The following is a 70,497-nucleotide window of genomic DNA, read 5'->3' as shown; positions in this document are numbered from 1 at the left end:
AAAGGCATCCGTAAAACTTAATTAACCGAGAAGGTCAAAACCTTTTACTAGAGGATTTAGTCCCTCAATGTGTGGGGTTGTTAGGATAACATTCATTTTATTGCCATGCAATCCATTAAATATAGCTATTTTTTATGAATTTGTTTAATTATGCCAAGTTCGGCTCGTCTGATTCGATCCTCATGGATATGGAATGATGTCTCATATGTATTTATCATTGTTTGAAACTAATAAAAGAAAGAGAGTGTGGCGAGAGGATTTAATTATGAATAAAACATTCCAGAGTGGTTATATTGTGCCTCTATGATTCCTGTATAGTATTATTTTTAACTTATTGTTAAATGTGTGGTTTCTTTATTATCAGATGCTATATGAGTGGTATCATAGGGGGGTCTATATATGCATGTTAACACCCTATTAAAATCCCTATAATAAGCTTGCATGAAGCCTTTCTCAAAATAGAGTGAAAGGGGAGTGAGATTTAGTTTTTTCTTTTTAAGTTGTGGGAGTTGGTTACTTGACAAGAACCAAAACTCTGTTATGAGATTTTTATCCCAAGACAAGTTCCATGAAAGAAATCACCCTAGAATTTCTTATGAGTGATTGGGTTTGAAATAGTTGAGACAAACTCTTTGGTGGTGATTGGTAGAGAGGCAAGCTACAATTGCTAACAAATTTCCTATCCTAGAGGTCCTCACAAGCGAAGGTTGGTCAAACATTGGGTCAAACTTTTATCATCAGGATCAATACTTGATGGGAAAAACAAGGAAGTGGCACTTGACAAGAATTATTCACATGCCGACATATTTTCCCTAGAAATAAAAGCAAGAGACTTGGTAAATTCTCACGAGGGTGACTTGGTACCAAAATGCCAAGGGTTGAAATATTGGTCATGGGTTGTTGTCGTATGGCCCTCCTCGTAAGCACTAGTGCTAAGGTTTAATTGGTGTGCATGCATATATTTTGGTCTTGGCTACAGTGGCTATAATATAAAGTTTTGGAACTGTATCCTCCCTTCCCCTTTGGTCTATGTTAAAAATATTTTTTATCCGATGGTTTTTGAGAAAGAAAGGTCCTATCCATATATATATATATAAAAAGCCCCTTTGCTTGCACCATTGTTCTATTAGAGAAGATTCTGCTCTAGGAACAAATAACTTATCATGGATCCCATAGTTGAAAGAGATGGAAGAGGATGTCAGAGAGGAAAAAGGCCTTTAGTGAATGCTAAGGTGATGTGACTTATGCAACAATTGGAAGAAATAATGGAAGCCATGGAAGTTGGTAAGTAGAGAGATCCTAAATCTAGTGATGTGAGTGAGGAAGAAGAAGAAGTAGCTGAGAAGACACCATAAGTTAAGTTATTGAAGGAAGTTTTCAGATTTGTGTAGGTTTTAACCATGTACAGAAATTACATGCAAACAAATTTTGAAAATAGAAAAATATACAATGGAAATAACATAAAATATACATAAATATTTTCTCTTGGAATGCAAACCAGGAAAACCAGATTGATTTTTCCTTATATTGCTTTTAATTTTACAATACATATATATACTTGCCAAAGCATTCATAAATCCCAATCCATTAACCCTCGATTAGAACATAACTATAGTTCCCTAGACTAGATCTACAAAATATCATGGGAAAAAACCATCATGCCCAAAACCATGCACGAAAACCATGGGAAGGTCTAGAAACCATCCTTGGGTCCACCCAACTATTATTGGGTCTGCATAAAAAAAATGTTTAAGGCACTGCCCCAAACCCCATGCAGGGGGGCTATTGCACCCCTGCAAACCCCCCAATAGGGGGCTTCCACTCCCCCTGCGACCCCCTCGCTACGCCTGCCGCAACGTAACAACACATGGCACTAGTTGTGGAAAGAATAGAAAACATATCCAACAATTTGTTTCAAATCCTAAGCCTGAAATATCTACCTACACTAGTAGCATTAATCCAAAGGATCTTATGGACTGGATCATAGAGATGGACAAATTCTTTGAATATGAGGGGATGGATGAGGAGTAGAAATTCTAATTTATTGTCACCAAATTGAAGTGACATGCAACTCTATGGTGGGATGGTGTGCAGGTTAAGAGGAAAAGGAAGAACAAGCAAAAGATCAAGAGATGGGATAGGATGATTGCAAAGCTCAGAGGTAAGTTCTTACCCAAATATTATCATCTCACTTTATTTATAAAGATGTAAAATCTTATATAGAAGCTAATGTCTATGAGGAGTATACAAAGGGGTTTTGCAAAGTAAATATCAGAGTTGGATATGTAGAATATTCTATAGAGAAGACAACTAGATACATAAATGGTCTTAGGTTGGATATTGAAAGATGATATCAATGTGTTATCTTAGACTACTGTAGAAGAGGCATATCAACAAGCTTTGAAGGTTGAGGAGAAGCTTTCAAGAAATTAGCATAGTAGAGGGAAATTTCTGCTAGAGAAAGAGGACAATAGTAACATAGAGGGGGATATACGTCACAGAGAGAAGGAGTTATTAGCTTAATCCCACAACAAAATCCAAAATGAGACTCCATAGGATGAAGATCCTTTTACAAATGATGTGAGAGAGGTAGAGGAAGAGAAATTCGATGCTACATGTGTGAAAAAATTGGATATATGGCATATGAATGCCTATGATGTTGGGTTGTGTTATATTCTTTCCACAAATTTTTTTGGACCCTATATTAGGTTGGGCGGACCTACCTATGGTTTTGTGCATGGTTTTCGTACATGGTTTTGGACACGATGGTTTTCGGTCTATGGTTTTGGACGCGATGGTTTTCTGTCCATGATATTGGATGCTTCGACATGTATAAATATGTATTGTAACATTGAAAGGAACATAATGAAAATCAATCTGGTAGTCCCAGTTTTGGGATCCAGGGGAAAATCTTTGTGTATATGTGTTTTATGTGTTATGCTCTCGCATTGTTTATTTTTTGTTCTTAGAATTCATATGCAGGTAATTTCTGTATGGGGTTAAAACCTACATTTGGTATCATAGCTGTTTTGGCTTCAAGGGGACACCTTTGTTGGTGAGGGGTTTCGCTCGGGCCTAAGGTAGACCCTATTCAGTGGGAAATCTGCGGGATTGATTCTGGTGGTGAAGGTGTAGGTTTTAACCCTGTACAAAATTTACCTGCATACGAATTCTAAAACACATAAAATAAACAATGTGAGAGCATAACACATAAAACACATATACACAGAGATTTTCCCCTCGATCCCAAAACCGGGACTACTAGCTTGATTTTTCATTATGTTCCTTTCAATGTTATAATACATATTTATACATGTCGAAGCATCCAATACTGTGGACCGAAAACCATCACGTCCAATACCATGGACCGAAAACCATCGCGTCCAAAAACATGTGCGAAAATCATGCACAAAACTATAGGTGGGTTCGCCCATCCTAACATAGGGTCCAAAACCAAAATTTTCCAGGGTGCTGCCCCGAACCCCATAAAGTGGGGTTATGGGTACGCCTCAAACCCCATGTGACCCCTCCCTTCTAACCCCCGATTAACAACGTGGGCTAGTCGTGGAAAGAATATAACACAACCCAACATTCTCCCACTTATTGTTTTCTTTCCACAAGGGGCCACAAGAGAGCTTAGTCATTTATCCAGCCCTGCAACGCCCATTGTTTCTCTACACCAAGATAACTTCTCAGAGCTCCCAGATTTTGTTAATGCATCTCTAGTATTCTTCAAAGTGTCCACCTTTTTGTCTTCTATCATATCCCTCACAAAGTGATACTGAACATCAATGTGCTTTGTATTTGAATGATATGCGGGGTTCTTTGCCAAGATAATTGCACTTTGGCTGTCACAGTCTATCCTTATATCTTCCAGTACTAACCCTATACTTGAACACAATCTCTGCAACCAAACTACTTCCTTGCTTACATGAGTGGCTGCCATGTATTCTGCCTATGTAGTTGATAGTGCCACTACATATTGTTTCTTACTCATCCAACTAACTGCACCTCCAAATAGGTTAAACACATACCCACTTGTAGATCTTCTCTGATCCAGATCTCCAACCTAATCTACATCAACAAAGCCACGAATATCCAACACTCTATCCAATCCTGGTCTTCCTTGGTAGCACAAACCATAATCACTAGTGCCACGCAAATACCTGACAACCCGCTTCACTGTTTTCTGATGCTGCCTTCCTGGTTTTGACATAAACTTCCTCAATACTCCCACTGCATGTGTAATGTCTAGTCTAGTACAGACCATTGCATACATCAGGCTACCGAATACATTTTCATATGGAACACGGGACATGTCCTCTTCCTCTTCTTGTGTCTTGGGACATTGTTCAGCAGATAACCACACACCTACAGGAATAGAAACCTTCATCAGTTTACTATCCTGCATATTAAAACTCTACAATGTTGTCTCGACATACTTCCTCTAGTTTAACCAGAGCTTCCTCTTTGCCCGATCTCTTTTAATTTCCATGCCCAAAATATAGTTTGCAGCACCAAGATCTTTCATGTTGAATTTGGAGGACAATTGGGTCTTCAAATCCTGGATAATTTCTTTTTCGTTTCCAACCAACAACATATCATCCACATACAAGACCAGATAAATAACACAGTCAACCAATTAATTTAAAATACACACAGTGATCCGCTTTGCTTCTAGTGAAGCCAAGTCCTCGTATAAATGTATCAAATTTCTGATACCACATCCTTGGTGACTGTTTTAACCCATACAAAGACTTCTTTAACTTGTGTACCAGTTCTTTCTTACCCTTCACCGCAAAGCCTTCAGGTTGCTTCATGTAGATTTCCTCTTCTAGATCCTCATGAAGAAATGTTGTCTTCACATCCATCTGTTCTACCTCAAAATCAAAAGTAGCAACAACAGATAAAAATAATCTAATAAAAGTTACCTTGGCAACAAGAGAAAAAATATCACCAAAATCAATTCCTAGCACCTGGGAATAACCTTTCACTACCAACTGAGATTTGTATTTCTCCACTTTTCCTTCTGCATTTATCTTCTTTTTGAGCACCCATTTGCTGCTAATGGGTTTCCTTCCAACCGGCAACTCCACTAGATACCAAGCCTCATTTTTGTGCAAAGATGCCATTTCATCAACCATGGCCTCTTTCTAGAGTTTTCCATCCTTTGAATCCACTGCTTCCTTCATAGTTCTGGGATCATCGTTAGTAACAGACAAAGAAAAATTTGAACAGAAAGCAAATGGACTATACCTTTCTGGCTGCCTTCTTTCTCGAACTGATCTTCTCACAGCCGGAGTTTGTGGCTCTTCATGTTCTGATTCCTCCTCTGCTGTAGAGTCTGATTCTTCCTCCTTTAGCTCAAACTCTATCTTCTCAGGTTCCTTTGGTTGGACTTCATGTTTAATAACATCTTTCACCTCTTTGAACACCACAACTCGGTTGTACACAACCTTCCTTGTTACTGGGTTCCAAAGCTTATAACTCTCGAAACCATCCTTATACCCAATAAAGATGCACTTTTCAGATTTACTATCCAACTTGGTTTGTTTCTCCTTTGGAATATGTACATATGCATCACATCCAAATACCCTCAGATGTGAAAGAGAGGGTTTCTTACCAGTCCATACCTCTTGTGGAGTCTTATCCTCCAACGCTGATGAAGGTGACCTGTTGACCAGGTAACATGTAGTATCCACTGCCTATGCCCAGAATTCCTATCCTAACCCGGTACCACTGAGCATGATTCTTGCCCTTTCCATCAATGTCTTGTTCATTCTTTCTGCAACTCCATTTTGTTGAGGTGTATATGGAGTAGACTTCTGCCGTGATATACCACACTTCTTACAGAATTCTTCAAATTCCTTGTTGCAAACTCTCCACCATTATCTGTACTCAGCACCTTTATCTTCTTCTTTGTCTGATTTTCCATGAGAGCCTTAAATTTTTTAAACCTATCAAAGACTTCAGATTTCTTCTTAAGGAAATATATCCATGTATTCCTTGATAAGTCATCTATAAATGATACATAGTACACAGACTTACCCAGTGATGGAACCTTCACAGGTCCAAACACATCACTGTGCACAAGCTCTAATATCTGTTTCGCCCTCTTACCACCAGAGGGGAAACTCACCCGATTCTGCTTCGCATATACACAATTTTCATAGAAATCAAAATCCAGAGAGCTATTACTCATACCTTCTACCATACCCTTACCATGAAGTATTCGAAGGCCCTTCTCTCCAATATGTCCAAGCCTTTGATGCCACAGCATGCTCTTCTCTCCAGAGACCACTAGATTTTCTGCTCCACTTTCAAGAACCACAGAACTATTGCACCCATCAATAATAGTGCTACCTTGTAGCTTGTACAGAGTTCCAATCCGAACTCCCCGCATCAACACCAGTGCTCCCCAAACAATTTTGCAGGTATCCTTATCGAACACTGTTTTTACACCTGCATCATCCAGCTTACTTACAAAAATCAGATTTTTGGCTAATGCAAGAATACGTAGAACACCTGGAAGCATTCTAACCCTTCCACCTTGCAACTTAAACTTTACTTTTCCGTGACCAACTATTCTAGCCTTCCTATCATCCCCCAAGAAGACATCGCCACCATCATATTTCTCATACTCATAGAACCACTCTCTATGGGGAGTGAAATGAAAGGATGCACCTGAGTTAATCAACCATGCCTCATGATCTACATGTGTACTTGAAGAAGCCAAGTACACATCCCCACCTTCATCTGAGGTGGTTTTCGCCTCTGCAGAAGGAGCCTCATCAGATCCCTTTCCTTTGTCAGGAGCTTTAGATTTATAGTCCCTTTTGAAGTGGCCTTCCTTTCGGCATTTCCAGCACACCACCTTTACAGGTTTTCCTAAAGATTTAGATCTCCCTCTAGATTTAGATCTCCCACTCGATGACTTATTTTTGTTTTTGTTCTGGGACCGTCCTCGTATAGACAAGGCATCACCATTCTGGCTCTCCATATTTTTCCGTCTCATCTCCTCCGTTAGCAAGGCTGAGACTATTTCATCAAACTGCAAGGCAGTTGCATTGCTACCTATTGCAATAACCAGAATATCCCACCAATATGGTAGAGAACACAACAAACTGATGCACTTATCTTCATCTGAAATTTTAATATCAACAGATGCTAACTAACTTACCATAGTATTAAATGTGTTCAGATGCTCTGTCACCGAGTCTCCATCTTTCATCCTCAGGTTATACAGCTTTTTCCGCAAGAACAGTTTATTCACCAGAGACTTAGACTGGTACAAAGTTCCTAACTTGTCCCACAAAGCCTTCACCGTATCTTCCCCTGATACATTTAGCAATACTGAATCTGAGACACACAATCATATTGTTCTCTTTGCCTTCCGATCCAACTTCTTCCATTCTTCATCAAACACTCCCGTTGGTTTAGTACCTAGATCTACCGCGATCCACTGATCTTTATCCACCAACAGATCCTCCATCTTGAGTTTTAACAACTCAAAACTTTGACCATTAAATTTATCGATCTCTATCTTTCCACTGCTCGCCATCTTCTTTCACCACCAGAATCGATCTCGCAGATCTCCCACTGAACAGGGTCTACCACAGGCCTGAGCGAAACCCCTTAGCAACAAAGGCGTCCCCTTGAAGCCAAAACTTCTCTGATACCAAATGTGGGTTTTAACCCTGTACAGAAATTACCTGCATACGAATTCTAAAACACATACACATATACACAGAGATTTTCCCTTGGATCCCAAAATCGGGACTACTAGCTTGATTTTTCATTATGTTCTTTTCAATGTTATAATGCATATTTATACATGCTAAAGCATCCAATACCATGGACCGAAAACCATCGCATCCAATACCATGGATCGAAAGCCATCGCGTCCAAAAACATGTGCGAAAATCATGCACAAAACCATAGGTGGGTCCGCCCATCCTAACATGGGGTCCAAAACCAAAATTTTCCAGGGTGCTGCCCCGAACCCCATAAAGTGGGGTTACGGGTATGCCTCAAACTCCCTGTGACCCCCCCCGCCTTCTAACCCTTGGTTAACTATGTGGGCTAGTCATGGAAAGAATATAACACAACCCAACAGAAAGAAGATGGCGAGCAGTGGAAAGATAGAGATCGAGAAATTTAATGGCCAAAGTTTTGGGTTGTGGAAACTCAAGATGGAGGATTTGTTGGTGGATAAAGATCAGTGGATCGTGGTAGATCCAGGTACTAAACCAACGGGAGTGTCTGATGAAGAATGGAAGAAGTTGGATCGGAAGGTAAAGAGCACAATATGATTGTGTGTCTCAGATTCAGTAATGCTGAATGTATCATGGGAAGCTATGGCTAAGGCTTTGTGGGACAAGTTAGGGACTTTGTACCAATCTAAGTCTCTGGTGAATAAACCGTTCCTACGGAAAAAGCTTTATAACCTGAGGATGAAAGATGGAGACTCGGTGATAGAGCATTTGAACACATTTAATACTGTGGTAAGTCAGTTATTATCTGTTGATATTAAAACTTCAGATGAAGATAAGTGCATCATTTTGTTGTGTTCTCTACCAGATTCGTGGGATAGTCTTGTTATTCCAATAGGTAGAAATACAACTGCCTTGCAGTTTGATGAAGTAGTCTCATCCTTGCTGATGAAGGAGATGAGATGGAAAAATATGGAGAGCTAGAATGGTGATGCCTTGTTTGTATGAGGATGGTCCCAGAACAGAAACAGAAATAAGTCATCGAGTGGGAGATCTAAATCTAGAGGGAGATCTAAATCTCCAGCAAAACTTGTAAAGGTGGTGTGTTGGAAATGCCGAAAGGAAGGGCACTAAAAAAGGGACTGTAAATATAAAGCTCCTGACAAAGTAAAATGATCTGATGATGCTCCTTCTGGAGAGGTGAAAACCACCTTAGTTGAAGGTGGGGATGTGTACTTGGCTTTTTCAAGTATACATGTAGATCATGAGGCATGGTTGATTGACTCAGGTGCATCCTTTCACTTCACTCCCCATAGAGAGTGGTTCTGCAAGTATGATAAATACGATGGTGGTGATGTATTCTTAGAGGATGATAGGAAGGATAAAATCGTTGGTCGTGGAAAGGTAAAGTTGGAGTTGCAAGGTGGAAGGGTTAGAAAACTTATGGGTGTTCTGCATATTCCTGCGTTGGCCAGAAATCTGATTTTTGTAAGCAAGCTTGATGATGCAGGTGTAAAAATGGTGTTTGAGAAGGATACATGCAAGATAGTTTGGGGAGCATTGGTATTGTCTGTGGTTCCTAAAAGTGGAGTAGAAAATCTAGTGATATTTGGAGAAAAGACCATGCTATGGCATCAAAGGCTTGGACATATTGGAGAGAAGGGCCTTTGAATACTTCATGGTAAATGTATGGTAGAAGGTATGAGTAATAGCTTTCTAGATTTTGATTTCTATGAAAATTGTGAATATGGGAAGCAAAATCGGGTCAGTTTCCCCTCTGGTGGTAAGAGGGCGAAACATATATTAGAGCTTGTGCACAATGATGTGTTTGGATCTGTGAAGGTTCCATCACTTGGTAAGTCTGTGTACTATGTATCATTTATAGATGACTTCTCAAGGAATACATGAATATATTTCCTTAAGAAGAAATCTGAAGTCTTTGACAGGTTTAAAGAATTTAAGGCTCTGGTGGAAAACCAGACATAGAAGAAGATAAAGGTGTTGAGGTCAGATAACGGTGGAGAGTTTTGTAGCAAGGAATTTGAAGAATTATGTAAGAAGTGTGGTATAGCATGGTAGAAGACGACTCCCTATACACCTGAGCAAAATGGAGTTGCAGAAAGAATGAACAAGACATTCATGGAAAGGGCAGGAAGCATGCTCAATGGTGTCAGGTTAGGATAGGAATTCTAGGTTGAGGCGGTGGAGACAACATGTTACCAGGTCAATAGATCACCTTCATTAGAATTGGAGGATAAGACTCCACAAGAGGTATGGACTAGTAAGAAACCCTCTCTTTCACATCTGAGAGTATTTGGATGTGATGCATATCTACATGTTCCAAAGGAGAAAAGAACCAAGTTGGATAGTAAATCTGAAAAGTGCATCGTTATTGGGTATAAGGATGGTTTAAAGGGTTATAAGCTTTGGAACCCAATAATAAGGAAGGTTGTGTACAACCGAGATGTGGTGTTCAGAGAGGTGAAAAATGTTATTAAACATGAAATTCAACCAAAGGAACCTGAGAAGATAGAGTTTGAGCTTAAGGAGGAAGAATCAGACTCTACAGCAAAGGAGGAATCAAAAGACGAAGAGCCACAAACTCTGGGTGTGATAAGATCAGTTCGAGAAAGAAGGCAGCCAGAAAGGTATAGTCCATCTGATTTCTGTTCAAAATTTGCCTTATTTGTCACTGATGATGATCCCAGAACTGTGAAGGAAGCAGTGGATTCAGAGGATGGAAAACTCTAGAAAGAGGCCATGGTTGATGAAATGGCATCTTTGCACAAAAATGAGGCTTGGGATCTGGTAGAGTTGCCGGCTGGAAGGAAACCCATTGGCAGCAAATGGGTGTTCAAGAAGAAGACAAATGCAAAAGGAAAGGTGGAGAAATACAAAGCTCGGTTGGTAGCAAAAGGTTATTCCCAGGTGTTGGGAATTGATTTTGGTGATATTTTTCTCCTATTGCTAAGGTAGCTTCCATTAGATTACTTTTATCTATTGTTGCTGCTTTTTATTTTGATATAGAACAGATGGATGTGAAGACATCATTTCTTCACGGGGATCTAGAAGAGGAGATCTACGTGAAGCAACCTGAAGGCTTTGTGGTGAAGGGTAAGAAAGAACTGGTATGCAAGTTAAAAAATCTTTGTATGAGCTAAAACAATCACCAAGGATGTGGTATCAGAAATTTGATACATTTATATGGGGACTTGGCTTCACCAGAAGCAAAGCAGATCATTGTGTGTATTTTAAATTAATTGGTGACCGTGTTATTTATCTGGTCTTGTATGTGGATGATATGTTGCTGGTTGGAAATGACAAAGAAATTATCCAGGATTTGAAGACCCAATTGTCCTCCAAATTCGACATGAAATATCTTGGTGCTGCAAACTATATTTTGGGCATGGAAATTAAAAGAGATCGGGCAAAGAGGAAGATCTAGTTAAACTAGAGGAAGTATGTCGAGACAATACTGCAGAGGTTTAATATGCAGGATAGTAAACCGATGAAGGTTCCTATTCCTATAGGTGTAAAGTTATCTGTTGGACAGTGTCCCAAGACACAAGAAGGGGAAGAGGACATGTCCCGTGTTCCATATGCAAGTGCAGTCGGTAGCCTGATGTATGTGATGGTTTCTATTAGACCAGACATTGCACATGTAGTGGGAGTATTGAGCAGGTTTATGTCAAAACCAGGGAAGGAGCACTAGACAATAGTGAAGCGAGTTTTCAGGTATTTGTGTGGCACTAGTGATTATGGTTTATGCTACCAAGGAAGACCAGGATTAGACAGAGTGTTGGATATTCATGGCTTTGTTGATGCAGACTGGGCTGGAGATCTGGATCAAAGAAGATCTACAAGTGGGTATGTGTTTAACCTATTTGGAGGAGCAGTCAGTTGGATGAGTAAGAAACAATCTGTAGTGGCACTATCAACTACAGAGGCAGAATACATGGCAACCATTCATGCAAGAAAGGAAGTAGTATGGCTCTAGAGACTATGTTCAAGTATGGGGTTAGTACAGGGAGCTATAAGGATAGACTGTGACAGCCAAAGTGCAATTTTCTTGGAAAATAACCTGGCTTATCATTCAAAGACAAAGAACATTGATGTTCAGTATCACTTTGTGAGGGATATGATATAAGACAAAAGGATGTTCCTGGTAAAGGTGGACACTTTGAAGAATACTGCAAATGCATTGACAAAATCTATGACCCTTGAGAAATTCTCTTGGTGTAGAGAAACAATGGGCGTTGTAGGGATAGATAAATCACTAAGCTCTCCTGTGCCCCCCTATGGAAAGAAAACAACAAGTGGGAGAATGTTGGATTGTGTTATATTCTTTCCACGATTTTTTTTGGACCCTATATTAGGTTGGGTAGACCTACCTATGGTTCTGTGCATGGTTTTCGCACATGGTTTTGGGCATGATGGTTTTCGATCCATGGTTTTGGACGTGATGGTTTTCGGTCCATGGTATTGGATGCTTCGACATGTATAAATATGTATTGTGACATTGAAAGGAACATAATGAAAAATAAATATGGTAGTCCCGGTTTTGGGATCCAGGGGAAAATCTTTGTGTATATGTGTTTTATGTGTTATGCTCTCGCATTTTTTATTTTATGTTCTTAGAATTCGTATGCAGGTAATTTCTGTATGGGGTTAAAACCTACATTTGGTAAAATAGAGAGATAGACCAAAGGAGTGTTGTTGTTTCCCCATAAAAAGAAGGGGAACCGAAGGAACAAGAGGAAAAAAATGTACCAAAGACAAGAGAGCCTCTATTTCTTAAGAAGGTGTTGTTAAAGCCAAAGAAATAATTTGTTGAACCAACTTAGAGGAAAGCTTTATTCAGCACTACTTGCAAACTCCAGGGGAAATGTTGCAAAGTGGTGATCGATAGTAACATCACAGAAAACTTGGTGTCTACAGAAGTCATGGAGAAGTTGAGTTTGAAGAGGATGAAGCATACAACACCTTATAAGGTTTCTTTGCTTCAAAAATGTCATCAATTATTGGTGAATGAACAATGTGAAGTGGAGTTGTAGATAGGTATCTATAAGGAAAAAATACTATGTGATGTAATGCCCATGGCTCTGTGCCAAATTCTATTTGGTAGACCTTGGAATTTTGACAAAAGTGTTACACATGATGGGAAGAAGAACACTTAAAAGTTCCAGAAGGATGGCATAAACCATACCATGATACCATTATAGTAAGAAGGGACATCAAAGAAAAATTATCCAAAGGCATTGTTGCTGAGTGGAAAAGAATTTTTGTAGCAAATGGACCGATAATGAGGTAAAGTTTGTTTTAGTTTACAAACCTAGAGTAATTATTACTTCAACTATTGTGACAAAATTTCCTTTTGAATTTTGATACATGTTGAATGAATATAGTGACATTGTAGTAAATGACTAGCTTAATGAGTTTCCACATGTGACAAGTAAAATTCATCATATTGAATTGATATGAGGAGTAAGTATACCAAGCAAGGTTGCATACAAAATGAACCCTCAAGAAAATGAAGAAATTAGAAAGCAAGTGTAGGAGTTGCTAGATAAAGGATTGATTAGAGGGAGCCTTAGTTCATTTGTAGTGCTGACGTTATTGAGTCCTATGAAAGATGGTGGTTGGTGAACATGCACATATTCCAGGGCATTGAATAAGATTACAATTAAGTACAAATTTCGTAAACCCAACATAGATGATTTGTTGGATTGTTTAAGTGGTTCTAGTTGTTTGTCTCTAGGATTGATCTAAAGAGTGTGCATCACCATATAAGGATTAGAGAAGGAGATGAGTCGAAGACTGCATTTAAAACCAATGGTGGGTTGTATGAATGGTTGATTATGCCATTTAGACTATCTAATGCACCCAATACCTTCATGAGATTGATGAATGAGGTGTTAAAGGAATTCATAAGGAAGTTTGTGATTGTTTACTTAGATAACATATTTATATACAATCAATCCAAAGAAGAGCAATTAAGGCACTTGAGGTATGTTTTAGAAAAGTTGCAGCAAGAGAAATTGTTAATCAATTTGAAGTGTTCATTCTTAAAGACAAAACTTGTTTATATGAACTTATTTATAACTAAATATGGCTTGAAGATGGACCCTGAGAAGGTAAGAGCTATTGTTGATTGGCCCTCTCCTAAAAATATATTTGAAGATAGAATGTTTATGGTTTGGCTAGTTTTTACAAGAAGTTTATTGAGAATTTTAGCATGACGAGTGCTCCAATTTTGGAGACCATAAAGAAGAAAAAGCAACCATTCTAATGGAATTTTGAAGCTGAGAATGGATTCAATTATTGAAGAAGAAGATTACATAAAAACCTATTTTGGTGTTTCCAGATTTCAACAAACATTTCGAGGTGAATTCTGATCCAAATCATGAATGAAATGCACTTGAGAGGATTTCATGAGCTTAGGAGCTCGGGAAGAGCTGAAAAGAGAAGGGAAATAGGTGAATATTTTGTCACACCCTTGTAGGAGATCCATGAATTAGCAAAGCAAAAATTACAAGGCAACAATCTCAAATAAAAAACTATAAGATACCTTAAGAGGATAAGACATAATTTTGAAGTGGGAGAGTTAGTTTTAGCACATCTAAGGAAGGAAAGATTTCCTAGAGGATAATATAAAAAATTAAAATTCAAGAAAATTGGTCCTTGTAAGATCCTCAGGAAATTATTAGCTAATTATTATGCGATAGAGGTAACCCCAGGGATTTGCATCTCTCCCATTTTCAATGTTGTATACCCTTACAAGTATTAGCCACCTGAACCAACACAAAAATTAAAGAAAAATGGAGAACAAAATGTTCATTGGTAGAAACAAATCCCAATAGTAGATCCTTTACAACTAGAGAGAATTTTGGATAAGAGACTGATCAAGAAGGCAATGGGGAAAGGAGTATTATGGGTATTTGGTCAAGTGGAAAGACCATCCTATAGCTTATGCTACTTGGATAACTACATAATTACTATAAAAAAGTGGCAAATATGTTGAATATCTCATGGGAAGGAGCCCATGAATTCTTTGTTCCTTAGGAGTATGATGGAGGGGCATTCATAAAAAATCAATTGACTAAGAAGGTCAAAAACTTTTATCAAAGGAGTTGGTTTCTCAATGTATGGGATTTTCAGGATAGAGTTTGTTTTATTGCCATGTATTTTATTAAATATAGCTAGTTTTTGTGAATTTGTTTAAATATTCCAAGTTTGGCTTGTCTGATCATATCCTCATGGATCTAGAATGATGCGGCATATGTATTTATCATTGTTTGAAATTAATAAAACATAGAGAGTGTGGTGAGAGGCTTTAAGTGTGAATAAAAAATTTGTAGAGTGGTTATATTGTGCCTCTGTAATTCCTGTACATTCTTATCTTTAAAATGTTGTTAAACGTGTGGTTTATTTATTATCGAATGCAATATGAGTGGTGTCACAATTGTCTATGTATATGCATGTTAACACCCTGTTAAAATCCCTATAATAATCTTGCATGAATCTTTTCTCAGAATAGAGCAAAAGGGGACGAATAGTTAGTTTTTTTTTAAGTTGTGGGAGTTGGTTACTTGACAGAACCAGAACTCTGTTAAGAGATTTTTGTCTCAAGACAAATTCCCCAGAAGAAATTACCCTGAACGCTCTTAGAAGTGATTGTGTTTGAAATCACCAAGATAGAATCTCTAGTGGTGAGTGATGGAGAGACAAGCTACAATTGTTGTCAAATTTCCTGTCCAAGAGGTCATCACAAGTAGAGGTTGGTCAAAAGTCAGGATAAAATTCTATTGCCAGGGTCAAAACTTGACGGGAAAATAGAGAAGTGGCACTTGATGGGAATTATTCCCATCCCATTAGATCTTCCTCAGAAATAAAAGTGGGAGAATCAACACATTCTCAGTGATATGACTCAATAAAAAAATGTTGGGGGCTGAAATCTTGGTCACAGGTTGTGGTTGTATGGACTTTCTCGTATGTGATGGTGCTAAGATTTAATTGGTGTGTGCAAATATATTGTGGTCTTGGCTATGGTGGCTATAATATAAGGTTTTGGATTCATATAATCCCTTCCCATTTGGTCTATATTAATTTTTTTTTTAATCTAGTGGTTTTAGAGAATTAAAGGCCTTGTCCATGTATATATTTAATTAGAAAGAAAAATCCCCTTGGCATGCATCACTAGAAGACAATTTTTATTTAATTAGATGGAAATTTGATTAATTTGAAGAAAATTATTTTCTTGGTGAGGAATTGGAAAAATATTTGTCTCTTGGTGTAATTGGGAGGGAATTTTTTATCATGTTGTGAATTTGGAAAAAAAAAATTGTCCTTTTTGGTAAGCTTGGGAGAAAATATTTGTTTTCTTGTATAATTAGAGGGAAAATTTTGTAATTGGAAGAAAAGTTATATGTTTATTTGTGATTAGAAGAAATTCCTAAATGAGAAAAGAAACCCATAAGAAATATCATTGAAGTAAGAGAAAAGGCCATGGTAGGCATGGCAATATGTAGACTTCTAAAAAGAAGAATTCGAGTTCTAGCACAATAGATGAACCTCTAATGAATATTCAATCAAAACATAGAGAAGGAATATGGGAAAGTTGTTTAGAAAAATTATAATAATTTGATATTGAGATAAAACGTTTGAAAGTTGTGAAGCGACAAGGCCTATGTAAGTTTAACGGGGGAATTGAAGCAGTTAACATTCCATGTCATAATAGAGTTGGCGATAATTATTCATTATATGCATCTGAATGGTACAAAAATATAATATTCTATTTGAAATTCAAGAAATATGCAGTTGGCATGATAGGTAAAGAAAGAAGAAAATTAAATATGAAATCCAATTTCTATGTGTTGATCTCTAGGGTATTATTTTGAAGAGGCGTATATTGAGCTCTACTTGTGTGTTCCAAAATCAAATACTAATATTGTTGAGTTTAATCAAAGCCTTCAAATTCTCAATACCAACTTTAGCTATATGTTACTCTATATTGATCAATAGTTCCAAGCACAACAAAGAAGGCTTCTGGTGCCCATGGAAGAGTTCTTGGGAAGGATGAGTGATGCCCTCAATCAGGGCCAACAACTCATCAGTTGTGCTCATTAACAACAAAGATGACAATGTTTTGGTTGCTACCTTCTGTGCAACACCATATATATATATATATATATATCTCTCTCTCTCTCTCTCTCTCTCTCTCTATATATATATATATATATATATCTCTCTCTCTCTCTCTCTCTCTCTATATATATATATATATATATATATATATATATAATTTTTTTAATTTAAATTATATTTTTAATTTTGTAATTTTTAAAAATTCACCAAAACTTACTATTTGTGCGACCCCTAGTAGATAATTGTTGATCTAAGAATGATGAAATACCCTGAATTTGATACTCCATTTTCTTTGACCCCATCAAAGTTTGAATCAGAATATCCAATTAGGCTGAAGTCATCCACCTTAGTGTACTTAAGTCCAAAATATTTGGTTCCGTTTAAGTATCTTAGATCCTTTTTGAAGTAGACCAATGCCCTTCACAAGGCTTTTGCATGAATCTGGAAAGGATGCCAATAACAAATGAGAGATCTAATCTGGTGGTGGTAAGGTAGATGAGGCTACCCACAAATTGTTTGTACTTAGTTGCATCCTCTAATTCCCCTTTTTTTAATGTGATGATCAGGTGCTTAAAAAATAGCTCAAAATTCAAAATTATCGGATCGATGTGGAACCTAGAAAACCGCGTAGTGCTCTTCATGCTGAATTCGGCACAACTTGTTTTGCGCGAAATGAACACCATATGCTTCCAAAATCATATTCTGTTCACTTTCCCAAATATACGATTTTTTCAAAAAAATGGACAGCCTAGTCAACAGTCCACACTGTTAATGTGGCGCTGACTGTGTAGGTGTATGTGGTAATTTGACTGGTCAATGGGATCCTCCTATGAATGGTAGGCTAACAAGTGGCATATTTTTATTGGTGCAATTCGATGATTTTTGATTGGTCGGATTGGTGGCCAACCACGGACATGTGGCCCAGCCGGAGGCTACCACATGGCAGCCCGGGGCCACAAAAATTATGGTTCAAGTCAGAGGTGAGGCATTGGGGGTTGAAACAATGACCTCCCAACATAATTCTAATGCCTCGCCAATACATCATTGTAGTGTTTCTTAACCATTACGGGCACGAGTTCTATTTGAATTTTAATAGCGCGCCATTTGGAGGTTGGGCCAACTTGTTGGGGGCCGAACCTTGGTTATACCACCCACATAGAACCACCGATGGAGAGCAGTGAGGGTGCCCGGATGGCAAGGGAGGTCCGTTGGCCTTAGCCCTGGGCACGTGGCCCCCCACATGGCCACATTTTTCAGAATTTATGCATTGAAGATATTTAAAGTGTCTAACAATTTCACTTGATTTTCGGTGAAATTTTCTCTTCGTTAGCGTGTTTTGGGGAAAAATCATAGGATGGTGCCAGATTTTGGGGAATTTGCACTATGATTAGAAAAATATTGGGAAAGGCCATAACTTCTTCAGTTTTTGACCAAATTAGGAGCATAAAGAGGCTACACATGCATTTTTGGGCATTCTGGAGCCATTGGAACAAGTTTCAGAGCTTTCTGAGCATTGTAAACTAATGTATTCACACTTTTGAGCATAATAGAGAGGGCCAAGCCATTGGAAGTTGGACCAAGGAGACGTAGCCCAGGAGGGGTGAACTCCTTCATCATGTGTTGTTGTGATACTATTTATGGTGATGTTTATGTCTGTTATATGTTGTTGTTTAGTCATTTGTTTATGTTAATTTGCACATAAAAATTACATAAAAACACTAAAAAACCCATGTTTAAACTTCCAAATAATTTCATAAATCCTAAAGCATATTTAATATAATCTGAAAAGGAATTTTAACACAACAAAACTAATTTTCTCAATCATATCAAGTTTGGTATCAAAGCTCTTGGTTTTATTCGTGCAAGAATGATTTAACTGTTTGCAAATGAATGCCATGCTTACAAGGTTAAAACTCAAGAGAGCAGAAGAGAAGCTAGTTGAAAGCCCTGAAGTTGGGTCAAGGGGAAGGAGGGCAAGGTTGCCAAAATCTCCACCACAAGTTCTTCCTCAAGTTGTAGTTGAGACTCTAGTGAGCATGTCTCACGAAGGAGAACCTACAAACATGACAGAGGATGAAAAGGTCTTTAGGAAGGCTTTCATTGATATGACAGAGATGGTGAAGGTCCTCTATGAAGAGAGGAATACCAGACTGCAGGGTGAAATCTCCAAACCTCCCAAAGTAGAAGGTTCTTCATGAGGAGGTAAACCTCCACCCTCTCCACCATATTCTTCATCTTCTTCTTCACATGCATCTTCACCCTCTTCCACTAAGTTACACAACCCTTACTCATAATCATCAACATACCTCAAAAGGAACTGGTAAATCGCCCTTATTAAAACTTGATGTTAAATTTGAAATGCCAATGTATAATGGTGAAGTGAATGTAGAGAAGCTTGACAATTGGGTTCGTCAGTTGGAGGTCTATTGCAAACTTCAAAACCTTCAAGAGGATGATGTAAAGATTCAATTAACTTCCTTGAGGATGGAGGGTGCATCACTAGTCTTGTGGGAATCAAAGACACAAGAAGAGATTAAAAAACACGATAAGATCTCAATTTCTTGGTCTGATTTCATTGCTGCAATTAAAAGACAATTATACCCTCTAGCTTATATGTAGAAATCCATCATGAATTGGCAGAACTTTAGACAACTTAAAGGTCAAAATGTGCAAGATTACACCCAAGAATTTTCGTATAATTGTGGCCATCCAAAAGTCTCAGGACAACAAGAGTTAAGAATAGTGGTCAATGCCACAACTGGGGGATGACTGAGGAAATCTGCAATGTTATTAGTGTTTCCCTTCTTGTATTTAATGTTTAAATGAAATTGTTATAGATATGTGGACCATTTTTTATGGCAAGCATTCTGGAACTTTCATTTTATCTGTATAAATTGAAGAGCTTGGAGATCTATTTGGATGATCATCTCCTTCCCCATAATGTAATTTTTCCACTATAGGCAAGCCTAAATAATGGAATACATCTCCTTATCATAGGTGGGGTACTTCTGAATCATATTGGAGAGTGTCTCACTATGGTAGGCCACTGGATGCCTTTGCTGGGTGAGAACTATACTAATAGCATAGTTGGAGGCATCTGTCTCAATTTCTAATGGTTGTTGTAGGTCTGGAAATGTGAGTATTGGTGCAAAGAAAAGGCAGTGATTCAGCTCAATGAATGCCTTTCTTTGGGACTCATACCGAAAATAATTTTCTTTCACTCCACCTTTAGTAACTTGACTCAAAGTCTAAGTGATATGAGAGAATCCCAAGATGAACCTTCAATAGAAATTGGCAAGTCCAAAAAATATGTGAAGCTTTGTTAGAATTGTTAGGGTTTGCCAATCTCGAATGACTTGGATCTTAGCTAGATCCAGGTGCATGCCTTGTTCATCAATGTTGTAGCCTAGATATTGGACCTGGTTCATGACAAAGTATCATTTCTCCAAATTGGCACATAGTTTGTGATGTCGTAGAGTTTGAAGGACCTATAGAATATGTTGGCGGTGCTCTACCTAAGATTTGTTGAAAATAATGATGTCGTCCAAATATATAACCACGAATGAGTTGGTGAAAGGATGCAATATGTCATCCATCAACCTCATAAAATTTGTAGGGGCATTTTTCAACTCGAAGGGCATGACCAACCACTCAAAAAGGACTTCCTTGGATTTGAAGCTAGTCTTCCATACATCTGTGGGTTTTATTAGAACTTGGTGATAGCCAAACTTCAAATCAATATTGTTGAAGTAATTGGCCCCCTTGAGCTATTCAAGAAGGTCATAAATCCATGGGATCAGGTACCTGCTCTTGAAAGTGATTTTATTCAATGCCTGATAATCAATGCAGAGTTTCTAGGTCCCATCCTTCTTTTGTACAAGTACAATTAGGCTCCCACAAAGTGAGGAACTTGATTGGATGTATCCTTTTTGTAGTAGCTCCTAGATTTGCTACTTGATTTCCTCATTTCCTAGAAGAGAGTGATGATATATGGTTGCATTGGGTAAAGGATCTTCAAAATTCAAATCGATCAAATGCTTGACCTTATAGTGCAAGGGTACCCCTGTGGGTGAGGAGAAGATGTCCCTCTACTCCTCCATGACCTTATCAAATTAATTCTATTGCATAAATGAACTCTTTTTGGGGGCAATGGATGTTTCCATGATATTCCCCTTACTTTGAGAGTGAATTATAAAGAAAAATAAAATCTCGGTATAGGAGATGATCTTACTACATTACTTATTAGAGGCGAAAGAAATGGCAGTAGGTTGGGCTACCTCTGGTATCCTGTATAGTTTTCTTCCCAAAGTAATAATCATAGTGTGACGTCTAGACTCATAAATATCATGACACTTCCACAAGTATGGTTGGAATAATAAAACATCACAAACTTCAGGAGGACCAACATCACATGATACCTCATCTGCGAAGAGCTTGATGTTGTAGGGAAGGTGGCATTATTGGATGACACTGAGATATCATCCTTGGTGAAGCCACATGATGGTGTATGGTTGTGGGTGTGGTGTCGTCAACATGACCAATTGCTTAAGGAACTCTGTGGATATGAGGTTCCTTTAGCTCCAATTGTCAACAATGAAATATAGTGGAGAACCTTTCACCCACATTTGTGAGTGGAAGAGATGCTCCCCCTCCTCTGGATCTTTGGGCTCAATCTTCTAGACCTTAGTGATGGTAATGATGGCATTGGGCTCTATGTCAATAATCTACTTCCACTTGTCATTTCCATTATTGGTTTCTGGCTCAAAGTCAGAACATGTATCATACTTTGAAGTTTTTAACTGGGCCACTAGTGACTGCTTGGTGCAACACTCATTTGTGTTGTGGGTGGGGCTCTTATGGAACTCACATCACTTTCCTATGTCCTTCTTCATCTTCATGGTGCTATTATTTACTTATGGTTTAAATGAGATGTCCTAGGCCACTCTACCTTGGCTTTGTCCTTTGTTTTGTGGTTTGGGGGTGCCTTTTCCCTGCTTAAGATTTGTAGATCCAAAGTCTCACTTTTTCTACTTAAATTTCTACTCAGTCCTAACATCATATCGGTATGTTGCACCAAGCGAGGAGATGTCCTGAAACTCCATTTTTTCCTAGACAATTTTTTTCAAAAACCATAGTACTTGAGTACCAGATGCCACTTAGAATCCTTCATACCCAAATTTGTGGGCAAAGTATGGAAAATATTTGTGAACTTTGGGATGTCTTGATCCCTTTACTATCATAGATTGGTCCATTTTCTATGCTTATCTTGATAGATCTTGAAAAGGTAATATTGTTCCTTGACATCATCTCAAAAATAATTCCAAGAGGTTTCAGCTAAAAATAGTTAGGGTTCCTCCTCATCCCTCTGCTTACAGTAAGTTTCCCACCAATCCTTGACATGGGGGTGGTTTTGAGGAGTGTAAAAGTAATATTTTCACTGTCAAAAAGATTATGGATTGAAAAATATCCTTCCGGTAGATTTAAACATCTATCTAGGGCATTTTCATCTATCTGGCCTTCATATATAGAAATACCAAAGTTAACTTGTACCTTTAAGGGGACGAAACCTATGAAGTGATTGTTGGATGAGGATGCTTCACCCAATAATACATGCTGAGGGATCTGGGAAAATATATCCATCATCTCATTTTGATGTTGCTCGAGGGCCTCCTCAAGCAAAATTTTGAAAATGTCTCTTGCTTCATTGTATTTTTTCTTCTCCAATGGGAGGCCATCATGGTTAGTGAAGTAGGTCTTACAAGGGTTCAAACTTTTCAAGTCCCAACTCCTTATACCCAGACCTTGTTGGGGACATGCACAAAAAAACTGAGAAATAGCAAACCGCTCTGATACAGTTGATCCTGATTTATGAAGGAACATAAAGAAATACAAATTTACACAAGAACAAAGAGATACATGAAAACATAACTTCAATTAATAAATAGCAAGTGCTGAAAATTGTTTACATACATTAGAGAAAAAATCTAGCTTGAGTGATCATAGCTTATCTATGAGAAGAGATGTGACAACTACATGCCTTCTAAAGTATGTTACAATGAGGCTTGGAGGCATTTTTATCACCAACAAACAATTGAAAACCCTAGACAACTACAAACCTAACACTAGGAGATGAAGTGTGAAAGGCTTGTGGGCCCCGTTGGGGTTAGTTGGAACATCAACTTTCCAGGGTTGTAACTTTGGCATATGATCTTTGTTTTGTGCACACAAAACCTCTTTAGAAATATATATCCGAGGAAATAATTTATAGTACAAAAGGGGGCTATTTGCTTCCCATTTTCTAGTTTCTCAAGAAAACGCCATTTAAGGCCTTAAAACAACATTAAAAGTTTAGGACCCGAAAAACTGCCAAAAATAGAAAATTGTTGAAATAGGAAACTGTGTTGGAAATTAGGAAACTAAAAGGATTCATTATTGGGGGTAAAAATGGAATAGGCAGGTGGCCACCAATATCCACCTAGATTAGTGGATATGTTAGAGCAAGACCAAGAAAGAAATGCTCGAACAATGGGAATGAGGTAAACTCATGATTAACAATCTGCAAAACAAGAAACAAGAATGCAATAGAAAAAAATAATAAGAAACATGCCACAAGAAGGATTAGTGAGTTAATACCATCTCAGATATACATGAATAGGAAAGTGATAGAGGTTAATTGCAAATAAATTTACAATGATTTACTGGCATAGTGTGGAATAAGAAAGTAAGGATTCAAAGTAGACATGCAAGCTGCAAGGCATGAACAAGTTCATTAACATATCACCCACATGAAAACACACATACAAACATGATGAAAATACCAGAAACCTGGTACAACCATAGTGAAGAAGCATCGAAATCAATAGCAAAAGAGGAGGACCCCTTATTAATGTTGTTGCAAATACAAGTACATATTCAATAAATCCATCAAGGCCCAATAGTGGAACATGGGTTTTTCATACCATCACACAAAGCAAAACCCTAGATTCACCACAATGCACCCTACTAGCTGTTAAGAGTTGAATGCCTCTAGCTCCTTAAGTAGAGAAAAAGTACATAAATATAACCTAGCTCAAGTGCTAAAATTCCCTATAGATGAGGCATTAGGGTATATTTATAGAAGTGAGGTGATTTCTCACCTACCATGACCTTTCACCTGCCCTCATGACTCTTGAACTTCGTCGTGACTCTCTCTCATGTCTAATGACTATTACATGTTGAAATCAATCCTATCATAGTTTTTGGCATTATGATGAGAAATATTTATATTATGTCGAAAAAAGAGTTATGAGGAGAATACAGAGGGTTCTTGGAAACCCTATAGTACTTGTTGCTAAGGTTGTTTCTAGGTCACGAGATAAGGTTGCATTGTTCACTTGTTGTATCGAATGACTATTTTCCTTCTACCACACCTCATTGCATCCAACCAACTTTTTATGTTGTTCCTTTAGTATTGATAATTAGTTCTAAAATCCGATATGGATCTAGCTTGTCTACTCATTAAAACCCTAGTTTCATAGCCTCTGTGAGTAGCCCTAGCTTCCTCCACATAGGTCACCATTCTCATTCCCTTTGTTCTACCTACAAGAAAACTGCATCGATCAAATACATTTGAAGTCAAAGAATAATATTATAAATCTAATAAATTGAATAAATGTTAGATATTAATTTGGACCCTTGTACATTCCTTTTATGCACTACAATATCATCAAGGTTTGTATAGTCTGTGCAAGATTATTCTAAGCTTCCTTAACCATGTTTGTGGAAGAAATTCCTTCCCAAAAATCATGTCCTTATTTCAGAAAAGCACAGGTAAGATCTTTGATATGATCCTCATTGCATTTTTTCCATCATAGTTGCGAATTTTCCTAAAATTTTCTCATAAACATATATTTCAATTATCTTGATATCTTACAATTGATATTTCTATCATCAAACATGGAAGCCTCCACTATTTCATTACATGAAGTAGAAGGTATATTGGCATCTTTTCAATTTTCATAGTTGGAGCATTTTTATCTCACCAACTGTAACTTTTATAACCCTTCTCATCAATATCATGAAGAATTAATATTAGGACAAACTGATCTACTTGTGATGCACAACCAAATCATATTTGGAATAGTTTGGATTTCCATATGTACACTATGAAGCTCTGTTGTTTAAGTTCTCATATCCACTTTTAGAAGTACCTTCATTCCAAACTCCCCTATAAACATTTGGATAAAAACCTAGCATGGTCTTTTCAACATTTAAAAATGATTTCCATCAAATTCACGATGATCATATCTAATGCTCTCCTGTTCACCATTGTTCTAGAATTTCGAACATTAGCTTGCATTTGGACCTCATCCATGAGTGAAGATTTTTTTTTCTAGTGAGATGGCTATAGAGCCCTTTCTTCATTACCCATAAAATTTTAGGTTTGAATGGATTGTATTGAGCACAAGTAGTTGCGATGTCATCAATTAAATCGTGTGTCACAATTTCTGGAGTGGTCGCATGTTAAACCCTTAGCATAGGTCACACATTCGGGGCATGGTGCAAGTCGTAACTTTGGATTACATGGATACTAAGGGTTGCGGATGTGACTTGCGACCTAAAGAGCTAAGTGAAAGACCTAGTCAGAGGTAACATCCGTCGTTTGCAGTTAGAGAGAGAAGGAATGAGACCAACAAGTAGGATTACGACTAGTGAATTCAATTTTTTTAAGAGAAAGGTGTATCACTCTACTTGTTTATGGTTTTCAATATATGCTACAGAAGAAAATTCTTAATCTAATTTGGGTCATAAGAATCATTTCATGATTTATATGGCAAGTCACCAAAACTAGTTACTATACAAACTACTTATGGACTAAAATGAAAGGAACACGTAGGAGCTTTGAGAGGGATTCATTAAAGGGGATGTAACTTTAGTTCTACCAGCACATTGCATGTTTTATGCCATATAAGATAAATTACTTCCCTTTAAATGAATGTATGCCACCTTCAAGACCTTAAAATCACACCTATTGAAGAAATGCATAAACGATTTAATAAATCCACCTCTAGATGATTAGATATAGTGATTAGATAATTTCGAAAGTGATCCAGTGTCAACTAAGATTTCATGTGAAATCATAGGCATTGAACCCTGTAGTTGAAAGGAAATTGGTGTCACTCTGAGAGCATCATTCAACTGATTAGGTTAGAGATCAACGTTTTTTAGCCAAGCGAAAAATAATAGGAAGAGTAGTGTGCTGGAGGAGAATAAGAATGCAAGGTTGAGGCCGATGAAATTGATGAAACCTGGAAAGTGTGTCAAGAGAAACAATGATTGAGAATTACTTCCAAGGGGGTTATAACTTGGAGTCATGTTGCAACTTGTTAAGTCAAAAATTCCACACAAAAATCATAGAGTCAAGGGCAATGGGTATCACTGTGAAATGTGTTGGTGAATTGTGACTGAGGCAAGTCACATTTCCCATTATGAATTCCACATAATTTGATTTATTCATGTTGATTTGGTTGTCATCAATTTTAGTTGTGATTTCATTTTGGTAAATAAATTCAGGAGCAAGATATCCATGAGTACAAACCATTGTTTTCCTCTCATGTATGTCGTCCCATGGTACAAACATGGATAGGCCCACACCTACTATGTGTGCCCCGAAATCTTCATCTAAGAGGAAATTGTTGGCCTGAATATCTATGTGCTCTACATGATGTTTTACTTTTCATGTAGAAACACAATACCTTGGGAAAGTGTGGTCACAATTCATATTCTTATCCTCCTATCCAAACTCCTACCTCCTTTCGGAAGATGATGTAACCATCCATCCAAAGGACCATTGGCTACAAGTTCATAAATAATATCACTAACCATGTCCATATAAAAATGCTTTAACAACCACAATATTGGGATGATTAAGCCATGTGATCCTTCTAACTTCATAATAGAACCTTTCTTACTCTGTAAACTAGATTTTGTAGCTTCTTAATAGCTACTAGTGAACCGCCTGGCAAGACACTCCTATGTGTTCCTCCCTTATTTGTATCTCCTAGGAGGTGATTTCATTCACTAAAATTTTTAGTGTTAATTCTCAATTCATCATTACGCTACACCCTCCATGAAGGAGGAACAAGAGAAACAAAAGAAGGGTTGGATATTTTCCTAGATCTCTTATGCCTTTTTCTTTGCCTATATGCTAGAAACCAAATGACCACAACAAGTGTAGTAGAAAGGATCATTCCACATACAACCACAAGGATTACAATTTACTCTTTATGACAAGGTCCATGATCACATTTATTTTATTTTCTTATCATGCATACAAAGGCATGGGAGTTATTGTATCTATCCCCCACTAGAGTGACTTGCCCATTGGTCACTAAAGTGCAAAAGTTAGTCAAATTTGTGTTGAGGCAAGAAGAACTTGAAAAGTTGAGAGGAGGTGGTGCCCTAAGAAAACATATTTTTTCCAAAGGGTTCAATGATCACTCAATTCCCAAATAAAACCTTTCTAAGAGTTAACACCATGCCCTCCAGCCCAACACCCATTTTCTACAAAAATCTTGTACATATTTTAGCTATTGCACATATGTTAATTCAATGAGATGATTATCGTGGCTCCAATAGACTACCTCTAAATTGTCCCATGAACATGCATTTGAGATGATAAGGAAACACTTTTTTCCTGTTTGGTGGGTTGTTCCATCCTGTTGGGAAAAGTCCTTTTTTGAATAGTAAGTTGCGCCCTATAATATTCCAATAATATTTCTAGGTCCAATTATGTTTCGCGGTTTTTAATTCAAGCACATGTCGCATTCTCTGAGTCATTATTTATTATCACATTGTCACTAAAGTTTTCATTTATGACCTGTGACTTAGAAGGATAGGAAAGCTAGTGTGATCACAGGTTGCATTTTTAGGTTGCAATCTGAGAGCGCATAAGTGTGACTTGCAAGTAGGAATGCGACTAGAAACTTCAATTAACTCAAGAGAAAGGTTTGTTTCTAATGGCATAACATTCACTAGTAAAAAAGGCATCATATTTCTTGGTCCATCTTGGATGTAGGTGATGGTGTCCGATTCAAAAGTAGTTTTTTACCAAAAAATTGTTGAAACTAGTGATCCTCATCACAAATTGATCTTATTTATTGTTAGAAAGAGGTAATATTATGGAGGTTGTGTCAGCTAGGGAAGACTATTACAACAATTTGATGATTTTCTAGATGACATAGAGAATGAAAGAAATCAATTTCATTCCATGTATGGATAGAAGACTTCCTCAAGAAAGGCACTCCTCATTATGAGTGAAAGGATGCACAAAAATATGGCTTGGTTTAGTTTCTACTTCCACAAGTGTCGCCTTCCTAACATGAGTACTTTATGAGAATGAACATCTATAAACTTTCTCTCCCCAAACTAGTCATATAAATAAAGAATTCATGGAGAATTCCATTAGGGGTGGATAAAAGTGACTAGGGTTTTGGGGTAGTAAAACTTGGAATCTTAATGGATCCCTCTCTATTTATTGAAACCACTTTGAAATTGAGTTTTGTATGCATTCCAAGGGAATGTTTAGAAGTCCATAATCTTAAATGATAAAATTTTAAATCCAAAATGGACTGCAAGCATGAGATTGAAAATGAGATGTTGCCAAACTGTATGAGGCGCTTTCAGTTGATTTTGCAGCTTCAAGTGACATGGATATTTTAAATAAATTTTTTGAATATGTGATCAAACCTTCGCTCAAACCCTAATGAAATCATAATAAAACAATCCAACATGAACCTAGGAAGATAAATACCACGCACATCATGAGAGGATTAGTTCCCTACCATAGGAGCCCTGAAAAGTAGAGGGGGCGCCCAAAATTTGGTGTTAGGCCAAAAGTTTGGGTGGGTGTTGTGATGAGCCTCATCATTAGGTAACTATATGGACCTTAATTCACCTCCTAGCTTAGTCAAATCAACTCTTCTCACAATTTATTACATGTTTTTATTATATTTTGTTTAATGAGATGAGTCAAAGTGAGATATTATGCCTAGTGGACTAATGTGCATTGAATGCAGATTTGTGAGAGAAAATCAGGGAGTTTTGGCAAGATTAAAGGCTAAAACTTGAATGGGACAAGGAAGAGAGATTTTAAGAGCTAAATCCTCGTCATTTACTCCTCCCTCATTCGAATATTCCTCCATCAATCACACTAGCTCAGAGTATAAGTAGCCAATTCATGAAGATCAAAAGGCAGTCGAGCAAGTGATAGTCAAAGAGTTAGTTCATCTCGAGTTTAGGAGCAAAGCCTCCCTATATTTAAGGAATTCATTGGAGACTTCAGTTTTATAAATAAAGAGGCCTAGAGCCTCATTAGGATTCGAATTTTTGCTGTAAAAACACTAGTTATTTTTGAGCTCCATAATTGTGGAAGACATTGCTATGTAATTTTTTGTTTTGATAATGAGAATGAGCTTCTTCTTGATCCAGCACTGAGTTAACTCAAAGGCTGAAGCTCTTGTGTTAGGGCCCAAGCCTAGCAGAAAATGTTCCTCATCTTGTATCTGTATGCTTAGATTAATTTCATAGATTCATGGTTAAATTGTCCTTAGAAGTATTTCATTGCAAGTAGTGTAGATTTGATTAGTTTGTTTATTAGTTTGCTTCCATTTGTGCTTTAGCTCAGCAATAGGTTAGAGGGGAAAAAATGAGCATCAAAAAGCTGTTAGTAGGTGTCTTTGCCTCACCTCTTCCTTCAGGGATCATGATTTTGAGGAAAGGACCCCCATGCAGCCCCAAAAAGATAGAATTCTACTTTCTCATAGAATTTAGAGTTTATTGTACTTGAACTATCATTTGATCAGTGTGCAAGTGTAAGATTTAATTATAATTTCTTCCATATTCAGTCTTACAATAGATCTCATCAATGATTTCATTTTATTCTGCAAATTTGCCTCATGCATGAAGTAGACAACTAGATCATTAAACTCTATTTTTCTAGCTTATTGAAATTCTTTTTATTTACATGATTTTTGGGCAAATATTAATGTTTGATGTAGTGTAGGTGTTTTTGAAGCAAAGAGAGATCTCATAGTCAACAACCTCCTCCCAACTTCATCCATCCATGATCATTCCTCGCTTTCACTAATACCCTCACCAATTTCATCATTTTTCAAGGAAAATTCTCCAAGCATGTTGAGCAAATCCAACCATCTCCCAACCTTAGATTTGAGTTTTGAGTGATCCTAGGCATTTTCTCACTCCATTCCATCCACCAACCACCTTCCCTAAGCCTTCTATCACCTTCAACACCCATCGTTTTGCGCTTGGTTGTATCCTGTAGAAATACAGGGAATCCTATAAGTTTTCCTGTAGTGGTTTGTTTTGAGGCCAAATTGAGGGAAAACGTATAGAAATGCACACAAGGTCACCTAAGGGTATCCCAAACCTTCGAACCATCCACCAACATCCCTAAGACACCTGCCACATCACCAAAAGAGATTAGATTTCACACTTCTCAATAAAAAGGGAAAAAGACAAAAAGAAAAAAAAGATTTGTTGTAGCCATTTACATGCATAGTAGTAGAATGTTGATGCTTTGAATTTACATTCTTAAAATAGTTGAATTTCATACATGTTAGTCTAGCATTAGACCGACTTTCTCTTAGAGTAGATTTCCCTTTCCCTCATCAGTAATCAAGCTTCTTTTAAATCCATAGAAGTCTGGCTTGACAAACCCTAGTGGTCTCTCACCAACTGAATAGTGACAAAAGGCAGAACCATCACTTTTAATTCTGTATACAACACTGTCACCTCCAAGTTCGTACGAACCCCGAGTTGATAAAGTAAAGTTGGTAGCCCCAGGAGTTGCATCATTCTTGTTGCAATACTGGTGCTCATCACTTTTTGGCGTCGTTGCCAAGGAGGTGCCTGAGTAAAATGTGATTATTGATTTCTTTCTTCCATTTCTTGTTTATGATATTCTGCTAGTAGTTTCATTTATACAAGAGTAATTTAGTTGCTTTCTTTTCCATTCTTCATTCTTTGCTTTCCTTTCAATCCTGCAAGTAAGATTTCATTCAATTAGTTAGTTTTCATTCAGTCTGCAATTTCAATTCCGCAATCACTATCAAAGTTTGAAAAAAAAAACTCAAAACAAAACAAAAACATTTTTTCATGCCTCGTAGGAATAGGGATAACTTAGGGAAATTTTTTCCAAATATCCCCACTGCTTCAAACAACGAACCTTCCCTCTTCTTCGGTGGATGTGAATTGGAGGAACCCTTAGGTGAACAACCTAAAATATTTGAAGAAACTACAAGGGAAGAGGAAGAAGAAGAAGAATCCATTCCTATTGATCTAATGGCTGAAAATAGAAATGACAGAGGAAATAGAGAAATATTTGAGGGTGCCTTCCCCATCAGGGAAACCAATGGGGATACTAAGATGAATAATATAATCCCCTCTGCCATTCCTCATTTCCATGGCTTGACCTCAAAATATCTGGACACTTTCCTATTTGAATTTGTTGTCGTATGTTGAACCTATGACTACACCAATGATGAGCAGAAGTTGAAACTATTCCCATCCACTCTCAAGGATGCAACTTTGTGCTGGTTCATGGGTTTACCTAGGGATGGCATCACCACTTGGGCTCAGATGCAGCAAGCCTTCAACAACAAGTATCGAGACTACTATAGGTCTAAAGACACTAAAGAGGAAATTTTTAGGATGACCTTAGGGCACGATGAATCCCTAGAAGATTATGAAGAAATATTCCAGCTTAGCTACAAAAGGGCCAGGTGCATACTTAACCCTGAGTCACTAAAGCTAGTCCTGCTTAGAGGAGTAAGGGAAGATCTTCTGGATACCCTAAAATTTTTAACAGGAGGGGATATCTACTAGTTTCCCTATGAGGATATCAAGACTGTCTTTAGAAACCATTCTAGGGTAGCTAGGAAAAATGGTAGGGGTAGTCAGCCTATGGTCAATCCATTCTCTTCCAATTCATCCATCAAGCGTGAAATTGGAAACATGCTGGAAGATTTTAAGAGCGAGATGTTGCAAACCCTTTCCCTACATATGGACACTATGCACATTAAGAGAAAACAAGAGGAAGCAGAGAGAGGATTAGCAAATTTCTGCCCTATATGCACCAAAAGGCACCCTAAGAATGAATGTCCATTGGATTCTATTGAAATATGCATTATCTGTGAAGAAAACCACTCCATAGACAAGTGCCCTTCTCTACCCAGACTAAAAGTAGTATATCAAGGAGCTGAAGGGGTAATTGAACAACTCTGCTACATAAGCCAAAGGAGACCTCATGGGCCTAGGCCATACCAACAAGGCATGCAAGGGTCATCCCATGCATATTAAAACCCCAACTAGACCACATCCATACCTTCTTGGGGGCCCTCTACTCATCCTTCCTGGTCTACACCTCCCCCTTGGTCCTTTGCACCTCAATATCATTCCCAGCCAACCAGCCAGTCATTTCAATCATATGCTCTACCACCACCTCAGTGGAATGCACCGCCCTAGGAGTCGAGGCCCCCATATAACAATGCTCCAGCTTTATTACCTTCACCATCTGCTCAACCACAGATTTTATATCCTACTCCACCTAAACAACCCCATATGCCTGCCCAGCCAAATCTAAACCCGAACAACAGACAAACATAACAAGTATATAGTGGAGAGACATCCTATCCTACTTATGCTATGGAGATTCAGGAAATCAACCTAAGATCTGGGAGGGTAATACTGGACAACCAACCTATACCTCCACCTATGGAGGTTGAGGAAGAAAGAGAGGAAAGCATGCCTAAAGTAAATCCTCCACCCTTTCCTCAGAGATTAACCCAACCACTCCAGCCTACCCCAGAAGAGACTGAACTTCTGGGAGAATTGAAAAATCTATGTGTCAAAATTCAACTTCTCCAAGCTATAAAATATGTACCTATTTACAACAAGTTGATCAAGGAGAAGTTCTTCAAGCATCCAGGGAGGCGAAGAAGAGATGCCTCTACCATTAATGTCATTGGACAACTGTCTGACTTAATGCTGGGGTAGGTAATTTGTCCAAAGTATTTGGACCCTCGAAGCCCTGTAGTAGATGTGCACATCAATGGCACCATTGTCCCATACACTTTGATTGATCTTGGGTTTGCCACTAATGTGATGACCAAGGACACCATGCTCAAGCTCAACCTCCAGGGTTCATTGAGAAAGACCACAACAGTCCTTTAACTTGCAGACCGCTCCACAGTGGCCCTTGAGGGGATTGTGGAGGATGTGATGGTCTCCATTGACTCTTGGGAATACCCTGCAGATTTCCTAGTTCTCCAGCCTAAGGCCAAGCTTATTGGTTACCCTCTCATCCTTGGAAGACCCTGGCTAGCCACTAACAATGCTTACATTAACTGCAGGGTTGGGAATACGACTATCAAGAATGGGCATATGTCCAAGGAGTTAGTCCTATATCCTCCTGCTCCCATCTCTAGAACATGACTTACCTTTATGGCTGGAAGAGGAGGAAGAAGAAGATGAAGTTTATTCCGCCCAACTCTATACCTTAGAAGCAACCGTGGGAGGGGGACAATCGGATGAATATAATTTGATTGAACACATACTCCAAATTCCAACTCCCAGCACATTGTCCTTAGAAGAAGTAGTAAAGGAAACCTAGAAAAACCATTAGATTGATCTATGCTTAGCTGATTCCAACCCTATCCGTGTCAAAACCATAGAACTTGGCCCTGAGAGAACTTTGAATATCAACCCATCTCTTTCTGTCCACCAAGAAGAAAAGTTGTGCAACATGTTCAAGGAACATTTGGATGCCTTTGCTTGGAGTTACAAAGAAATGAAGGGAGTGCACCCCTCTGTGTGTACTCACCACATTTATATCAAAGAAGGGTGCAAACCAGTCTGAAAACCCCAAAGGAGGATGAATCCAACTCTCAAAGATATAGTCAAAGAAGAACTGCAAAAGCTGCTAGATGCAGGATTCATTTACCCTATCTCTGATAGTGAGTGGGTCTCTCCTTTGGTATTGGTCCCAAATAAAAATGGTAAGTGGAGGATTTGTGTCAATTACAGAGAGTTAAACAAAGCCACAAAGAAGGACCATTTCCCTCTACCCTTCATCGACCAAGTGCTAGATGGCCTAGAAGGGAATTTTTTTTTCTCTTTCCTAGATGGATTCAATGGGTACAATCAAATCTATATCAGCTCGGAAGACCAGGATAAAACCACCTTCACTTGTCTCTGGGATACTTTCGCCTATAGGGTCCTTCCTTTTGGCCTATACAATGCTCTTGCCACTTTCCAGAGAGCAGTCCTGAGTATCTTTGCTAAGTTAGTCCATGATACAGTAGAGATTTATATGGATGATTTTACACCTTATGGATGTGATTTCAAGGGGGCTCTATCCAACTTAGGTAAGGTGATGAACAAATGAATTGAAATGAACCTGTCTGTTGGGTCCCTATAATACTAGTGATTACCCCATTACTATTGTAGTTATACCCCTTATTTATATTGATGTACCCATGTAGTGCCCATATTGTTACTATTGTGCCACATAGAAGCCCACTATTGTTATTGTTGTGCCCTACAATATTATTGTTATGTAGGCCTTGATTGTATTGGGACCACTTAGACTCCTATATATAGAAAGGAGGTATTTTCATTTGTATCATCCAAGAATTGTTCATTTATGTAATGTAAAGGAGGTTGCCCCCTTGAAGAGGCTGAATTCTAAGGCGTGGATCTCTCTTTTCTATCTTTTGTGAGCTGGTTTCATAACATTTGGTATCAGAGCTTTGGATTCTAGGGTTTCGCTGCTCCAAACAGGTCATCGTGGCATTTTCGCTATAACATTTTTTCTGTGACGTTTCAGAAGTCGCAAAAAAAACCCATTTGAGAAGAAATCGCGCTGAACCTTGGGTCCGAATTTCAGATCTTTTTGCACGATATTTTCAGAGATATGATCTCAGGAAGTTGGTCTTTTTGCAGACTCCTGAATTACACTCAAAACAGGTGACCTGGGGAAAATCGTCATAACTTTCTTTCTGAGGATCGGATTGAAATTTCGTAAGAAGTTACAGAAAGAGGACAAACTGTAGTTTTATTTTTTATATTTTTCAGAGTCAAGGGTTGAAACAGTGACACGTGGCACTTCATACAAGTTCGCTCTACTGAACCAGTCTATAATCAGGTCACTGCGGTAGATTGTGCATAACTCTTTCTTGGAGAATCCAATTTGGTTCAGACTAGTGGCATAGGAAAGAGGACACAGAAAGCTACTACAGATCACAATTTCAGAACTGGATGATTCGAAATTACAGAGGTACATCAGATTCAATATCAGGCTTCTACAAAGTAAAAAAAGGTGTGTAGTTTTTATTTTTTATTTTTGCATAAGCTTGGTTTGAAGGAATTCAAAGGGCCTAGTAAAGCATTATTATCGGTAACTGATGCCCCGAGGAAAGAAAATGCAAACGCCTAGTAAGGAACCTGAAAGCTCTAGCATGACTCATGAAGAAGAGGAAGAAATGCTACATGATATATCAAAATTACAAGAACAAGTGCAACAAATGTCACGCTCACAAAAGCTAACAGATGCTAAGATAAAGGGCATGGAAGCTAAGATGGACGATTTGAAGACTGATTTGAAGACAGATTTGAAGAAAGACATGGCAAGTTTGAAGACAGACATGGCAGATTTGAAGACAGATTTGACAAATTTTCTACAAGAGATACTTACTAATGGTGAAAAGGTTGTAAAGGAAACTCATGATGTGAACAAAAGTAATGTTAATCATGATTCCATAGATTCTAATGTTGGATCGAAGACCCACCATATTCCAAAAATCGATATGAGGAAGTTTGATGGGAAGGATCCCGCCACATGGATATTACAGATGGAGCAGTTCTTTGATCTCAATAATGTGCAAAACACACAAAAGGTACGTATGGCAACTTTATATTTGGAACCAAATCAATTTGTATGGTATCAATGGCTTTGCTCTCGTAAACAATTTATCACTTGGGCAATTTTTACAGAAGAATTGATAGCACATTATGAGGATACAAAAAGCAACACTTTTTTTAGCCAATTGATAAGTCTCAAACAAAAGGGTTCAATAATGGAGCACATTGAGGAGTTCCAAAAATTGAACATAAGGGTAAAAGATATTCCAGAGCAGCATAGGATTGATGTGTTCATAGGGTCTTTAAAGGATAATATCCAACATGATGTTCGCCTTTGGGAACCTGATTCATTAGAGAAGGCATTCAGGTTAGCAAGAAAAATGGAAAGCAAAATTATGGCAACTAGAAAGCATACCATTCACAACTATAAAGATGGAAGTGTTGTTGCCCATAGTCTTCCACAACCTACAAGGTTGACACCACAACAATTGGAAGAAAAAAGAGCAAAAGGGCTTTGTTACAATTGTGATAGCAAATACACAAAGGGTCATAAGTGTGGCGAGAAGAAATTATTCTACATAGATTGTGAAGAGGAAGAAGAAAAGGAGCAAGAAAGGTCAAAAGAAGAAGATATACTCCAGGAACAAAGCCTAGATGAAGAACAAATAAATCCAACCATATCTTGTAATGCATTGGCGGGAATTACCACTCCTCAAACCATCAAGATAGAAGGACAAATCAAGAAGAAAAAGGTGATAGTGTTGATTGATTCAGGAAGCACCCACAATTTTATTCATTGTAGGGTAGCAAAAGAATTGAATTGCTTCCTATATCCAGCACCAGAGTGTCAAGTGATGATTGCAAATGGAGGAACAATAAATTGCTCTGGAAAGTGCCATAATATCAAGCTATCCATGGGAGAATATGTATTGACTAGCCCAATGCTTTCCATTCCAATGGGAGGTGCTGATGTTGTACTAGGAGTCCAATGGCTACAATCCTTGGTACAATAGCTTTTAATTTTCAAGAACTTTTCATGAAATTTTCTGTGGAAGGAAAGGAAGTTGAATTAAGGGGTATTGCAGGGAAACCAGGAAAGATAATCAGCTCTAATGGTATGACAAAGCTTCTAAAAAAGGAGCAAAGGGGTGTAATTGCACAATTATGTTCGCTAGATGTTTCCACATTAGAATCATCTATTTCTCCAGATCTCCAAAAAGTCCTGGACAATCATTCCAAGGTATTTGAGACTCCCAAAGGTCTCCCACCTATGCGTGATCATGATCATGCTATTCATCTGATTCCAGGAAGTGTTCCTCCAAACATCAGGCCGTACAGATATCCCTATGTCCAAAAAAGTGAAATTGAACGTATGGTTGCAGAAATGCTAGAGGCTGGTATAATTCAACCGAGTCAAAGTTCTTTCTCTGCTCCAGTAGTATTGGTGCACAAGAAGGATGGATCATGGCGCATGTGTCCGGATTATAGGGAGCTCAACAAGCTCACTATTAAAGATAAGTTCCCCATTCCTGTCATTGATGAATTACTGGATGAATTGCATGGATCAATTTACTTCACCAAGTTGGATCTTCGTTCAGGATATCATCAAATCAGAATGAAGATTGAAGACATTCCGAAAACGGCATTTAGAACTCATGAGGGTCATTATGAATTTTTGGTCATGCCTTTTGGCCTTACCAATGCACCTTCAACATTTCAAGGTTTGATGAATTCAATTTTCAAACCATTCCTTAGAAAATTTGTGTTAGTATTTTTTGATGATATACTTATCTACAGCAAGTCTTGGAAGGATCATGTTGAACATGTTGACAGGGTGCTACAACTATTGGAAGAGAAACAATTATATGCCAAAAGATCCAAATGTTTCTTTGGAGTCCAGGAGGTGGAATATTTGGGTCATATTGTATCTCATGAAGGAGTTAAGGTAGACCCTAGCAAAATTAAAGCCATTAAGGAATGGAAAATCCCCACATCCATAAAGCATTTGCGCGGATTTCTTGGGTTGACAGGGTATTATCGCAAGTTTGTTAAGAATTATGGGAGAATAGCAGCACCTCTAACAACATTATTGAAGAAAGATGCATTTTCATGGACTCCGGAAGCAACAAAGGCCTTTGAACATCTTAAAGAGGCAATGTGCCAAGCATCGGTCTTAGCTACACCGGACTTCACAAAAACCTTTATTGTGGAATGTGATGCTTCAGGAAATGGAATTGGTGCTGTTCTAATGCAAGATGAAAGACCCATTGCTTTTGAAAGTCGTCCAATCAAGGGAAAGTTTTTAAGCAAAGCTATTTATGAGAAGGAAATGTTGGCAATACTCCATGCACTTAAGAAATGGCGACCCTACCTAATGGGAAGACACTTCAAGGTAAAAACAGATCATGATAGCCTTAAATACTTTTTAGAACAAAGATTATCCTCTGAAGAGCAACAAAAGTGGGTCACAAAGATGTTGGGTTATGACTTTGAAATCATCTACAAAAAAGGGAAGCAAAATGTGGTGGCAGATGCACTCTCAAGGAAGGATGAGGATGTGGAAGCATTGTTGTGCGCTATTTCTATCATCCAACCAGATTGGATAAATGAAGCAAGGGAGGAATGGAAGAATGACGAAGAAGTGTGGGCACTTATTCGAAAGCTACAACAAGATTCCAGTATGTCTGATACATTTAGCTGGAAAAATGATTCGTTATGGTACAAAGATCGCTTATACCTCTGTAAGAATTCCCAGCTAAAACAAAAGATTCTTATGGAATTGCACACTTCTCCCTTAGGAGGGCACTCAGGATTTTTAAAAACTTACCACAGGGTTAAGAAGGAATTTTTTTGGGATGGCCTTAAATCAGATATTCAAAAGTTTGTGGCAGAATGTTTGGTTTGCCAACAAAATAAAGTTGAAACAATTAAGACACCGGGTCTATTACAACCTTTATCCATTCCAAGCCAACGTTGGGAGGAGGTATCAATGGATTTTATCACAGGTTTACCCAAGTCTGAGGGAAAGAGTGTCATCATGGTGGTAGTTGACAGACTTACCAAGTATGCACACTTTTGTGCATTATCACATCCATTTAAAGCCAGTACAGTTTCTACTGCATTTATGGAAACAATTCAAAAGCTACATGGAAACCCAAAGATTATTGTAAGTGACAGAGATCCCATTTTCACTGGAAATTTTTGGACAGAATTATTTTCTTGTCTTGGTACTCAGTTAGCTCATAGCTCATCTTATCATCCTCAATCTGATGGGCAAACTGAGATAGTAAACAAATGTTTGGAAGGATATCTTCGTTGCTTTGTATCTGATAAACAGACACAATGGGTCAAATGGTTGCCTCTGGCTGAATGGTGGTATAACACTTCCTTTCATACAGCAACAAAAATGACCCCATTTATGGCACTTTATGGGTATCAACCACCATCCATCACATCATATTTAAGAGAAAATTCTAAGGTTCAGGCAGTGGAACATCACATCGAACATCAACAACAAGTCCTCCAACTCTTAAAGGATAACCTTGTGTTGGCACAGAATAGAATGAAACAATAGGCAGATCAGCATCGCAGTGAAAGAAGTTTTGATGTAGGTGATTGGGTATTCCTACGGCTACAACCATATAAGCAAATGTCCCTCAAGCAAGCTAAGAAGGATAATAAATTATCACCAAAGTATTATGGTCCGTACAAGGTGTTGCAAAAGATTGGTACTATGGCATACAAATTGGAGCTTCCTGCAGCTTCTCGATTGCACCCAGTTTTCCATGTTTCATGCTTAAATAAGGTTATAGGCGACAAGCTCCCAGTTCAAACAATATTGCCAGAACTTGACGAAGAAGGAAAAATTATATTGGAACCGGAAGCAGTTATAGAAATAAGAACTCGACAGCTACGAAATCGATCAATTTCAGAGTACCTTATCAAGTGGAAGAACTTATCCGCTGAAGATTCCACATGGGAGGATGAGAATTTTATGCAGAAGTATCCTGAACTACTCAAGCGTTGAGGACAACACTTTTTTGAAGGAGAGGGGCATGTTGGGTCCCTATAATACTAGTGATTACCCCATTACTATTGTAGTTATACCCCTTATTTATATTGATGTACCCATGTAGTGCCCATATTGTTACTATTGTGCCACATAGAAGCCCACTATTGTTATTGTTGTGCCCTACAATATTATTGTTATGTAGGCTTTGATTGTATTGGGACCACTTAGACTCCTATATATAGAAAGGAGGTATTTTCATTTGTATCATCCAAGAATTGTTCATTTATGTAATGTAAAGGAGGTTGCCCCCTCGAAGAGGCTGAATTCTAAGGCGTGGATCTCTCTTTTCTATCTTTTTGTGAGCTGGTTTCATAACACTGTCCCTTAGTCCTAAGAAATGTGAGTTTTTGATGATTGCAGGGATTGTACTAGGTCATTCAATATCGTATCAAGGACTGCAGGTGGACCCAAACAAAATAGCTATCATCCAAAGGGTCCCACCTCCATAAAAGTAGAGAGATGTTAGAAGTTTCCCAGGGTTAGATGGATACTATCAAAGGTTTCTAAAGACTTCAGCAAGTTAGCTTCTCCTTTATTTGGGTTGTTGGCCAAGGACTCTGAGTTTGTATGGTCAAAAATCTGTCAAGAGGCCCTAGACACCCTAAAGGACAAGTTAACCACTGCACCGATTCTTTGAGGCCCAAATTGGGCCCTTCCTTTTCATATACATGCTGATGCCTCACATAAAGCCATAGGAGCAACTCTAGGCCAGATAGATGAAAATTTTCCTTATGCTATTTACTTTATCAGTAAGAATATGTCAAAGGCCGAAATGAACTACACAGTGACCGAAAAGGAGCTCCTCGCTGTTGTGAATTCATTGAACAAATTTAGGCATTACATTATAGGTTATCAAACATTTATACATACTGACCATGCAGAAATCAAATATTTAATGAATAAACTTGATGTGAATGCCCAGATTATTAGATGGTTACTTTTATTACAACAATTTGATCTAACTATTGTTGATAAACCCGATAAGGAAAATGTTGTTTTAGATTTTTTGTCCAGATTAACTTTGCCTACAGGTGAGGAAGGAATGGTTGATGATGAGTTACCATTTGAACACTTATTACCCATTTCAGTTCTCTCTCCATGGTTTGCTGACCTAGCAAACTATTTGGTATCCACACAGTTCCGACCAAACTTGCCTTCCAAAGAGAAAAGTAAGATTGTGAGGAAGAGCACCCCATTCACTTGGATTGGGGGAAATGCCTTCAAACTAGGCCCGGATCAAATTTTGAGAAGATGTGTCAGGGAGGAGGAAGTCTTTGAAATCCTTTTGACCTGTCATGATGGGCCTTGTGGAGGTCACTTTGCAGCAAAGAGGACAACATTCAAGGTGTTACAAGCTAGTTATTATTGGCCCACTCTTCATCAGGATGTGAAAAGATATACTAGTCAGTGTGATCGGTGCCAAAGGATGGGAAAGCATACTCCAAGGGATGAAATGCCTTTGTAGCTCAAGTGACTTTCGAGCCATTTGACAAGTGGGGCATGGATTTAATTGGGCCTATTGACCCTCCTTCCAAGAAAAAGCAGTATATCATTGTGTGCACTGACTATCTGACTAAGTGGGCTTAAACCAAGGAAATCAAGGAGGAAACAGAGGAGAAGTTGGTTGATTTCTTAAGGGAGAATGTATTCTACAAGTTTGGGTACCTTAGAGAACTGGTCACCGATTAAGGCAGCCAGTTTACCTCCAACGTGATTGAAGACTTGTTAAGCCAGCACAAGATTAGGCATAGAACCTCCACTCCCTATCACCCACAAGATAATGGGCAATTGAAGGTGACCAATAAAGTGCTGGAGGGCATTCTAACCAAAGTAGTTAGCAGCAACAGAAAATATTGGGCAGATAGACTAGTTGAGGCCACTTGGGCCTATAATACCACTTGGAAGACACCACTAGATTCACACCCTAGGAGTTGGTCTATGGGAGGAAGGCCCTGTTGTCCATTGAATTTGAGTATAATACATTGAGGATGGCAGCCCAACTAGATCTAGATCTTAGCAATGCACAAAAAAGAGATTTCTCCAGTTGAATGGTTTAGATGAGTTCAGAATACAGGCCCTCCTACACACAAAGGTAACTCAAATTCAGAGGAAGATATGTCATGATAAGAACATCAGTGATAAGCAATTTCAAGAAGGTTATTGGGCTTTGTTATATGATTCTACATATAAATACTTTAAAGGAAAATTAAGGACTAGATGGTTAGGGCCTTATGTTATAGAGAGATGTCATGATAATGGTTTAGTGCAGATCAGAACCATAGATGTAGAGGCCATTCCTTTACTTGTTAATGGACACAGATTGAAAGCTTATAAAAGGCCATTGTTAAAGAAAGAGTTCATATATGGTATCAACAAAATAGTGATGGTGGCAGAGAAAGTCCCAGCTCCTGCTTCATCAAGTCATTTAGAAAAGAAAAAATAAAATATGGAGACTCAGGTGAAAACCTCCATGAGGCGCTTGAGTCTCACTATTGGGTTGAAAACCTCTTTAGGCAGCCCAATGGTGTCAAAACAAAAAAATAGGAGAAATAAAAATATCTCTGGGTGAAAACCTCCCTTGAGGCGTCTAGGGCAAGCAACTAGAATGAAAACCTCTTGGAGGCAGACTAGTTGTTTTCAAACAAAAAAAAAAGAGAGAAAAGAAAAATATGAAAATGTTGTTTGCAGGTCAACAGGAGGACGATCAGAGCAACAATGGAGAATCAAAATGGACCTATTCAACTCATATTTTTATTTCTCCATTCATTACCCTTCACCATTCTACCATTTCTTTCATATTTTCACTCATTTGACTTAGTTTGCAAGGGTTCTGTGTTTTCTACAGGATTCCCTGTAAACCTACAAGATCCCCTGAAAACCTACAGGATGATCCTGTAGGAATTACAGTGGCTTGGGAATCCTAAAGGAAGCAACCCTAGGGCAAGGAAATGACCTGCCCATGTCAAAAAAAAAAAAAAATATCCTACATCACCATCTCATTACCATACCACTCTCCACCTTGATCACCCCTGCATTCATCATTAAAAAAATTAGTTTTCATTTTTTTTTTTACAGTTTTCAAGAAAAAAAACTAAGAAAAAAGATGAGATAGAGAGCAAGGGGAACAACACCTAAAGGTTATTTTTCATTATTCACACACCCCTAGACCTACTCTCTGTCCATTGTCATCATCCTCAAGTCCCAGTAGTAGAATATGATTAAAAAAATTGAGGGAGAAGCAGCTACAGGACATCCTATAGGAAATCCTGTAGCAACCTATCCCACAAAACAGAAATCATAGGCTGCAGCAAGTTTCAAGCATGGAGATCCGAGGGCAAAAGAAGCTCCTCCAGAGAAGCAACAACATCATCACCCTCAACACCAGGTGCATGCACAACAAGAAAATCATCAAAGGACAATATATAAAAAAGAGTGAGAAATCACATGCAGCCAACATACAACAAACACCTCATTTCTTCAACAAACTACAACAAGGTATTGTTCCCACAGGTAAGTATCTCGCTTCACTCTCTCATTTGCATAATGTAATCAAAATATGTAAATATTGTGAACGAGTTGGTTTATAAGCAAAAGGTGGCCAGTTAACTTGGCCACCTCCGTTCAGTCAATGAGGACAAAGCAGTTAGTCCTCACACATGTGGTAGTAGTCAAGTCAAAGAAACGAAGGATGAGATTGAAAGCAGTTAAGACTATGGATTCTTAAAGTGGGATTTGATTACGAGGTGAGGGGAATGATGATGTGGTAGTGGGGACCAAAGGTCCAAAAATATAAATTCGTACCTCGGCTGCCAGCACACCACCTCACTCAACTCGACCATATGAGGAAATAAATGTTGGTCCCCATGCAATCATGCATTCATCTTCTCGAGGCTCACTCTAGCAAAGTCGCTCTCGGCTGTCAAGCAACCTACAGGAAAGGGAAACTTCATTTTTTCCAGCGTAGGACCTCCTACATGAAATCCTACAGGATCCCACAGGAATCCTACAGGATACAGTCAGGCAATCTACAGGATTGGCAGTGAGCTATTTCAGAGGAGGAAACGCAGGGGTTGGATACATCAAGCATTGTAAGGAGGTAGGCTCTACATTTCCTCTCATTTTTCCAAGTAAAAGGAATAAAAAAATCTTCTAGTTTGATTGAAATTGATAGTTGTATAAGGGAATTGTATCCACAGGAACTTCAGTCCCATTTCCTCCTTCATTAAAATTTTGTATTATACATCTCTTCTTCTCCATTCACCAAACAAAATTACAGGGGGGTTTAATAGAAGGGATCCCATCAACACTATGAGGATTCACCAACACCCTCGCGTGTAAGAAATATTCACAAGGCATAGTTGGATGGGGTACTTTGAGAAATTGAGGGGGTACGATGATGAAGTAGCCAGAGATTTTGTTCTCTCCCTCATTCCATTGACCAAGACCCATGCCACTGTTGTGGTGAGAGGCCTCTCCATAGAGCTCACCCCTAAACTCATAAGCAGAATTATCACACTTCCCTTAGGAGTGCCTTGGAGAAAGGAAGACAAGGGAAATAACCAAACTGCAAAGAATAAATTCTTTCTAGAGGGAGAGGAGGCCATGGAAGACAAGAATGGAGTGAGAAGAGCAAGCCTACCATACCCCTGGAATGAAATAAGCTACCACCTTATAAAATACATATCATGTGAAGGTAGGTATAGTGTGGTATATGGATACCACTTTAGGCTTCTTGAAGAATTGAGGTTTGGAGCAGATACACCTCCTCACCACAGACTCAACATACCCTACGCCCTTCTTCAATCCCTAATAGATATGAGCATAGAAGTGAAGGAAGGAAACTACCAGCAACTGGCCCATCATGGGTTAATTAGACTCATCATAGAAGATGCCCTCCACAACCTTAGAATTCCTATCACATGGGAAACTTTCAGAGACATATAGACAGAGGAGGATATAAAAGCCCTCACATATGACAAAAGCCCTATTGCCAGTGAAAGGGATGAAGAGGAAACTAAAATAGATGAGGGAGAAGATGAGGAGAAAGAGAAGGAAAGTGGTGAAGAAACAGAGGAAGATGCCAAGGAGGAAACTGATGAACAAGGTGAAGGAGAGGAGAAAGACATAGATGAAAAGGGGAATGGAAAAGAGGAGGCAGGAGACAAGGAGGAGTCACCCAGGGTGTCTTTAGAGCCCACTGAGAGAGAGCCAGTAGCTGCCCTCACTGCCTTAGCACCCCTATCAAACAAAAAGGAAAAAGAAAGAGACAAACCCCATTATACTTTAGAACAAGAAAGAGTACAAGGATAAGGTAGGGAAAACCTCAAACTCCCACCAAGGTTCCCATTATTATTGAATACTCACCTAAACAACACGAAAAGATGGCTCCTCTTATTAAAACTCAAGGAGAAGGATCCTTAGCACAAACCTCCGCTAAGTCTCCTATCACTTATGAGAGAAGGCCTGTGACTAGGTCTGCCTTATCTAAGGGAAGAGACATCTTACAAGATACACAACAAGACCTATAGGAAGTAGAGGAAATCCTACAAGAACTCTCCGAAACCTACAGGAAACTCAAAAATTGGATAAGGAAGGGAGTATGCCGCAAGAACCAAAGAAGGAGGACCCAGAGCTAAGGGAACCTAGTCCTCCACCTAACCTTGACTCCTACTACAAATTTATTGAAGGGGGTAGGGTCATTTCACAAAAAATTTCCATCCCATTCTTTGAGCTTCAAAAAGAAAGAGCCAGAACACATAGATGGATGCATATTTCCAAGTCTAAGGGAGTGGAAGACATAGGTCACATGGAGGAAAAGATCAAAGAGATGGGCAGAGAAATAAGAAGCCTGAGGGGCAGAGAGGCCATAATGAAAAGCTAGTTAGAGGGAGAAAATACATGGTTGAAAGGACAATTGCAAGAAAAAGAGAATCAATTAGCAACCATGGCCAGTCTATCTTTAGAGGCAATCTAGCACAGGATGCCAAGTAAGTCCTATGAATTATACCTAAGGGAATAATAGTTGCAGTTCCAAATTAAGACCCTAGCATAGAGAGGCACTATGTGTTGGGCGCGGGATCCCCCAAGGAATGTTTTGGGGCTTAAAGCCCAATTTTGGTTAAAAGTTGTAACTCTGATGTAAAGACTCCACATTTGTGGGCATGGAGTGTGAAGTTGTAAATGAGTCATTGGGTTGTTCGCCCTTAATTTTGTAATGTAATGTCAGCTTTAGAGATCTACCCATGGTATGCGAACCATGGGATTGTATAAATAGAGCGAGGCTCTAAGTTGTAAAACATTCATGGAAGTAATGATGATGGAATAGAAGGATAGCGAAAGATCTAAGTGTTAAGTCGAGTCTTTGGGTCATAGAGTAGGAGAAGGCTCTGTAGCTGAGTGCACATAGGCCTAGTAGTCCACAGCTGAGTGTGCTAACCCCTGCAGCTGAGTGTGCAGGGTGAGTCGAGTCTATAACCGTCGAAGCATCAATAAAGAGAAGTTTCGCATCAATTTTGTGTATCTATTTCCTATTTTTATGCATTGAATATATGGGGTATGAATTGCATTTTTACTTTTATATGGTGTGTGAACATATATGATTGTGTTAATTAAGTGAGCATAAGATAAAGTATCTATTTACGTGAAGTTAACTAACATTTGTAATAAGATAAGTAAGATACGCGGTATAACTTGGGGAAATAGCACAAATCGCTGCCCTAGCAGCACGAAAGCACCTCTGTCCCTGGTCAGGGTTGTGCGAAGGTATCGCAAGTCAGGACAGTGTGCGAAGTGACCTTCGCAAAGGAAGGTACAGTTGGACTAAATTGACACCTCAGACATCTCAAGGGTGAGGAAACTTGGTTCCAGCATCCCCCCATACTGCTTCGGGTCAGACTTCAGTGTGCACTCTGCAGGATGTTGCTGAAAGGGCCAGTAGTGTAGGGATTTGTTTGGCTAATTGACTCCAAACCTAGGTCAGGCCCCAACAAGCCAACAAATGGTTTTGTTGCCAGGGTTGGAATCTAAATAGAGATGTCTAATGTTGTATCATTGGAATCCAACTAAGAAGGAAATTGAAGGGTGGCTAGACAAGAGAATTCATGAGTTCGTGGTGTAGGAGAACAAGAATCCACGACTGACAAAAGAAGAGTGGTTAGACTCCTACTTGTACACAGAAGTCCATGAAATATTCTTCGCATCTTTCCCTATTGAGTTGTACCAGTGGATTGCGAAGCTAGCAGATAGCTAAGGAAGGTGGAAGCTCGATGGTCCTATTGTGTGGACCCCAGATTTGGTGCATAGATTGGAAGCATTGGAGGATAAGATCGCATGCACTGTTGATCATTGGCTTAATCGGATTATAGGAGGATTCATTACTGAGTTTGCGGCAGACACTTTGGTTAGCTATAGCGAGGCAGAGTGACGCTTTCTCAAAGGACCGTGAGGTAAGTACGTAAAGTCTCTAAATACTTGGAATAAAATGTTATTGTGTGAAAAGAGGGTTATGCAATTACCTTGATGTTCGAAGCTACACGAAGTGGAAAAACCTATAGGAACGAAGGAAGTAAGGGACCGGAGAATAACCCTTTGATTTCACCTCCGCGAGGGCATGAGGAAGATCTCACGAAGGTCTCTCTACGAAGTGCGATCCATTTGATAAGGAAAATAATTCCATGCGTACCCCCCCCCCTCACCCACACCACCACCAGCTTCACTACCATCGCCTCCATCTTCACCCGTACCACCTCTGCCACCACCGCATTTCAATATGGCGAGCACAATAAAGTTTCTTGTGTTCAAGGGATTGGGAAATGAAAATCCAGACCAATTTTGGTTCATGGTGTTACACAGTAATTTGTCACCATCCCTGTTACTCCTCTTGTCGTACCTTGGAGGACCCATCTCGGGTAATGATCGGGCGGTTCTTTCGGGTATTATTTTATACTTTTTCGGGCCCGAGAGACACAACTTTACGAAAAAGGACATCCCTGGAGTTTCCTTTTCTACTGTCTTTTCAAACTCTCTAAACATTGAAAGACGCCGAGTTCTTCCTTTGTCAGACTCGTTAAAACTTAATGACATTGGATTTTGTCACAACAAAAGCATATGCTATCCCCATCAAGCTTGTTAAAAATAACTGGGGTACTCGCCAGAAATGGCGGGGGGAAAAGAAAATTTTTGAAACATAATTATTACCGTAACGGCAGTATGTTGCTCTTGAACATGGCACTTTTTTCTTTTGTGTCCGGGGTGGGGATATTTCATCTCATATCTTTCACTTGCTTCCATGGACTTGGGTACCCTATTTGACCTCTCATTCACTCATTGCCTCGTCATCATGACCTTTGATACATTGATGTCAAATACTGCCAATTCCGTTAATGTGCCGCCGATATGTTCAAGAGAAGTTGACCTCTGCAAAACAACCTCCCTCTGATAGTTCGCACAATCTTGATTCACAACTTCATCTCCCTGTCTCGTGTCGATGATGTGGGAAACATTATGGCCCACCTTCGATCAAGGTCACTCCCTGTCGACTTCAACTCATTATCCAGGGAATTGATCGAGAGACTCCTTTCCGGTGCCTTGGAGCCTGCATGCCTCAATGGCAGGTTCTTCGTGTTCGACGTGAGGTTTTCATCATTGGCCTCCGATCGAATGATTCTACGGGTGTTCGACTTCAGATCATTGATTCACACGTCGTAGATTGTACCTATAGTACCTTTAGGGCCATTGTCATTATTGGTGGTACCTCTCGCGTCTGTTAACAGTTTCCACTATTGACTGGTAATCAGACGATGTTCATGCATGTTCGACTTCAGCTCATATATTCACATGCTTGGACTTGTACTCTTGTTCGGGTCGAGTTGGAGCGCAAGACCCTGGATTGTGTCTGTTGTAATCCAGGCGTGATTCTTGATACTTGACTCATTCACTGGATGGCTGCGACCATACCTGAGTCAGTTTATTGATCCTAACCAGATGGCTGCGTCCATACTATGGATCTAGATTATTTATGTACTCTCTTATGGATGGCTGCGACCATACCACGTACATCATGTAATTGAACTATCTGTCATGTCTCTTAATATAGATCCTCGGCGGCAGTAACTATATGTGCTCTTATGTGTTCTTGTGTGTTCTTGTAAAGCATTTCACCCCTCTCCACCTCTCGGACTTCATGCTTTAGGGGGCATCTGTTACACAGTAATTTGTCACCATCCCTGTTACTCCTCTTGTCGTACCTTGGAGGACCCATCTCGGGAGTTATAAGAAGTGACAAAGGCTAAAAACACTTGCATTATGTTCCCCTGAGTAAGTACTCCATGTTCCTTGAAGACACCTTCTGCAGATCATCCCTAAAAAGTGCTCTTTTTCCATTGGCGCAAGTCCACAGTATCCTACCCGTGCCAATGATGGAGATCCTCAAAAGAGGGCGCGACCATTGGCGCTCTGCCTTAGAACAACAGTCGCGCCAACCAAATTTAGTCGTGCTTTTTGCCTTAACGCACGTCTGACTGTTGTTTCCTTCATTACATGGAGCTTTTCTGAGGATAAAAAATCAGTCTTTTGTCGAGCTTTATCCATCTTTATGGCTTTTGCTAATCCGCGAAAGGTGTCCCGGTTCGTCGTATCCTCCTCCCTTCTTCATCTATATAAGCTTGTCATTATGCATTGGACAAGCTAGAGTGTTAGTGCTAGTGATTTAGTGATTGAGTGATAGTAGTGATGATTATTGGTCATGGAGTGTTAGATGTTGAGTTCTTGAGTTCTTGGAGGAATGCTAGTGAGTGCTAGAGAGGTTATGCTGCCGGAGAGGAGATGCATGGCAAGACACATATAGTTATTCGCCCAGCCAGGAGAAGGGTCGACGTCAGAACAATGGTTGTAACTTTTCCTGTTTATTAATTGATAAGCGACTGCTATTATAGTTCCAATCTCATTATCTATCATGGTGATGTGTTGATTTATTTCCTTTCTGACTGAAATATAGTTGTGCCTTGGTAGTTTTTATGTTGGTATCTGTCTCTTCCTTTGCATGTGCAGGTGTTCGTTTGTGATCTGTTGGAGCAAGGGAGCGAGGATATCAACTCTGCTTCAATCATAGCGTTGTACTCCAGGTTAGTCTTCTTGATTCACCTTTGATGCATAACTAGGAACTTGCGTAGCAGCGTGGTTTGTTTGTGGCTAGTTCTGTTATAGGCTAGTGGGATCGCCTCTGTCCGCAGAGGGGATTTACCTGACCAACACATGGTAAGAGCCATATGAGAAGAACAGGGGGTTACAAATGACAATATAAAGGAAGAGACACTGGTTAGCGACCTGCAGGATTATGCACTGACCTGATATGTTAAGCACTCAAATGACAATCCGAATGCGGGAATCACGGATATCCAAATTGTGCTAAATAAGGAATTTAGTAGGCCGAAGTCAGAAGTGTAGTCGATTATTGGGTTCAAAGAGATCACAATGCTACGAGGTGAGACTCCTTGGGAGCTGGATCAAAGGCTACAATGTACAATTTGCAAAGCTAATATGAATCTGACGGATGGACAACACTACAAATGGTTTGTAGCATCGCTAATGCCACATTTCAGGAGCGTACTGTCACACCAGAAGTTAACGAATTAGGAAGAGGCCTTAGAGATTGCGATGAGGCTTCATGAGACCCTAGTGCAGGATCCTAACTTGGGAGTTCAGCAAAGCCATGCGTAGTTGAAAAAATTATGCATTGAGATGCAGAGTCTGAAACAGGACAGGACAACTCGACCAGAACTGCATGAAGAGGTGTGGTGCGTAAAATGCAAGGGTCAGGGTCATGATAAGGACCACTGCCCGGTGTTTGCAAATTACCTCACGGGAGGAGGACCGGTGTCGTTAAGGCCGGAAGCACAAGCGGGACCTAGCACAACACTTGCTTTGTGGTGTACGATTTGTCAAATAGGTAGAAAGCATGCTATAGACAACTGCCATTTGTTACAAAAGTACACGCAGAATTCGCAACAGTTGTTCTGTAATTTTTGTATGTTGGTGGGACACGATGAGCGCACTTGTAGAGGCTATGAGCTGATGATGGATAGAACTCCCACCTATAGAGTTCATGCCGAAACATGGACCCTAGACCAGAACACAGGAGTGGCGTGAACAGGATTTTAGGGGCATGGATGAGGGTGAGGTGGAGGAGGTCGTGGAAGAGGTCGCAAACAATTGATATGCTACAATTGTGAAGGGCCAAGACATTACGCTTGCGATTGTACAAACCCAACGCGTCCATCATGTCTGTATTGTACCTTGTTTGAACATGAGATGGAATATCGTCCTAAGCTGATAGCTAGGATAAGCGACAAGGGAGAACTACCACCTCCCTCGACTTAGAACCTGCAGATGATGAGGTCTGAGCCATGTGAGGAAGATCCAAATGTAAACATTGTGCTCCGAAGTGGAATTGCAACAGGAGATGACAAAGGCAAACAACCCAAATATAGTACTTGGGTTCGCAAAGATCGAGTGAAAGAAGAAGAGTTTGATTTGGAGCACGCTTGGGAAACCTTTATGGAAGCTAAGAAGAGCTTCGCTGATGCCTCCACTTCAGGAAGCAAATATAGACCGAACTTGAGATGGACCCATCTATGCTCACGATGTTCCTGGAAACATGTATGAAGTTACTGTGCGACAATAAGGCTGTAAAGGGACTACAAGAACTCATTAACAGATGAGTTGGGAATGTGCTAGGAGAATCGTGCGTAGTCCAGAAGATTGGAAAGCATAAGACGAGGACGAGGATAGAAATGAGGTTAACCATGTAAATTGGAGAATATGAAATGGACTAAGTAATTCTAGATAGGATCAGATAAGATTGTTCTGTCAAAGAAAACATGGGAGAAAATGGGGAGACCTACGCTGCAGTGGTCTCCTATTCAGCTATGAATGGAAAACCAACAGAAGATAATACCCATGGGAAAATTGCAGGGAACCACCGTGGATATTGAGGGAGCGAGCGCGCTCGCAGACTTTGAAGTGATAGAGATTGTTGATGACAAAAATCCCTACCCGGCGCTCTTAGGAATTGATTGGACCACTGACATGAACGAGATGATTAATCTGAAGAAGCGCAAGATGATTTTTGAGAAGAAGCCTCTACGCATATTTGTACCCCTAGACCCTGCTGAAGGATTGCGCTATACAGAGCCGGTGCATGACTATGAAAGTGATGATGATCTGGACTGCATCTACAAGATAACCATGCGAGAGCAAGAATGGGTAAATTCCACCATGGATGGACGAATTTCATGGGAGCGCGAGAGCTCCTGTACTTCAGATTCTGATGAGGAGATAGAGCGATGGCAAAACTGGTTACATGAGGTAACCATGCTTAACTGCAATATGATGATAAGATTGTTGTGCTGCATATCGACAGAGATGAGAGATTTGCCTACTTATGATGATTAAGTGAGGTAGATGCCTTCTTGGACAAATTTGAAAGGGAGGTGCCAGAAAAGTAGCACTTCCAGGCCTTGAACTGGGTGCTATGTGCTATTCCTGCGAGGTGGTGGGGTATGCACAAAGGGAGCTTTGATGACTAGCGAAAATGTAGGAGGATGATGTGCACATGGTTTGGGAAGCCTAGAATGCGATTAACAAAAAAATACAATGGGCAAGATGATCTGCGCATGCATTTGGCTAAGTGGATGCAGGCCTATGGGAAAAAGACACAACTTGAGTGGGTGCAATTATTCTGCTACACCCTGGATGTTATACTAATGAACTGGTATATAGAAACAGAACTCCACCACGGGACGAGTGAATGGGATGTTCTGCGCGAAGGGTTTGTGATGATCTTAAATTTTGAGGATGGGTGGGATAGTATTGATGAAGTGCTACAAGAAGTAAAAGTGACCATCTTTAGAATGCCACAGAACCGGTAGAGTCGATTCAGTCTGAATGGGCTACTCAGTTAAGTTGCGTGCTAGAGTGTTATAATGTAACTGCAGAGGAAGAGGATGAAGATCCGCAGAAGATTAATATTCCAGAGACAGAAGGCCAGCGCGAGGTTCAAGGACCACAAATTGAGAATCCTGACATAATCGCAATAGTGAAGACTAAGCAGGTGAATATTCATACAGAGGCAGAACCTAAATTTGCCAATATTGGGGAAGTCTACTAGAATGATGCGACAGTGGACAAGGTTGCTGAATTACTTCACGAATATCAGGACTTATTCCCAACCAAGTTTATGGATTTAAAGGGAATAATTAGAGATTTAGGGGTAATGAAGATCACGTTGAAACCCGACGCGAAGCCAGTCAAGCAGAGGCCATACTGATTAAATCCAAAATACATGGAAAAGGTCCATGCAGAATTAAACAAGATGCTCGTGGAAGGAATCATTGAGCCTGTGGAGGAATCTGATTGGGTAAGCACGATGGTGGTACAAGAGAAGAAGTAGAAGGACGAAATAAGAATATATGTGGATCTCAAAAATTGAATGACACGTGTGTACATGATCCATTCCCAACTCCATTCATAGATGAGGTGTTGGACAATGTAGGTGGTCAGGAGGCATATTCTTTCACTGATGGGTTCTCAGGGTACCACCAGATTAGAATTACACTGGAGGATAGGAGCAAGACAACCTTCACGATGGAGTGGGGTTGCTTTCATTACACTGTCATGCCATTTGGATTGAAGAACGCACCAGCTATCTTCTCGTGCATGGTTGTTGTGGCGTTTAGGGAATATATTCATAAGTTCCTGGAGGCTTATTTTGATGACTGGACTGTATTTGTGCTGGTTAAGTGCCATGTAGTGAACCTGAACTTGATGCTAGATACATGCCGAAGATACCAAATCGCACTCAACCTCAAGAAGTGTATGTTCCTCATTCATTTTGGGAACATGTTGGGGCACGTGGTTTGTAAACAAGGGCTGATGGTAGACCCCATGAAAGTTGTAGTGATGATGAATTTGGAAGCACTGCGCAGTGTGAAATAGCTGCGCACTACCTTGGGACATACAGGGCACTACAAAAAGTTTATCAAGAGTTACGCCCAGATCACCGCGCCAATGTAAAAACTATTGAAGAAGGATGTCACATTCTGTTGGGACAATGACTGTAAGGAAAGCCTAGATATATTGAAGGAGAAGATGGTTACTGTGCTAATTCTTGTCTTCCCGAACTGGAAAAAATAATTTCATGTTCATGTTGATGCGTCATGTATAACATTGGGGGCAATACTCACACAAGATGGTGGAGAAGGCTTGGATCACCCTATCCCGTTCGCGAGTTGCAAATTGACTAAAGTAGGAAATAAGTATTCCACCACTGAATGTGAGGGACTGGTTATGGTGTATGTGATCCAGAAATATCGGCACTACTTGCTAAGGGGACACTTCAAGATGCATACAAATAATTCGACGTTGAATACTTGGTCAATAAGCCTATGTTGGGGGGGCACATATGCAGGTGGCTTTTATTGTTCTAAGAATATGATTTTGAAGTTGTTGTGAAGCCTGGACAACTGAACATAGGAACTGATTACATGTCACGCATTAAGACAGGGGAGGAACCTACTAGCTTGGAGGAAGGACTACCTGACATGTAGATTTTCACTGTGTGTGTAGCAGATGGAAATTTTGAAGATATAATTCACTTTCTAACAATTGGAACTATGCCAGAAGGTTACTCTGTCCAGTAGAAGAAGGAACTAGTGGTTCGCGTGGAAGATTTTTCTGTCATTGCGGGCATTTGTACAAGATGGGGAATGATGAGATATTGTGAAGGTATGTACTAGAGTTTGAACAAAGTAGCATCCTCGCGAACACTCATGGAGGCCCCGCGGTAGGTCATTATGCAGGGAGAGAAACCTCACAGAAGATTCTTCGTGCAGGGTTGTGGTGGCCGACCCTCAATCAGGATTAAAAATCACATTGCAAGGCATGTGATGTATGTCAAATAATGGATAATCCATTGTGGAGGGACAAGATGCCTTTGAATCTACAAATGACATTGCAACCCTTCGAAAAGTGGGCGATCGACTTTGTAGGACCTATCAAACTGCAAGGAAAGACAAGTGCGTGATATATTATTACTGCGATAGAATACCTGACGCATTCGGTAAAAGCGCAGTGAATAAAAGATTGCACAGTCGTGATGGCCGTGAAATTTATTTTTGAATACATACTGACACGATTTGGTTGTCTGAAGATCTTGATGAGCGATCGTGGTACACATTTCCTGAATGAAACGATGAGCGTGCTAACAAAAGAGTTTCAGGTGTATCATTAGAAAAGCACACCATGTCACCCATAGGCTAACAGGACCGTAGAGGAATTTAACAAAGTGTTGGAGACCGTGCTGACGAAAGTATGCAATGCACATCGAAGTGATTGGGACCTGTGCGTACCCGCAATATTATGTGCTTATAGGACAACATGCAAGAAACTGACGGGATATATGCCTTTTAGGCTGGTCTATGGAGTGGAAGCCGTAATGTCGATGGAATATATCATGCCTAGTTTGCACATAGTAGTCCTCACAAGTATGATGGACCATGGAGCCCTGGAGGAGAGGCTCGCACAGTTGGAGGAGCTTGAAGAAGAATGATTTTTGGCTGGATTCCATCAGCAGGTACAAAAGTAGTGTGAAAATGCTTGGCATGATCGACATATCAAGTTGTGCACCTTTAAGGTGAATGATTTGGTATTGTTATATCATAGTAAGTTTGATCAATTTCTAGGGAAGCTCCAAATGCATTGGATGGGATTGTATGTTATTAAGGAGATCACAGATGGTGGCACGATGCAGTTGGTGAAGTTAAATGGCGAACTCTTCCTAGGAAAAAAAAATGGTAGTCAGTTGAAGCCATACATAGGTGGCCCAACCATCTAACTAGCAACAGGAAGCACATTCTTAGTGCTCCAGGCAGCTGAAAGAAGCCATGAGAGTATAAACTACTCTGCCCAAAAGTTGTGCGATGTCATGACTGTGTGCAGTAGCGAGGTGTCACAGGGTTCATGAAAGTGCAAGGGTAGCTGTGTTGCCGTGCGAGTTGGCTGTAAAGTGACCGTTATAGTCACTATTCATGATGTGATGCTTGGTTTGAGACCAAATGGAGTGGGTGGCAGGAATTTAAGGCAAACTTTATGGGCTAGATTTAGGAAAATCTGCGCCAAGGGAGCATTAATGGACTGGATTTAGGGGGAACAATCGAATTCAAATTCAAAAGGCGCTATAAATTGCAAAGGGCTGCCCAGCAAACAACACTTGGCCATTTGAGAATTGAGTTATTACATGCCCAAAGATTTATGAACCCAGATCTTTTTGATCTTTTGAAGTCGAAGGCTTTGTTTGAGCACTTACCTAAACCATTGAGAGATTTGTGGAACAAAAATATGGTAGCATCTGAAGAAGCCATGGATATTAGAGAGATGACCACTAAAGAGGCCGCGCAGGCCATGGTGATAGGAGAAGCCCTGGGAAGTGCCGAGATAGTCACCGAAATCCCTAAATCATCGGGCACGCCGAGACACAAACAACTTATGGTACCGGTGCGCATGTCCCCTAGAAACCCTCTAAGAACTAAACTTACCATGGAATAAAAGGGGAAGGCGATCAATTTAGAAGCCGATGAGGAGGAGGAAGACCTTAAGGAAATCCTGGTAGAAGAGGAGGAGGACGAAAAAATGGAGGAAGAAACCCAGCGTGCAGACACCAGGTTTCCTGCGTATGTTCCTCCACGGAAGGGGGAAGCAGAAGTGCCCAAGGACCTAGATGAGAGCAAGAGCTCTCTACAGACTCCGTTTCTCCCCGATGACATCATTTTTGATGGAGCACACTTGGGATGGTTGCCAGTTCTAAAATTTGAAGACTGGGATCTCACGGACCACGAGAAATTCCCACATTTGGCAACTGCGCAGCGAATGCGGATGAAGAAAAGCACAGCGGCGGGAGTCATAGATTTGGAGCCACACAAGTGGTTGCGAGGAGTAGAGAAAGTAGGGTTGTTAAACCTGCTCTGGGTGTTGCATTACCATCACGCCGCAGTAATTATTTTTTTCATCAAGCAGCTGCTCTGCGTGGTGCATGATGGGTGTTTATGGCTAGAGGAGCCCATCCCCATCACGAACCATGTAATTCACAAAATTACCCATCTCCCTTGCAAAGGGGAGGATCCAGCGAAAATATCCAAGGGTAAAAGTGATGATTTGGCCATCGCGGAGGCCATGAAGAAAAAATTCAAGCTGGTGAAGAAAAAGAGAGGGTATGCGATCTCTAGTATCAACAATGATATAGTCAGAGTTGCAACGTAGATACTGGTTGGGAAGGTTATGAGGAATTGCTACACAAATGCGGTACTTGCTCCGATGGTTACACTTGTCGCGTAGTGCACAGAGGGGGTCCAGTTTAACTGGGCAGATTACTTGTGTAGGGAGTTCCTAGAAAATTGCCTCAAGACACAAGAATAGGGGAAGACTTTCCACTATGCATGGATTCTGCTATCCATAGTGCTAGTGGCTTGGAAATTTCCCAAGGACAGCCAGTTCCCCACGATTGCATAGGATCTTCCGGAGGCAGCGAAGTACACTTCGCTGTGGGAAACTAAAGATGCACAGAGCATTAGAGACAACAACATATTCTGGGTGTTCATGGAGATCAACATCAGAATGGGGATTAACCGCAAGCCGCGCTTATCACCCACTGTCTATAATAGTATGCAGAGCTTCGTGGATTTCAAGGCATATTTTCATCATGTATATAACAGGGCGTGCAAGGACCCCACGGAGAAATGGAATGAGCTCCCTTACCTGGCCATGAATGATGTCATATTCGTCGTGCTTGAGTCGTGGCCGCTAAAGTGGTGTGCTCCAGCCAGCTCCACGGTGGAAGAAGAGAAGTCTGTTGCACAAAAGAAGAAGGAGGAGGCGAAACTATGGATGGCGCAGTTGGCAGAGAAGAGAAGGAATGAAGCAACAGCACCAAAGGACCAGGTGGCGTAGGACACTGCGAAGGCAGCAGAAGAACAGCAGAAGGCAGCAGAGAAGGAGCGCGAGGGCAAGAAGTCTCCTTCACCTCAATAGGAGACAAAAGCAGAGGAAGGTGGTGCAAACCCACAAACAATGTCAACACAGCTAAAGCTATAGTGCTTGAGAGCATAGGTGGGGCCGTGGAAGAAGTCGAAAGCCTCTAAGACTTCTTTCGACCCGATCACCCTCACTAAGGGGATCCCCATGACATAGGGGAGATGGTGTGCAACGTCACCGCGGAGGCCCTCCAGCAGTTTGCGGAGGAAAACCAGATGGTGTTGGGGGCCCTTCAGGCACATATACAGGAGTTGCATGTGTGCACTCCTTAGGCTGGTACTCTATTGACCAACCTCGTAGTAGGCATGGTCGCAACTGAGGAAATGCTACGCGCACGCATGACCAACACTATAGTGTTGCCAAAGGGAGCACTCGTTACAGAAAATGAGGTCGATAAGCCTATGGTAAGTGTGCTGAAGGGAGTTGGGATAAACATGGCTGTGCTCCGTTGGGAGACGCTCTATGTTCTGCAGGACGGAGTGACTACAGAACTATGGGCCAGGGAGGGCCGCGTGCTCTAGGTGATGAGCAAGCAACAAATTAATATTGAACAATTGAGCCTACAGCACAACAAGGTTGTGACACAGAACAAACATCTAGTGCAGGTGGTCGAGGAAGCCTGCCAGATGGTCCTTGAGTTGGCCATCCTAGTAGAGGAACCAGTGGAGGCGTGCATCTGGAGACTGGCAATAGGGGTGCGCGAGGTGAAAGAAGAGATGGCTAAGGTTCAGCTGGAACTGAACCTTTAGACAGCTGAGGTGCAATTGAAGGTGTAGTCTTCAACTCCACTAGAGGTGAGGGAACAACGCGCCAATGCCATTACAACAGGAATAGCGGAGATTAGTAGTGCAGTGAAGGACTGCACCAAACTGTTTGAAGAGTCTTTGAGGTCCTCACCACTCTGCAGGAGGACCCGAACATACATCACTTAGAAATAGAGGAGTGCGAGATGCAACAAAAATACGTTGATATAAAAGGGATTGCACAGATGGTGATCCTTACACAAAGGCTCGCGCGGATGCAGTAGGTGAAAGCGCTCAAGGAGCAGGTGGATGCTGCTCGACACAAGGAAGTTGTCTTGAAGGTGCGCGTACAACCATGGATTGATGAAGCATTTGTCATTATAGCCTTGATCGAAGCCAAGCTCGTGCAGATGCAGGGAACATAGGAACAAATTCAGGGCAGCAGTTCAGCTACCACAGTCTCTAAACAGCGCGTCCAGGAAGTGCAGTAGGAAACCGCTCAGTAAGCTGTCGATCTTGCAACAGTTTAGGCAGAGTTGGGAAGTCTCTGTGTGAATATATCTGCACCGACAGAGTGACTTGAGGGAAAGTCATGATGTTTGTGTTAGGGGCCTGTTGGGCGCGGGATCCCCTAAGGAAAGTTTTGGGGCTTAAAGGCCAGTTTTTGGTTAAAAGTTGTAAATTTGATGTAAAGACTCCGCATTTTGTGGGCGCGGAGCGTGAAGTTGTAAACGAGTCATACGGTTATCCCCACTTAATTTTGGAATGTAGTGTTGGCTTTAGAGATCTAGCCATGGTCCAAGGACCATGGGATTATATAAATAGAGTGAGGCTCTAAGTTGTAAAACATTCATGGAAGTAATGATGATGGGATAGAAGGATAGCGAAAGATCTAAGTGTAAAGTTGAGTCTTTGGGTCATAGAGTAGGAGAAGGATCTGCAACTGAGTGCGCAGAGGCCTAGTAGTCCACAACTGAGTGTGCAGGCCCCTGCAACTAAGTGCGCAGGGTGAGTCGAGTCTGTAACCATTGAAGCATCAATAAACAAAAGTTTCGCATCAATTCTGTGTATCTATTTACTGTTTTTATGCATTGAGTATATGGGGTATGAATTGCATTTTTACTGTTATATGGTGCGCAAACATATATGATTGTGTTGATTAAGTGAACATAAGATAAAGTATCTATTTACACGAAGTTAACTAACATTTGTAAGAAGATAACTAAGATAAATTGTATAACTTGGGGAAATAGCACAAATCGCTTGTTTGGTTGTGTTATATTCTTTCCATGGCAAGCCCATGTAGTTAACAAGGGGTTTGAGGGGTGCTGGTAACCCCACTCTATGGGGTCAGGGGCAACACCTCGAAAATTTTGTTTTTGGACCCTATATTAAGTTGGGCGGACCTACCTATGGTTTTGTGCATGCTTTTCACACATGGTTTTGGACATGATGGTTTTTGGTCCATAGTTTTGGACACGATGGTCTTCGTTCCATGGTATTGGATGCTTCGACATGTATAAATATGTATTGTAACATTGAAAGGAACATAATGAAAAATCAAGCTAGTAGTCCCATTTTTGGGTTCCAAGAGAAAATTTATGTGTATATGTGTTTTATGTGTTATGCTTTCACATTGTTTATTTTCTGTATTTTAGAATTCGTATGCAGGTAATTTTTGCACAGGGTTAAAACCTACATATGGTATCAAAGCTACTTTGGCTTCAAGGGGACGCCTTTGTTGTTGAGGGGTTTTGCTCCGACCCGTGGTAGACTTTGTTCAGTGGGAGATCTATGGGATCGATTCTAGTGATGAAAGAAGATGGCGAGCAGTGGAAAGATAGAGATCGAGAAATTTAATGGTTAGAGTTTTGAGTTATGGAAACTCAAGATGGAGGATCTTTTGGTGGATAAATATCAGTGGGTCGCGGTAGATCCAGGTACTAAACCAACGGGAGTGTCCGATGAAGAATTGAAGAAGTTGGATCGGAAGGCTAAGAGCGCAATACGATTGTGTGTCTCAGATTCAGTATTGTTGAATGTATCAGGGGAAGCTACAACAAAGGCTTTGTGGGACAAGTTAGGGACTTTGTACCAATCTAAGTCCCTGCTGAATAAACTGTTCCTACGGAAAAAGTTGTATAACCTGAGGATGAAAGGTGGAGACTCGGTGACAGAACATCCGAATGCATTTAATACTGTGTTAAGTCAGTTATTATCTGTTGATATTAAAATTTCAAATAAGGATAAGGGCATTAGTTTGTTGTGTTCTCTACCAGATTCGTGGGATAGTCTAGTTATTGCAATATGTGGCAATACAACTGCCTTGCAGTTTGATGAAACAATCTCATCCTTGCTAACGGAGGAGATGAGATAGAAAAATATGGAGAACCAGAATGGTGATGCCTTGTCTATTCGAGGACAGTCCTAGAACATAAACAAAAATAAGTCATCGAGTGGGAGATCTAAATCTAGAGGGAGATCTAAATCTCCAGGAAAACCTGTAAAGGTGGTGTGCTGGAAATGTGGAAAGGAAGGGCACTACAAAAGGGATTGTAAATCTAAAGCTCCTGATAAAGGAAAGGGATCTAATGCTGCTCCTTCTGCAGAGGCAAAAACCACCTCAGATGAAAGTGGGGATGTGTACTTGGCTTCTTCAAGTACACATGTAGATCATGAGGCATGGTTGATTGACTCAGGTGCATCCTTTCACTTCACTCTCCATAGAGAGTGGTTCTGCGAGTATGAGAAATATGATGGTGGTGATGTCTTCTTAGGGGATGATAGGAAGGCTAGAATCATTGGTCACGGAAAAGTAAAGTTGAAGTTGCAAGGTGAAAGCTTTAGAACACTTCTGTGTGTTCTACATATTCCTGCATTGGCCAGAAATCTGATTTCTGTAAGTAAGATGGATGATGCAGGTGTAAGAACAGTGTTCGAGAAGGATACCTGCAAAATGGTTTGGGGAGCACTGGTATTGATGTGGGGAGTTCGGATTGGAACTCTGTACAATCTGCAAGGTAGCACTGTTATTGAAGGGTGCAACAGCTATGTGGTTCCTGAAAGTGGAGCAGAAAATATAGTGGTCTCTGGAGAGAAGAACATGCTATGGAATCAAAGGCTTGGACATATTGGAGAAAAGGGCCTTTGAATACTTCATGGTAAAGGTATGGTACAAGTTATGAGTAATAGCTCTCTGGATTTTTATTTCTGTGAAAATTGTGTATATGGGAAGTAGAATCAGGTGAGTTTCCCCTCTGGTGATAAGAGGGCGAAACAGATATTAGAGCTTGTGCACAGTGATATGTTTGGACCTGTGGAGGTTCCATCACTGGGTAAGTCTGTGTACTATGTATCATTTATAGATGACTTCTCAAGGAATACATGGATATATTTCCTTAAGAAGAAATAGGAACTGTTTGATAGGTTTAAAGAATTTAAGGCTCTGGTGGAAAACTAGACAGAGAAGAAGATAAAGGTGCTGAGGACAGATAATGGTGGAGAGTTTTCTAGTAAGGAATTTCAAGAATTCTGTAAGAAGTGTGGTATAACACAGAAGAAAACTACTCCACATACACCTCAAAAAAATGGAGTTGCAAAAAGAATGAACAACACATTGATGGAAAGGGAAATAAGCATGCTCAATGGTGCCGAGTTAGGACATGAATTCTGGGTGGAGGCGATGGAGACAACATGTTACCTGGTCAATAGATCACCTTCATCAACATTGGAGGATAAGACTCCACAAGAGGTATGGACTGGTAAGAAACCCTCTCTTTCACATCTGAGGGTATTTGGATGTGATGCATAAGTACATGTTCAAAGCAGAAACGAACCAAGTTGGATAGTAAATCTAAAAAGTGCATCTTTATTGGGTATAAGGATGGTTTAAAGGGTTATAAGCTTTGGAACTCAGTAACAAGGAAGGTTGTGTACAACCGAGATGTGGTGTTTAGAGAGGTGAAAGAAGTTATTAAACCTAAAGTCCAACCAAAGGAACATGAGAAGATAGAGTTTAAGCTAAAGGAGGAAGAATCAGACTCTATAGCAGAGGAGGAATCAGAAGATGAAGAGCCACAAACTCCGGGTGTGAGAAGATCAATTTGAGAAAGAAGGTAGCCAGAAAGGTATAGTCCATCTGCTTTCTATTCAAATTTTGTTTTATCTATTACTGATGATGATCCCAGAACTGTGAAGGAAGCAGTAGATTCAGAGGATGGAAAACTCTGGAAAGAGGCCATGGTTGATGAAATGGCATCTTTAATAAAAAACGAGGCTTGGGATCAACAAATGGGTGTTAAAAAAGAAGACAAATGCAAAAGGAAAGGTGGAGAAATACAAACCTCGATTAGTATAAAAAGGTTATTCCCAGGTGTCAGGAATTGATTTTGGTGATATTTTTTCTCCTGTTGCCAAGGTAGCTTCTATTAGATTACTTTTATCTGTTGATGCTGCTTTTGATTTTGAGGTAGAACAGATGGATGTGAAGACAACATTTCTTCATGGGGATCTGGAAGAGGAGATCTACATGAAGAAACCTGAAGGTTTTTTGGTGAAGGGTAAGAAAGAAATGGTATGCAAGTTAAAGAAGTTTTTGTATCGGTTAAAACAGTCACCAAGGATGTGGTATCAGAAATTTGATACATTTATATGGGGACTTTACCAGAAGAAAGCAGATCATTGTGTATATTTTAAATTAATTGGCGACCGTGTTATTTATCTGGTCTTGTATGTAGATGACATGTTACTGGTTGGAAATGATAAAGAAATTATCCAAGATTTGAAGACCCAATTGTCCTTCAAATTCAACATGAAAGATCTTGTTGCTGCAAACTATATTTTGGGCATGGAAATTAAAAGAGACCAAGCAAAGAGGAAGCTCTGGTTAAACCAGAGGAAGTATGTCAAGACAATACTGCAGAGGTTTAATATGCAGGATAGTAAACCAATGAAGTTTCCTATTCTTGTAGGTGTGAGGTTATCTGCTGAACAGTGTCCCAAGACACAAGAAGAGGAAGAGGACATGTCTCGTGTTCCATATGCAAGTGCAGTCGGTAGCCTGATGTATGCAATGGTCTGTACTAGATTAGACATTGGACATGCAGTGGTAGTATTGAGCATGTTTATGTCAAAACCAGGGAAGGAGCACTGGACAACAGTGAAGCGGGTTTTCAGGTATTTCTGTGGCACTAGTGGTTATGGTTTGTGCTACCAATGAAGACTAGGATTGGACAAAGTGTTGGATATTCGTGGCTTTGTTGATGGAGACTGGGCTAGAGATCTAGATTAGAGAAGATCTACAAGTGGGTATGTGTTTAACCTATTTGGAGGTGCAGTTAGTTGGATGAGTAAGAAGCAATCTGTAGTGGCACTATCAACTACAGAGGCAGAATACATGGCAGCCACTCATGCAAGCAAGGAAGTAGTTTGGTTGCAGAGATTATGTTCAAGGATGGGGTTAGTACAGGGAGCTATAAGGATAGACTGTGACATCCAAAAGTGCAATTTCCTTGGCAAAGAACCCTACATATCATTCAAAGACAAAGCACATTGATGTTTAGTATCACATTGTGAGGGATATGATAGAAGACAAAAAGGTGTTGCTGGTAAAGGTGGACACTTTGAAGAATGTTGTGGATGCATTGAAAAATATGTGAGCTCTGAGAAGTTCTCTTGGTGTAGAGAAACAATGGGCATTGCAGGGCTGGATAAATGAATAAACTCTCTTGTGGCCCCCTATGGAAAGAAAACAACAAGTGGGAGAATGTTGGGTTGTGTTATATTCTTTCCATGACAAGCCCACGTAGTTAACAGGGGGTTTGAGGGGTGTAGGTAACTGCACTCTATGGGGTCCAGGGCAGCGCCCCGGAAAATTTTGTTTTTGGACCCTATATTAGGTTGGGCAGACCTACCTATGGTTTCGTGCATGCTTTTTGCACATGGTTTTGGATGTGATGGTTTTTGGTCCATGGTTTTGGACATGATGGTTTTTGATCCATGGTATTGGATGCTTCAGCATGTATAAATATGTATTGTAACATTGAAAGGAACATAATGAAAAATCAAGCTGGTAGTCCCAGTTTTGGGATCCAGGGGAAAATCTCTGTGTATATGTGTTTTATATGTTATGCTCTTGCATTGTTCATTTTTTGTGTTTTAGAATTCGTATGCAGGTAATTTTTGTATGGGGTTAAAACCTACATATCAAATCAAGTTGGTAGTCCCGGTTTTGGATCTAGGGGAAAATCTCTGTGTATATGTGTTTTATATGTTATGCTCTCGCATTGTTTATTTTCTGTGTTTTAGAATTCGTATGCAGGTAATTTCGGTACGGGGTGAAAACCTACATATCGCTGCCCTAGCAGCGCGAAAGCACCTCAGTCCCTAGCTAGGGCTCCATGAAGGTGATTATAACAAATCACAAAGGTCTCACAGGTTAGGACAATGCACGAAGTGACCTGTGCGAAGGTAGGCACAATTGGACTAAATCGACACCTTAGACATCTCAAGGGTGCAGAAACTTGGTCCCAACATCTCCCCATACTGCTTCAGGTTAGACTTCAGTCTGCGGTCTGCGGGCTGTCTCCAAAAGGGCCAGTAGTGTAGGGATTTTTTTGGCTAATTAACTCCAAAAGTGGGTCAAGACCCAACAAGCCAACACTACGCCATTCCAGGATTATAGACAGTTCATTGATCTCTGTGATCAAAGCACATTGGAGGATAGGGCAAAGATGTCTGAGTTCTACTTGCATAACATGGCCTTGATAGATCTGATTGTATGGGACCCTAATGCAAAACCAAGGGATTTACAATTAATGGCCTTGGCATCATGGGGAAGCAAGGGCTGCATAAATGAAGAAGATATTGGGAAGGGAACAAACATAGCCTCTCATGATGAGAGCTGAGCAGTCAAATCCAACGGCTATCATCAACACACATAATTTAATTGAAAATGATCCTTAACTTGCACCCAGGTATCTTGCTGCCCAAGAGCAAGAAATTATGCATTTTGAGGATATGTTTAGGGTTTTAGGGGATGAAAACATGCAATCTTTCCAAGGGATATGGAATACTCTACCATACAATTTGAAAATCATAGAGTACCATTCTCCTCAAAGAATGAGAGAAGCACTGAATAGGACACCCATGTACAATCAAACCATCCAAAGGCTCAAAGTGAATTGGATTGGCCTGAGACTCAGTACACCACTGCTCTTGGGGATGTTAGAAGGAAGGAAGGAAGAGGAAGAAAGAAAGTAGTGGGAGGAGATGGAAAGGAAGGCAGGATTCTATGCACAAGAAGAGGAAACCACAACAGAAGCATGGGATGTCAAGGAGGCCACCAGGGCTATGAAAGATATGGATATTGATTGAGTTTCTCAAAGGATGAGCAACACTTTCAGTAGGGGGGGTGTTTATGAGCCTCATCATTGGGTAACTATATGGACCTTAACTCACCTCCTAGTTTAGTCAAATCAACTCTTCTCACAATTTATTATATGTTTTGATTATATTTTGTTTAATGAGATGATTCAAAGTGAGATATTATGCCTAGTGGACTAATGTGCATTGAATACAAGCTTGTGAGAGGAAATCAAGGAAATTTGGCAATATTAAAGGCTAAAACTCGAATGGGACAAGGAAGAGATATTGTAGGAGGTAAATCCTCCTCATTTACTCCTCCCTCATTCGAATATTCCTCCATCAATCACACTAGCTCGGAGTACAAGCAACCAAGTCATGAAGATCAAAAGGTAGCCAATCAAGTGATAGTTAAAGAGTTAGTTCATCTTGAGTTTGGGAGTCGATCCTCCCTATATTTAAGGAAGTCGTTGGAGACTTTAGTTCTATAAATAAAGAGGCCTAAAGCCTCATTAGGATTCAAATTTTCGCTGCAAAAACACTAGTTATTTTTGAGCTCCAAACTTGTGGAAGACATTGCTATGTAATTTTATGTTTTAATAATGAGAATGAGCTTCTTCTTGATCCAACACCGAGTTAACTCAGAGGGATGAAGCTCTTGGGTTAGGGCCCAACCATAGCAGCAAAGGCTCCTCTTCTTGTATCTGTATGCTTAGATTAATATCATAGATTCATGGTTAAATTGTCGTCAGAAGTATTTCATTGCAAGTAGTGTAGATTTGATTAGTTTGTTCATTAGTTTGTTTCCATTGTGCTTTACCTCAGAAGTAGGTTAGAGGGGATAAGAGGAGCATCAAAAATCTATCAGTAGGTGTCTTGGCCTCACCTCTTCCTTCATGGATCATGATTTGAGGAAAGGACCCCCATGTAGCCCCAAAAAGACAGAATTCTACTTTCTCATAGAACATAGAATTTACTGTACTTGAACCAGCATTTCATCAGTTTGAAAGTGTAGGATTTAATTATCATTTCTTCCATGTTCATTCTTACAGTAGATATCATCAATGATTTCATCTTATTCTGCAAATTTTCCTCATGCATGAAGTAGACAACAAGCTCATTAAACTCTGTTTTTCTAGCTTATTGAAATTCTTCTTATTTACATGATTTTTGGGAAAATAACAATGTTTGATGCAGCGCAGGTGTTTCAAAAGCAAAGAGATATCTCATATTTAGCAACCTCCTCCCAACTTCATCCATCCATGGTCATTCCTTGCTTTCACTAAGACCCTCACCAATTTCATCATTTTTCAAGGAAACTTCTCGAAGAATGTTGAGCAAATCCAACCATATCCCAACCTGGTTTTGAGTGCTGAGTGATACTAGGCATTTTCTCACTCCATTCCATCCACCAACCACCTTCCTTAAGCCTTCCATCACCTTCAGGACCCAACGTTTTGCTCTCGACTGTATCCTATAGAAATATAGGGAATCCTTTAGGTTTTCCTATAGTGGTCTATTGTGAGGCTGAATTGAGGGAAAATCTCTAGAAAGCCACACAAGGTCACCTAAGGGTGTCCCAAACCTTCCAACCATCCACCAGAACCCATAAGACACCTGCCACATCACCAAAAGAGATTAGCTTTCACACTTCTCCATAAAAAGCGAAAAAAACAAAAAGAAAAAACAGATTTGTTGTAGCCATTTACATGCACAATAGTAGAATGTTGATTCTTTGAATTTACATGTTTAAAATAGTTGAATTTCATACATGTTAATCTAGCATTATTTTTGAAACATAGTCTCTTAGCAGTTAGGTAGGAAATGGTGTGTTTTAGCATTGGATTTTAGTATTTTTCCTTACTGTAGTAGATCGACTTTCTCTTAGGGTAGACTTCTCTTTCCCTCACTAGTAATCAAGCTTCTTCTAAATCCATAGAAGTCTGGCATGAAAAACCCAAGTGGTCTCTCGCCAACTGAATAGTGACAAAAGGCAAAACCATCACTTTTACTTGTGTATACAACATTGTCACCTCCAAGTTTGTACGAACCCCGGGTTGATAAAGTAAAGTTGGTAGCCCCAGGAGCTGCAACATTCTTGCTACAATACTGGTGCTCATCATGTTGTAGTTCCTACAACAATTAGCAAAGTGACCCATAGTAGGAGGATGTTTATCTTCATCATTATTCACATCTATTTCTTCGTCACTGTCATCTAGTTCATATTTTTTCTTGCTAGAATATGAATATGTCCCTAATATCAGTGCTTGAAAAATATTCTCAAGTATTTCGGCACTTAAACCTTCTGTAAGAGGGGTAGAATTAGGTGGAAATTTTTCTTTAAGGGTCTAAAATTTCCTCTGTTTGATGGCCCTTCCATTGAGTTCTTATTCAGGTCAATAATTTCATTTGATAATTTATTTAGAACCTCTGAAGACTCTCAAAATCTAGAGCTTCATGTTCTTTCTTAGTTGGAGGAGGTTTGGAGGACGACACAGATTTTTCCTAGGAGGAAGAAGCCTAACCACCTTGGGTGTCAGGATTATATTTGAGATTAAGAATATCCTTTTCAAGAGTAATGGCATCCTTAAAGTCTTCTTGGAGAGTTTCCTTTTGGGAACTTTTCACCCACATGGCAATGTCAACTAGTGAGGCCTTAATATAGTACACAACCACAAGATTTTTGGTATGATGGACTCAATAGAAATTTTGTTCTTCAAATTTAGGAATCTCACATTGAATTATTTAATTGTTTCCTTCTGCTCCATTTTCATGTTAGACAATTCCATGACCTAGAATTTAAGAGTTTTATCATCCCAATTTTTTTCTTAAAATGTAATTTCAAACTGTCTCCATGATGTAATGCTTTGAGGTTGTTGGGAAAAGTACCAAATTGAGGCCTTTCCCTCAAAGGAATATGGAAAAAATATGCAGACAACATCTTCATGTTGTACACTCTTTTTTCTAGGAGCTAACATAAATAGTTTAAATCGATCATCTACAGGTTACCTAGAATCGAGGTCAAATTTTGGGAGAAATGTTTGAGGAGTTTTAGGTAAAGGGTGTTGTTAGCATAGTAAAGAAACTATATATTCATCAAGCCATGGGGCATCAAGGTTATTCCCATGATTATTTCCTTAGTTTTTATCCATACGGGGCAAAATTTGTGAATTAATTGATTCTATTGTTGAGGAACTTTATTTGCCAGAGGAATCCTTACCAAAATAAGAGGAAGACAAGCTAGGTGTAGATGGTGGTGGACTGAAACCTCCTACAACAATATGTTGTGATTGTGTAGATTCACTAGCAAGTAATTCTAATTCTGGTTGATTATGATAAATTCAACCAATCAATATGTCATGCAATCTATTATTGACATTTTGAGGATTTCCTAGCTAGGGATCAAACACAATGGGATATAAAATTCGTAAATCGATTGGCGTCACAAGAGGTTGGGAAACTTTCCATTCAACATCCCTATCTCTCATCATTTTTCCTTGAGATTTGGATAATACTTCACAAGAATTTTAGTGTAAGTATTCAATATGAGAGGTGTCTCGTGAAAGTGCAGGAGTAACAGGTTCACTAGTGTGCTAAGGATGAGAGGGAAATGTGGAAGTTTGATCTATGTGAGAGGTGGTAGTAGTTGCACCTACAAAGTGACTACGAGTAATATCGAAGAATGAGTGGTAGGAGGTTTCTTATTACTCCCTTTATCCATTTAAATGCAGATAGGCCCTCCTTCTAGTGCCATTTATTGATGGGAAAAAATGACCTCTCATTAATAAGAGGAGACACCCTGGACAAAGGTTATTTAATAACCCAAGTCATTTGGTGAGGCTATTCCTGATGGGTTTTAAGGCTTTGTTAGCCAAATATTCCATTCTCTTTCGAGAAAGGAATTGTTAAATTTATCCTAGGTATCCTACATGAATACTTACAACTGGTTGGGGGTTAACAATTATGTACAAATATATAACTAATAGGACCACTGGAAGAAGACTCTAACTAGTGTAAAGTTATAATAATTTAGAGAATGATTTGAATTAAAAAAGATTAATTTCAGATAAACGAGATTGACTTTTAATGCAAAAATATATTAAAGAACAATGAAAAAGAAAAAAGTTATAATCATTGTTTTTTATTTAGTTTGATATAATAAATTTTACATTAAAAATCATAAGAAGAATAAAATACAAAAATATTATCTATTATTATATCTTGGCCAAGATTATTAAACTAATGAAAGACTAGTCCTACTTTCTTGTTAATAAAAATAATCATTCATTCAATATTAGCTAGAGAAATATGTTCATAAGAAATGAAAGACAAATGAGTATATCAATAAAGTAAAAAAATATAATTACCAATCTTATTTGCATTGGTAAACATATATGTAACAATTTTTAATTAATGGAAGAAATTTCATCAATTAAAAAGCACATTATGTATAAACCAAGTTAAA

General features: G+C 39.6%; 1 pseudogene; it reads right to left on the bottom strand.

Annotated features, from left to right (window-relative positions):
• Positions 1-26,226: 26,226 nt before the first annotated feature.
• LOC149176094 (C-type lectin receptor-like tyrosine-protein kinase At1g52310 pseudogene) lies at positions 26,227-27,860 on the bottom strand (annotated as a pseudogene).
• Positions 27,861-70,497: the final 42,637 nt, after the last annotated feature.

Source organism: Pinus tabuliformis, chromosome 4_1, assembly GCF_031772625.1.
Source record: "Pinus tabuliformis cultivar Carrire ecotype Pingquan chromosome 4_1, CPIR1, whole genome shotgun sequence".
NCBI classification, from domain to species: Eukaryota; Viridiplantae; Streptophyta; class Pinopsida; order Pinales; family Pinaceae; genus Pinus; species Pinus tabuliformis.
Note: the sequence above shows the minus strand (reverse complement) of the source record. Positions and strands in the feature narration are given on the sequence as shown.